The sequence below is a fragment of the Poeciliopsis prolifica genome, unplaced genomic scaffold, assembly GCF_027474105.1.
Source record: "Poeciliopsis prolifica strain line A6 unplaced genomic scaffold, Auburn_PproV2 SCAFFOLD010, whole genome shotgun sequence".
NCBI lineage: Eukaryota > Metazoa > Chordata > Actinopteri > Cyprinodontiformes > Poeciliidae > Poeciliopsis > Poeciliopsis prolifica.
Window position 1 is genome coordinate 2,682,909 of NW_026562385.1, and position 72,089 is coordinate 2,754,997.

General features: G+C 37.6%; 1 long non-coding RNA gene across 1 annotated transcript; it reads right to left on the bottom strand.

Annotated features, from left to right (window-relative positions):
• Window positions 1-5,234: 5,234 nt before the first annotated feature.
• On the bottom strand, window positions 5,235-56,771 carry LOC129363607 (uncharacterized). The gene is made up of 4 exons (XR_008606330.1): window positions 56,206-56,771; window positions 19,684-19,988; window positions 9,243-9,307; window positions 5,235-6,830 (listed from the first exon to the last, which is right to left on the bottom strand). It is a non-coding gene; the product is annotated as an uncharacterized LOC129363607 (long non-coding RNA).
• Window positions 56,772-72,089: the final 15,318 nt, after the last annotated feature.

The window sequence follows — 72,089 nt, forward strand, 5'->3', positions numbered from 1 at the left end:
AACCCACCACATAAAAAAACAGTTCGAGCAAGGGGAACTTTAGTCACAGAAGCACTCAGGAGGCATATGATAACCCCTAATGATCTGTAGACACAGTTCTGGCAGGAGAAATAACTGTCAGAAAAACTAGTTGAGCAATCTACAAACTTGCTCTATATTAAAAGGTTGGACAGACAAAAGGGAGATCTGAAAGAAGAAGTAAATGTGGAAAATGTAATCTGATCATAACATAAACTGTGTAATTTTTGGCTTACTTCCAAAACTCAATGTTTAGAGGGAAAATGACATTGCACTGCCATTACAATACTCCTGTGGTAACACATGGCAGTGGCAGCATTATGTTGTGGGATGCTTTTCTTTTCCTTGTCAGAGCTGATAGAATAATGGATAGAGGTAAATACAGAGCAAACCCTGAAGAAAACCTGTTAGGACTCAAAGACTTAAACTTGGTGGAGATTCACCTTCCTGAAGGACAAAAAACCCTAAATAAGCAAAGCTCCAAATGTTTAGATCAAAACATATCCATAATGAGCAATAATGGCTCAAAGTTCAATCCTTAAGAAACACTGCAAATTTGTTCTCTCTGAGCCCTTCTGTCTCTTCTTACAGAAGGTTAGATTCTTTGTTAATAACAGGTAAATTTGCTATTCTTAAGATGGTAAAGACAAACTAGACATGAAAATTTAATTGCACCAATGTGTCATTCCAAAAAAAATAAATAAAAATTACTCAGGAGATGTGAGATAAACAAAATGGACAGAATATTTTTCAGAATATATGCAAATACAATTCCTTACATTTCAGCCAGAATGGCCGTTTGTTATGGTCCATTGCATTAAATACCACAGAATTACATTGAAATTTGTGGTTGGCGTTTGAAGAGTACAAAGGTACTGTGAGTACCTTTTATATCAATTTGTTTGCAGTCCGAGCATTAATATATTAATTAATTCATAAGAAATGAATGTATTAATGGTTTTCTTAATACATTAATACATCCAGTGCCAATTAAGTGGATGTTGATCCACTTTATCAACATCCACTTTATCAAGCACATTTGTGGACAAAAATACAAATGAATGACTTAGTCGTGGATTCCTACCACTTTTCATGCGCAAGAAGAGCTGAGTGGTTTGACGTCATGAACTTTGGGAGCCCACGCATCCTTTACATGCCAAAAGTAACCAATACCCTGTCATTGCTCATCAAAGTTTAAGAAAAAACACTGTAGCAATTCTGCCTTCCGAGAAAATCAGAGGTGGGCGCTAGAATTAATCGCATTACACCAGAAGAAAATGTAAGAACAGAGCAAAACAAACTGCTTCAAGAACAACCTTTCATTGGAAAAGCAATTGTCTGGAGGAAGAAACAGAAGAAAGTATTTAAACAGGTTGAATGCACACCAAAACAAGCAATACCGTGCATCTTGCAAAAAGTAACAATCAACATGAAGCATGGACCTGTTCCAAAACCAAGCGGTAATTTCGTCATTTTTCTTTCCCTTTGAATACCGCACCGATTTGAGGAAATGGCTTGGAGTGTGTTTAAAGGCGTCTATGTTGCAGGAGTGTTGGGAACCAAGATGGTTTGGCTCTGAGCAGCATGTCAACCTCACTTCAAATTATCCTCATTAATGACAATTCCAAGAGGAAGTGGCCATTTGTATGTGTGTGATGTTAATATGTTCTGTAAGGGTATTGAATGAACACCAAGATGAAAATTGGCATTCTTAGTTAGATTCCCAAGTGTTGCCCCAGTAAACTAAGAGGGAACTTTCACCGTTTTGAGACTTTAGAAAGATTATCACTTCCTGGCTCATGTTATAAATTGATTAAATAGGGTAAATTGCAAAAACTCCCACATTGTGTAATGACAGAATGAGGTAATTTCATATAAACAGATACCGTGTGACTAAAAACTACAAATCACCAGGTATCATGAGCAAGACAGAGAAGAGAAAGCAGTTCAGGGAGAAAAAAAAATTGCAATTAATGTGTTGATTGCTCAAACAAATTAAAAATATAGTTAACCTGCCTAGTTGAGTATTTACTATCAATTTTAATCTCACCAAGAGGCCATTCTACGAGAACAAACACTCTATTTTTTATTACCAGTGCACTATTTTTAGGGGAAATTATGAAAAATTAAATCAAACCAGAAGAAAATTTACATTTCACAGGCATATTTTTTTCCTTAACTTCTATGCAGAGTTTGCATGAAAAAAATGCAACCTCTGCTTAGAACCTTGAAACTCAACTAAAACATTTCTTCATTTAAGTTTTTGACTAAACTCAAAAAACAGATGAGACCTTTCTGTTAAGAAGCAATGTGTTTTTCTTTAACGTTTTGAATTCTAGAGTGTGTAATTGTCTGGGAAATGTTTGTTACCTTGTGGGTGTGTCCTCTGTAGCGGCCATCTTGGGACTCTGCTAAGGAGGAGGACCACCTCAAACCAAGCTTTTTTATCAAAGCAGCAGTGATAACAGCTGGAGTTTGATTGGCGCGCACACACACACACACACACGCACACAAAAGCAGCATTTTTCTGTAGCTACAAAGGAACCTTTATGGACCATAAGTCTATTTATAAATATATCTGGATATCTGCAATAAATGCCTTTTCAGTTTTTTGGATATCAATGTCAATTTTTTGATAACTTCGAAGATTGGAAGTTTAAAACTTTGGCTGCGAAAAAATCTCCGGATATTGAACAGGCCTTTATCTCCAAAATTACTTTGCTACAATATTTTTGATTTTCCTTTAGTCGAAAGAATGCGTAAGCAATTTGCATGTCTTGGTCAACACATCTGTCTGATTGATTGATCAGTTCTCCTCACATCTCCTACACAGAGAGCTGCTGGGTTCTGAGATTGCAGAGTTCTTAGTCTTGAAAAGAAGCCAGAACCAGCAAATAGACTACTGATCAGTACAAAATGCTCTTGTAAAAATAGAAATGTTATGAAAAATGTACACCCGTAGTTATTCTCTTGGCATTCTACAACTCACTCAAGCTAAAGCTAATTGGCAACAGAGTTTTTGTTGATGTTTTTCTTATGTTTTCTGTCTGTGTAATGTTATCTCAGTGTAAAGGATTCAAGACCTTATATCCAAGAATGTGTTGCACATCCCCCTTCTTCCCATCTCTCTGTATCATTTCCCAAGACTGTTTACCACAAACACAAGAGCGGCGCTGCCTTGGCTCATTATGGACAGCCACGCTGCAATGCGATATACTCCCAAGTCCTGCCCCACTGCTCAGGCCTTGCACTCTTGTCTTTACTACCCAGCATCCAAGAACAGAGGGGTAAGGGTGCTGGTGGTCATGTTAATGTGTTTCTGCGGGGCCTACATGATGTCATCTTGTGGCATGGAGGGGGCCAATCAAACCCTGAGAAAATTATGTCACCTTTTGTTGAGCCGCTCCATTCAAAGCTATAGAAGTGCAGTGAATTGAGAGCTGCATAGAGGTCATTTCCCCCCACCCCAAGAGTTGTGTTTATGTGTATGTGTGTGAAAAAAAAAACAGAAGAAAAAAGAAGCGGGGGAGGCAGACAAGAAGAGAAATGCATTGTGGACATGCTAATGTTGTTGACTATAACCAGAGCCATAAAGATGTCATGAAGCTCAAGTTACAAAACATCAGCGAGAGGGCCCTCGGTCTTCTTTTCTTATTTCATTTTGTATTGTTGTCTCCTTCAGATGTAGTTCTTAATTAATCCATATGATGTTTGACAAAACTTGTCAAAACTACAACAAGCTGGAGAATAAAAGCATGAAGCATACAGTTAGCTTTTTACTGAACTGAAAGTGATGACAACATGCAACCCCTCACAAAATAACCGCACCCTCTTAGCACCTCCACACACGCTCCTTCACTCTTAGAGACGAAGTTCCCCCTGTTCTCAGCAGACATCGATAGTGAATGACATTAGAATAGGAAGTGACTTTGCTGGACTTATTCAGTCTAATTGAAAGCAATAATTATATTTACGCTTTAGGCTGGCATGGGTTTCTACATGTGAAAAAGACCCTGTGGGGATTTTGACTTGTGATTGGTGAAAAACTCCCAACAGTCTGACTCATGCTGAACCAGACTAAGATATACGGTACTTCTCTGTTGACATTATAAATACAAAAGTGACATAAAAATACCTCAGTGCAGAAAAAAAACCTTACTGATCCTCTCTCCTAAAGCCCCTAAGAATTTAACTTGTGATACATTTTCTTTTTAACTCCAAAATTTCTTCTTTTGGCTGCTCTTGCCATAGAAGATCATCCTTTCATCTGATCAACTTTCTTATCATTTCAACCTTTGCCTTGTTGACCATTAACCCAACCTTTTCCATGCCCTTCTTCACCATATATATGAATTAATGAATTGTCTGGGTTGTCTTCCTCTTTTCTCTCTGCCAAGAAGCTCCATCTCCAAGCCCCTTCCCAATGTTTCCACTGCATCTAAACTAACATTTTTTTTTACTTCTACAAATAGGTTTGAGATTAGGCTGGTCTGATTTAAATGGGTTTGTACACTCCCAATAATTAAATATGTATGTATTTAATTTTACAGCTGAAGGGTTTCTGTATTTTGTTTTCTCCTACATATTATGATGTTTCTAAGTTATTTAAGTGCCCAAAGGTCTGTATTATCATTATCATTATTATTGTTTTCGTTAACAATAATGTACAATTAAATATGCATGTATATTTGAAATTGTGTAAATTATATAAAACAATCACAACAAATTTGATCTTAGTTTTTAAATATAGTTCAAATGTTTACATTTTAAAAGTGTTACTGATATATTCAGTATACTCATTCCAAATATAGACACAGAACAGTACAAATAATCACAATTGGAGACAATTCGCATTACATTCCTATCCAAGATTGCATTAAAACCACTGCCCAGAACTGAATAGTTTCTACTACTTAGCTTTGTGAGTGCAAACTTATACTTGCCTAAATCCTTTTAAACCCAAACCTCCCCATACCTTTAAAATAACTGAACCTAACAATGGCAAGGAAGTAGAAAATGAAGATGATCCTGAATCTCTCGCAGCAAATTAATTATGACTTTTATAATTGAGACACCTCCGACAAAACCTGTAACGAAGCAAACATTATAACTAAAAGCAATAAAAGACGCATAGCAGTCATTAAATAAAACAACATCTCGCTGCTTATTAGTCATATAAATTCCCAGGTGCAGCAACAGAACAAACAGACAGCAGCTTAAATACACTTTCTTTTTATTTCTGCTAACAAGTTTTTGCAGACACAACAAAAGGGATGGAGCTATAAATCATCATCATAACGAACAATGTGCCAGGATGATCGGCCTACATTAAAAGACTGCCAATGTGTCACAAAGAAATGCAGTTGGGAGTGTTTTCGGTTGGCATTCATCAAAAACCTGCAACAATGGTGTCTTTGTGAAGGGAACTGGAAGACAGAAGCTGCAGTTCCACTGAATAAACAGGCTCAGCACAGCACCTTGATCTCATATATGTTGATTTTGTTCATCACAAAAAGCATTGACAACACTTAAAATTTTCACATTACAACCACAAACTTCAATGCATTTTTGTGTGAGCACAAAGTAGTGCATAATTGTGAAGTTTAGAATAATGGCCATGCATTATGTGGCATGCATATGTCTTTAGGCTCCCTTATACTCTGATATCTCTAACTGAAGCAAGTTCCTTCCAGAAGGCAGTAAAGTAACACTAAATCATTCCCATGGTAAAATATGGCAGTGGTGGCATCATGCTGCACAGATTTGTTTCTTCAGCAAGGACTAATTGGTCCGAGTCTTTGCCTGGAACTACAAGCCAGGCAAAGAAAACACGCAGGACGCTAAACAGTACAAGAGATTTCCAATTTTTCGAAGAGCTATAATGAAATAGTTTAGCTCAAAGCATTCTCATGTTTTTGAATGGCCCTGTCAAAGTCCAGACTTAAATCTAATTGAGATTCTTTGGCCAGTCTTGATAAAACACAAGCTCTTCATCAAATGTGGCAAACTTTTAGCTACTTTGTATAGTAGCAAAATAGGAAAAATGTCAGGTAGGTAATTTATCAGTCTGTACAATGGCAAAATAAGTAGAGACATTCCCAAAAATCTGTAATTGCAGCAAACTGTAAGTACATGCGCAGAAAAGAGGTTTCAGAATATTATCTGTAATACTTAGAAACCATACCGTCAAGCTCTTTCACATTTCAACTATAAACTATTGTTTTTTATCTAATCTAAAATCCCATTACAATGTATTGAGGTTTGGGGTTGTAAAACTTCAATATAAATACTTTTGTATGGCATTGTACAAAACTGATTTTATGTTCTTTAATTTTGTGCATCTGCAAAAGATGCACAAAATTAAAAGTCAATCAGATTACTATCCTTTAAATGTTCCAGCGGTTGGTGATCCCTTTTCATGAATAAATGTCACAGCCTGAAGAAGCACTGAAAATCAAGAACAGATGCACATGGAGAAACAATATTTATCCAAGTTCAATTCAGGAAAAAATGAGAAAGTCAAACAATGTGTAGATGGTTGATGTAACTGTGGCATTAGCACATTTATTACATCGATTTTTCTACTGAGCATGTATCCAGATGTTGACAGATGTGTTCCACAATGTCTGAGCTGCTGAATCCTCTCCACTTTGCCTCAGAGTTTATGTCACAGCTTTTTTCCGAGTTCTAGTCCTGGCTCGAACCTGACAGCTAGATCGTCAGGGAAGTAGCTCACTTGCCAGGCCAGGAGCGCACAGCTGCTGCTGCAGGAGGATGCAGGTCCACCGACCAGCTCACGATTAGGTGTGATCCTAGAAACATGACGATAGAAAGTTATGATTGACTACGGCCACAAAGAACCAGTTTGAACATTCATATTTTTTTAAGCCGATTTACAGAAAATTCGAAGTGTATACGTTTTTCAGTATTTTTCTTTTAGTTGTACTGCATCATTTCTTTAGTAGTAATGTTTCTATGAAATAAGTGTCTTAAAAATGGAACCTGATGTTTTACTGTATAATGTAGGCACTGTAAAAAATGAATGTATTTAAAAATGGTATATGTTGAATTTAACTGCCTTGTAGAAAAAGAGTTATTTAAAACAAACGTATGAAACCAAACCCAAATCTGGGCTTAGGATATTTGAGGTGGGGTTCTACGGAGGGAGATCTGGCATAGTTAATGTCTTACCTCTGGCAGATATCAAAACAACTTTGACAAATAGTAATCAGAGTATATGTGGTTGGGATGTATTTAAGGCATTGTAGAAAAAAATAATAATTTGAAAAATGTTACAATAGTACACACACATGCTAATCTATTAAATATTTTAGTAATTTCTGATACAAAATGTAGTTATTACATATTACAGATGATTTAAAGGCTGCTATTAAATTATCCTGGACTTAAATAAAACCTTTAGCATAGTAACAGGATGGACGCCTGTTGGTAAAACTGCTTTGATGCAGTAATCCATACAAAAGGAGTCCAAAACAAATCAAGGGCATGTGTTGAACATCATCTGAACATCCAATTTAGTAAGACATTTCTGTATCTATAAAATAGTGCCTGTCTGTTGTGTACGTCATTCCAGATGTCTTTGTTCAACACCTTATTTGCCTCTATGAAGGTTTATTCTGTTGGGCTCATTGTGTACCGCTTAATGTGTAAATTATGTAATCTGAACTTTTTATTTTCTCAGACAAGAGAAAAGTGGCAGAAATCTGGTCAAAGCCTGTTTAACATCTGCAGACAATTCCACTTCAGAAACATCAGAACTATCCCTTTAGAAGGTCTTTTTCTAATGCAGGAGCTTTGAAATTGGCTCCTGCATTAAAAAAAGTTGGAGATTAGCCTCAACAAGTCCAGGCTTGAAGATCTGATTTAAAAGATTCTCATATGTCATTCCAGAGGTTCAAAATAATAAAAAAAAGTGCATGCAACGTTTTTAACAGAGGACAACAAAACAGTTAAAGATAAAGATGAGGTTAGTGAGCAATCTCAAATTAGGTAATGCATGTAGGTGGCATCTTGACAACCCAGACTTTGAGGTACCTGCACTTGTTCACGTAATCTCCCCAGAAAAAAATGACATAATGTTGCCCGCCTCCGCACAGCAGCCACTCAACCCTGTAGTTTTTATGGCAGCAAAGTGGTGTGACCGGCCCGGCTCGCCCGGTCTTTGCCGAAAGAAGGGAAGGAACAATGTGTCAGAGGATAAGTAGTCATCAATCACTATTTCTCATCTTCTTTCTGCTTGTCTGCACCGACAAGCTGGTTTACCTGCAAGGAATCACATTCCACCACCGTACAGGATGTGACTTTTGTTAAAAATCTATGACTATTACTTGCTGCCTTGGTCAGATTTTGTGCTCTTGTACTTGTTTTCTGGATCTTTCTCTCTCTCTGGCCTGGATTCTGGTTTTTCCCTTCCCACGTTTCTTTCCTGCGCCTCACCTTGGAGTGCAGCCAGCGAGAGCAGCATCAGCGCATAGGATCCAGGTCCCAACCTGCCTTTGAGTCTTTGCCTGCCCATCTATATCTTTTTGTGCTGGAGGCTGCAACTAGGGCTGGCAGCCCCTATTGCCCTCTCTCAAAAGCCCATCTACTGTACCCGTCTGCTGGCGCCCAGCCACCCATACACAGTTCCCCTTCACTTACTGACAGAACCAACAAGACAGCAGAAGAAGATATTATGAGCCTTAAAAAAACTATAGAAAATGATTGCTCATCTGAACTCCACTAAAATCACCCATGACCACCGTGATGGGTACACTTATACAGTACCTGTCATTCAGCCTGCTGGCTGCCCTGCAAAATCCCATTACCAAGTTCCTTTGAAGGCCACCGACTCTGTGGTGGGCCATCAAAGCATATCTTCTCAGTTCCACTGAAGGGATCTGAGGCTCCTGTGTTTGAAGTGATATCTCAGTGCCACTGCATTCTTTACTTTGCTGTCATGACTTAGATTACACAATAAAAAAAAAGAGAGAGAGAGAGAGAGAGAGAGAGAGAGAGAGAGAGAGAGAGAGAGAGAAAATGAAGGGTACAAATCCTTTGTCGTTCCCCGGATGACATGCAGTGATCACGTGTCTCAAAATGTCTGTTTTATCAGTAACCAACAAACTGGAGTTGTGTGTGGCAACTGTCAGAATTAGTAATAAGTCTGCAATGTGTGTGAACAAACTCAGTGATGAAGAAGGAGAAATCAGAGACATCTCTACCTTTTAAAACTGTTGAGATAGAGTTTCCATTACTCAGCCTCTTCTCGCTGCTCACCTGGAATGACCTGAAAAAGACAAAAGATGGGGGAAATAAAGATGATTCAGAAAGGCTTTCCTGGATGAGTAAGGAATCGAATTCAGTCTAGGTCTACCCAAACTTGCATTCATAAAGTTCCAACTATGGAGAAACTAGGGTTCATTTTAAAGAACAAAAAATGAAGATAAAACTAAAAATAATAATAATAATAAAATAAAAAGTAAAACGGGCTAGTCTGGGCACTCTAGACACTTCAAGAGATGTCCAAACTTTACTTTGTGTACACTAAACTTATTGCATATTCCTGTTTAATGGCTTGGTAACACAGACAGTAAATCTGCCTTTGAGATGCGACAGCATGTAAATTGTGTATTCACAATATATTATTTGTCCTTAAAGTAAATCCGTTTCAGATGCAAAATGTGCTGGTAATGTCAAAAGTGTGATTTTTAACCTCAGTGGCTTCAAACTGGCCAGGAAGAACAAATGTGTGATACAATTATTGATGAAATGTTTATAACCTCAAATCGGCTCATACAGTGGTTCAGGTGATTTAATTAAAACTATAGATTCGTAAACAATAAAAGAACATCCTGCAATTTCAGACTTTGAAGTATCATATATTGTCTCAAACTAGCCCTGTGTTTAATGTGTATCTCAATTATTTATTGTTCCTATTCCTACTATTCCTTCCCCTAACCCTTAACCCTAGAAAAATAGGATGTCAACTTGGAGTCTCATCACATTGAAATTACTACAAATCACTGCCATTGTGAACTATCAATAGACATGCTATTTGTCTCTGGACTTATCACAGACATACCAGAAAACACATTCAGGCCTTCTGCTCCTCTAACTTCTCAAAATTTTCTGAAAATCAAGCAACCAGTAATTATTTAAATAAGTAATAAGTAATAAATAAGAGCCTCAAACAAGCATGTTGTCAAATACTAACTTGAACCTACTTCACTAGAAGTGACACACAAACAGTACATGAATAGTGTTGATGAGAATTGTTGTTGAAAAAAGAAGCCCACTATTTCTACTTCACTTAGCTTCTAGAGGCTTTTTTTCTTGTCTTGGTATCAGACATTGCAAATGGTGATAATTGCTAAACAGATTAATTTGTCTGAAGGACAGAAAGCATCATTATTTCCATAATTCATGGAGTCATTTAAGATCACATTTGCTTCAAATTAGACATGGTGGGGGATACCATTAGGTTAGTTCTTAATCTTTAGGTTCTTTCTCAACCAGAGGTAGCTTTATAGTTACAAATAGTTCAGGCAGTTTTGCAGTTTTCCAATAAACGGCACTAAAAGTAAAACCTTTATTGGAAAGTTAGCTCAGCCAACTCTGTTAAATTTAAACATTTCTGGGGGGGCCTACAACACTCTGCTTTTTTAATTACACATTATCAATTTAAGTTGTGTTACTATATAAGGTTACCAGGTTCAGGTCAGTATTGGCTCAGTCAACCTATTGTTATTTAGATGCAAACACATTTCAGCCTGAAGCTGCACGAGCTAAAGTAATCACATCTCAGGTCCAAATCCATCCAAACCCAAGTCAAAGGTGCTTGCTGTGTCTAAGTTTCTCTGTCCTGGACAGGTTACCTTGGCAACAAATGCACTGTTTCCGAGTGACACAAAGCCCAAACTCAAAAACCTCCTTTCAGGTTGAAGGCTCCAAGAGTTGAGGGGGAAAACAGCAATAATAAGACAGTGGGGAGAGAAACTGAATACTGGGAAATTGCTTCACAGAGTTCTGGAGGACATGGTAAAATGGTTCTTTCCTTTTAAAAATACCTTTCTCTGGCACCAGGCGCCACAGGTAGTTGTGTCCTGCTTTTGCTTCTTTTATGCCCTTTCTCGTGTTTCAGCTTTTTTTTCTAAGCTATCACACTGTGCTAAGTGAGTTATCATGTACACCAGCTGACTGGAGGTGCATGAGGTTTAGCTGAGCTTCCAATGAGGTAATGTTTAGAGAGGTTGGTGAGCAAGTAGAAGAGTTTGTCAGCTCTTGATTAGCTCAGAAGTGGGGGCCTTCTCCAATATTGGACACCCCTTTGTGTTGTGAGATTACTACCTTATGAAAAACTTCCCCCGCTGACACGCTTGATGGGATCAGAGCTTCGTGCTTATAAGCTCGCCACAGACAGGAAAGAAAACGAACAAATACCAAGCACGCACTTTAAAAAGTGTCCAGACCAGACAAGCATGAAAACTCTGAGGTCACTCCTCACATACAAGATGTGTTTTGCATTAATAAAAAGTCCAATGTGTGGAAACATCAAAGATCACTTAGTACTTCTTAGGTCTCCTATTGTTTGTTATGACCACAAGTAATGATCTCAAGACTGAAAAGAATACATTTATTAACAGGCTAAAGAACAAATAAACATAATGCATTCTATGGTTACATCCTACAACTCATCACTGATGAAAGTTACACAGTGAACTACTACTGTCATCTGAAAAATGTGGAAATCAAATTGAAAACCAAAATAGTGTGTGTTGGATATCTGCCTGAACTGACAAACTGTGCAAAAAAAAATCATTAATCAGAGAAGAAATCAACTTGGCCATAATGACTCTGGAGGAGCTACAGAGATCCACAGTTCTGGTGAAAGTATCTGTGAACATCTGCATTGTGGGTCACTGTTTAAACCTCAACTGCTTGTCATGTAGTGGTTATAGCAAGAAGTTGCTCTGGTTAGATGAGATCATGCCATGTGTGGCAGAAAACTAAGACTTCAACTTAGCCTGAACAAACCACTTCTGAGATAAAACACAGTGGTGACAGCATTGTGTTATGGGGATGGATTTCTCCAGAAGGGACAGGCTGGTCTGTATGAGAGTTCAATACAGAGCAATACTTGAGGTAAACCTCTTCTCTGCTGCAAAAGACTTAACCTTTCAGCAGGAAAACAACATGCAGCTAACACCATGACGAAAACTGTTTGGATTTTATGGTGGGACATGAACAGATTTTTTAAAGATGCTCTCCAACCCAAACTGATTGAGCTGTATTTATTTTGAAAATGGACAAAGATTTCATCCTCAGTCTCTGTGGAAGAGCGAGACATTCCCCGAATGACTGCTGCCTTTAATTTTGTACGGTTTTATTGGCTCTTGTGGCCTTTATTTGAAATTGAATTGAAAGGAAAGTGGGTATTGAGAGAGGGGGCAACACAAGCGGCAAAGGTCATCAGCCCAGTACTCGAACTTGTGACATCTGTGTTCAGAACTAAGGCCTCCATATGTGGGTTGTGCTTAACCCCTGCTCCAAAAAACACTGCTGCTTTAATTGTTACAAAAGGTGGCTATATAAAATATTGACAAAAAACATTACCAAGCTACGCTTTTCAAATCTTTACTTGTAAAATATTTTAAAAATCATGATCAAAAATGTGTGCTAACTTGTGTTGTTGTATACACGCATGTAAAACCACTAAAATACATTGAGGTTTCTGGCTGTGGCCTGGCAAATTATGTCAAAAGTTGAAGGGAACTAATACTGCTGCAACCCACTACAGAAGATTATTTCTATTATTTGACATAACTTCTGATGGTCCATTAGCTCAAATTAATCTATGATTATGAGATAAATGTAAACAGGAATCACAAACAAAAACCTGCCTCGGACAGCAAAGTAGAGTTTTATACTTATTTCCAGATGTGTAATTGGCTGTTAATTAGTGGTGGTCTTAGTTCACATAACCTTCCCCAAACAAATCACAATTAAACCTAAGGCCAATGGAATAAATGTGGCAGCCTGGTTTCGTTGAGCTGTACCGCAAACTTCAACACCTTTCCATTTCTACTGTGTGGCAGCCTGTACCAACAAACACTCATATTTCCACGGAGTGCGTTGTGAAAACAAATAAATGGTGTGTGTGTTTCTGCGCGTGTATGTGTGCTTGTTTTAGCATTTCTCAGGTAGTAATGCCCATTTTTTCCAGTAAATACTACATTGTGAGGATCCACTACTCCTTATGGGGCCCAATGTTCAGGCCCCATAAGAAGACGTCCTGTTTTTCGGATCGGGTTAGGTTTAGTTGTGAATTTGATTTAGGTAAAGTTAAGGGTTAGGCACGTAATGGTAATGGTTAGGTGTAGGTTAAGGGTTCAGGCTATAGAAATGAATGAAGTAATGGAAGTCATTGTCAAAATATAAATGTATAATATGTGTGTGTCTATGCAAAGCATGCAAATAAAAAGCACATGCACACATACCAATCAGGGACACTGGCACAACCTTGCGCCAGCGGTCTTTTAAACCAGTCATGTGAAACGACCCATTCCCTTCTGCAAATCAGATTACATCTCCGTGCTGAGCCGAGGTCTGCATGTACACACCCACATTCAATGCTGAGGGGCTCATGTCCATTACACAGGCACATGCAAAGGCGCACACAACACTCACCCTAATCAGATTTTGTCCTACCAACCCTCCTGAAATTGTGAGAGTACAAAATCCGCCAGGGTCCCACTAAGAAAGAAAATATTAACTCAAAAATGTACAACTCGAATGATTCAACAAATATGATATATTCTGGGACTGCGACCTAAGAATAATGGAGTTCTTTCTATGGGGTTCCCTGAAAATCATAGTGGGCTCTGATAAGCTTCCTTTCACCAGTGTGCCGACTGCTGTTTGGCAGGGCGACTGTGGAATGAGCACATGTGGAAACATGTTTACAGAGCGTTTGGTCTGAATGCAAATGATAGATGATTCGTAAATGATTCAAGTTCTCTTCAGGTTACCACGTATTGAAAACACAAAAAGCACAGTCATTTATTCTGCTTCAATTAGTGTCAAATTGGCCTCAGTCAGTGATTTCAAGTTAAACAACATTAAACAGTCCAGCGAGAGACTCAGTTAGCAGATAAATAAATGCATGGATAGCTGAATCCTTGCAGGGTAGCAGAGTGAGTGTGCAAATATTTCAGGGCTGCTCGTGTCTACTTTGACTATCAGGTGATGAAAGATTTTGACGCTCTGTGAGTGTACTGTAAAGATTTTGGCTCAGAGAAAGGGTGAAATAAGTTGGTTGACTGCATGTTGGGGGACCAGTTCTCTTAATCAAATCCAGACAGCAAGAGGAAGTTCACTCTGCCATAAATAATATACATTACGTCCCTATTCGTGCAAGTAGAAACACGCCAAATACAATACAAAGGGATTTTCTCAAACCCAACTGACAATCAAATCTCTTTTTTTGTTTCTGATTTTATTAAAAATAAATAATTTCTTCAAAGAACTGGCATAAAGCTCATTGTCTGTGCCTTCTTTGCCATAAACAAGTTGTGGGTGGCTGGAAGTCGAGATGGCTGTGCCCTCAATGGTGCGTCAGGACTCTGTCAGTTAGTAAAACTCAATTTTCAGCTCTAGTGGGCTTATTCTGTCTTCACATCGACATCTGAGAAGATCACCAGTGGAGATGGGCAGAGTGGAGAACAGAGGAGCTTAGATTGCACTGAATGTTCAGATAAGGTGACAGGAAAGGGCAAAACAGGGCAGGACAACATGGGAAGTGGACTGTGGTTACTGTTACACTCGGAAGAGATCATTCAACCGTTGGATCATCTTACCCACCTGTGGAGGCCAGGATGTGACTTGGTCACAAAGTACCACAGCAAGGAGTTGAGAATTTGTCACCTCACCCTGAACCTCAGTACGTACAATTATCAACAATTACAACCAACATGGCAGACTGACATGGTGGACCACAGTAGAGCAGGTCAAAGGAATAAACAGGAACAAGTAAAACCTTTAGCTAGTAATAGAAATGTTGGACTCTGAAGCTGCAGCAACCCCAATAGAAATACTGGAATACCGGAATAGAAATACTCAGACTTCTGAAAGCTTCAGAGTTAACATAACAAGAACCTATACTTCACTACAATATTGCTAGACAGGTTAACCATTATAGTGCTAATATGACAGATTTAAAATCAATTTAAAATGTATTCTTAATTAGAATCAAAACTTTACAACAAATTTGAATCTACAAGTAGAAGAAATTCGCCATGTACATGGCAAAAAAGCTAGAAAAAATATCTGGAACATTATTATTGATTCTTTTTATAATTTAGTTTTAAAAGCAAATTCGGTACCAAAAGTGATAATGGAAGGTCAAATGATCTTATTTGAAATAAAAATATCACAAAATATTTGTCTATTAGTTTTCCAAATAATAACAGAACCTGTGACCAGGAGCGGTCACCGTAGCTGTGAGATGTTAGTTTTAGAGCATAGGTAAACGGTTTCATCTATGGTGGGCCTGTACCCTACACAGAGAAAGCACATGTTTTCCATTGTGGTTAAAAGAGATGGGGATTAAAGTGTAGCACAGCCAGAGCCACAGCTATACACCCCATGGTGGGATCACAGTCCTCCCTGGTCTTTGAGCAGTGCTGATGCAGCTCAGTTGGAGGCTTGGTATTGTGTAAGGAGAAGGCATGGTCAAATCTACTTTATAGGTAAGGCCAAAAGAAAAACATATTTATTGGTTTTGAGGAGGCAGACAAGTAGGTAAGTTGGAAAAAGACCCTCAAACAAAAATTATTAGGGTTATGGAAAGGTGTTGAAATGAACTGGATATTGCTTACACAACCCCAAAACTGTCCCAATAAAAGATAGATCACCTTCAAAGCTCATATTAAAAATCATAAAAAGGTGAAAGAATGACGCTGGTTAGAAAAGAAAAAAAAATGGCAAATTGCCAAAAGTTGTTTAATGTTTGACTTTCACCTTGGTGCCTCGAGGTCAACTGGGCCACATTCAGGTACCACAGGGGATAGTTAATGCAGGAGACTGTGACCGTGTAGCCAATTAACAACAGACACTTTATAAAGGCAAGCAGTGCAAGGGACATTGAGCAAGATATGCATAGTGAAGCATATCTGCGCTTACCAAAAAAAAAAAATGCCAATTAACAAACACCACATGAAGTTCTGCTATGACTGCATTGGCTGCAGAGCTTTTACATGAGCAGCAAGTATAACGACTTTGTGTGCAGAGCGAGGAAAGATGTAGGGAGGGCTGAACATTCATTTTGTCAGTTCCACCCAGCAATAGTATCCAGTGCTGAGTGCTTTGAGGGTTGTGAAGTATTTAAGGGTTTGACTACTTTCATATAAGCATATAAAAAGGAAAAATTTAACTGAAACCATTTTTTACACTCTTTACATTTTTAAATATTCTAATGTTTGGTGAAGAAAATGCTTATGCAGACTATTTAGGTCAAATTTGAATTCAAGCTTAATTTTGTAACAAAAGCACACTTGATCACGTAAATTAAGTGACTCTGAATTTCCACCCAAACAAGCAAAACCTGAGCATCCCAGAAAATTAGAAACCTCCATTCTTAACCTTTTGGCCTCCCATAAACTAAAATAATTACATGTATTTTGTCTGTCAGTTCTGCAACACTGGTGTATCCCCTTCTCTTTGTGTTTGTGGGAGGAACTGGGTAGTGGGGATTGCGTGCAGGGCGTCTGAGCAGATTTGCTGGACTTTCTCACCCACAAACACACTGCGGCTGAAAGAGGACGGCATGTTAATGAGTGTGTGCTAGGTTGTGTTTTGAAACTGGAAAGAGATTTACGGAGTGATTGGAATCAGCTCTGAAAAGGTCACGCTGAACAAGTTCATGAGACTAAGTGAATGCAGTTTCGTCTTCAATCCAGGTGACTCAAAGCCAGTAGCTTCTCTACACACTGGTACCACTCAAACCACTTATCCCTCCTTTATGACATCATTAGTTTCCGAATCCAGTGACGCCACACTGACATTTGGTCTCTTTGATTAATTGGTTCCTACAGGGCTCTAGGAGTATTTCCGACCGAAACCAGAAAAGAACACACTTCTTCAGCACTGATTTGTTAGATCTAAACACTCATTTAGCCTAGAGAAAACCACAATCCAGGATGATCTAACATGAAATAAAAAGCATAACTCAATGTAGCTGAGTTTTCTTGAACTCGGTCACAGCTTTATATAGGATGTCAGTATTAGGCGTATCTGTCAAAGTACCTTGACAACAAACATCCAACAAAAACATATCGACATAACACATGGATCATAGCACAAACCTAAATGCATGCCTCTGTGCACATGTTCCTCATGCGTTAATTAGTAAGGATTGCAAATATTCCCATGTAAGATGAAAACTCTCCAACAGTGGAAAAAGGTAGAATGAGGAAAACATGTAATCCAGCTAATCCTGCAAGGATTAGGACCAGGCGAATATCAGCAATAATAAACAAATGACTAACATTCCCGGCCTGTGTGGTTTCAAGCCCCAGGGCTCCAGCTAGAACCCAGCAGGGTCTGGATCCAATCCCTGCTGTTTATCAGTGCACGAAGAAGTGGCCACTTGTGAAACCTCTGTGATAAACGCTTGGGGGACAAACAGAAAATGGCTAACAGAGGAGCCTAACCAAATCACTCCTCCGAGTTGGGGTTGTAGATCAGACCTCAAACACCACAGCCTGATATTCTGGCTATGTTCTTACCACTCTATTTTTCACAGTGACATAGTTTTCTATTACACTTTTTTATATGGGCTGATGGTTTGATATGACCTTCAACATGTTTTTGTGACAAAAATACTCTACTCTGTCAGGCAACATTTGGACTTTTTGTAATTTACAATTACAAAAAGCAAAACTATGCAAGTAAACAAACAAAGGAAGTTGACATAGTACAAATCTGTTTGTTCCAAAAAGGAGTGCACCCACATTGAAAGGCTTTCAACACTTTCAATAGATTTTAATTTATTGTGAATACGTGTCTAATTCATTTACTGACACAACTCAATCGTTGAGCATTATTTTTTATCTGGACTGATTGGGAGATCTAACACTGAACAAATTAAAATTTGATTTATGTGATTACTAAAACCACAGATACTAAAGTTTGCACTTTTACAATCTTTTTTGATACAACCATTTTAGCTTAAAGATATGCTTTGATTAATTAACAGAGGCAAACATATTTTTTTTGTTTTTTTTGCTGTATTCAAAACTACTCCCAATCAATGAACCAATTGTAATTGATGCTGTGGATTAAGGTCAAGTTTTTTTCATTGGGCATATTGACAGGAACATTTTTAACAAATTTATTTCCCTGTCTTATCAGAGGCAAGTTATGCAGTGGATAAGTCAACTGGTCAATCACAGGACAAATGACCATGGATGCACACAATTACATCTAAGGGCAATTGAATGTCTAAAGAGTTTATTATTCCATCTTTAGGACAGAGGAACACTGCTAGAGTACTTTGATAAAGCTCTGGCAAGGTGAAAAAAAAGTTTTTTAAGAAAAAAATCCTTGAAATAAAGTCAGGGACCCTCTTGCTAACTTTAAGGATGGCAGAATTTCTAAGAATTTCACCATCATGTTACTTAATAAAAAAAAAGAGCTACTGTCTGAATGAAAATATGAAACAGCAAAGCCGTTCTGTTTATTGACAAAATATTGGTATCTGGTCACCATGGAGTTATTGCAGAAGAATGTTAGACGGGTAACATAAGGGATCATAAATGCCCTGAAGGAGTAACAGGGTTGCTTAATTGCGCTGTGTTGTAAAACTACAGATCAAAGTCAAAGAAGTGAAAACAGGTTGTATTTTCTGAAACTGCTTCCACTGGTAACGCAGACACAATAGCTTTGTTATATTTGACATCTGAGAAAGTGTTTTGACTCAAACTAGGTGAATATTCAGATGTTCTAATATCGAAACACCAGAATGTAGGGGCAATTAAAATCAGTTTTTTGCACTTTCAGATTTCTTTTCAGATTCAATGTGGAAAGAGTGAAGAATTTGCAACATCTTGCTTTCTCTGCCTGCCTCCACCACAACACCTTACCTGCTGTGCCCAGTGACTTAGAAAGTCTGAAGGACTTTTCTGTCCCAAAGCAATTCCCTGCCTGACACAAAAGCCATCTGGGGTGCGTCTGAGAGCTTAAGCAACAGAATAACTCTTTCAAGCAAAACTCTGCATGGTTCTGACTGCAGGGCGCTGAGGTTGCCACTACCTAGACTCCAACTGTATCTCCTCCTCCCCTTCCACCCCTTAATCCTGACCTACATGACTGACTCCAACTGAAAGCTCCACACGCCAGAGGTAGGAACCAAAAGCAATGTCAGATATATATAAAAAGGCCACCTGCTCATCAAATTAAATTGCATCCACAATAGTGAATAAAGAGAAAAAGAATGAAGGGGGAAAATGAGAAAAATAAAAGGAAAGACAAGTGACTCGCCTGTCTTTGTGATCTTGGCAGACAAAAGAACAAATTGTATGTCTGTGTCATGATTCTACGGCTCAAATCGGCATAGAAACCCACTTAGAACTGCTCACTTGTGTAGATGTTGATATAGGTTCCCACCTGAGAGCGGAAGAGGTGCACAGACTCCCCTTTCAGCCTTTCATCTTGGTTTCTTTTGTATTCTGTGACACTTGTACGTCCTGTCTCTTTCCACTATTGAGCAGAATTGACTGTTATTATTCCAAACAGCATTATCTTTATTAATGCCACAGGTCTCAGGACTGTGCACTTGCTGGGAGCTGGGTCTGGATGGAGCACAGCCCAGTGTGGCTAGATAAAAGCTCAGCATAGAGTGATGTATGCAAGCCAGACAGCTCCGACGGGCCTTCATCCTTGCTCTTCAAGCTCAGAGAGAGGCAGAGGACCTACAAAGACAAAGATATGACTTTAATCTTTAGATCAGGTGGAAACATTTGTTCTGAGAGTAGCATTATAGAAGACTATCAAAGCCACTTTAGGTTAGCTGGCAGTCGGAACAAACACATTTTATCATGAACAAACTTATTTTGTTGAAATTGAGAGGAAACAAAACAAAAACAAACTTCTGAACCAAAACTATGTTATGTTTTGTTATTCATATATTTCTGTTATGGCTGGTATTAACTTGAATGAGGCTCTTTCCCAAAGGCTGTCATGCATGACAAGTTATTTTAAAGGTGGTGTGGAGAGCTGACGTGTGGCCAGGCCTGGGCAGGGCAGTGGCCGGGTGAGCTTAATGCCTCAAGCCCCTCGCTCCACACAAAATACATCACACACTGGAATGATATGACAAACCAAGGACACCAGAAACAGCCGTGAGGACCACCCAGATGGTGGCACAAGACGACAAACACACCAAAAAAAAAAAAAAAAAAAAAAAAAAAAAAAGAAGAAAAACACACCCATAAACCCATACATTTTTCTTAACTTTAATGGTCATAGAAATTACCATTATCTAAAAACAGCAATGGCAAGATAGACCAAATACTGAAGATAAAGTCAAAATTTGCAAGTGCTTTATGTAATTAATCTGAAACAATTAGAATAAGAAGAAAAAAATGCTGAGACTTCCTCATACCTAACAAGTGACGCTTACTTATCGGAGCCTATCTGTTTCTGCAGAATTAACTTTTTCAGATAGCTATTTCTGGTAAAGCATGTCTTATTTTTTTTGTTTTTTTGTCTGTTGTCTATAATTCTGTTCTCAAAGTGTTGTGACGCTTCATCTTTGCTCCTTCTACAGCCCACAATTTTCATCCCCAAGGCAGAATAAGATAAAATTTAAATTTTATTTACCCAAAAAGTTTGTTTCTGATTGGAAATCATTTCAATATCTCTCAAAAGATAATAAAAATACTAAAATTTTTGCTATGTTTTTATATCTACATGGTCTTTAAAGGTAATTGGTTAGAAGTCAAAAATATTCTGGTCATTCCAGAATTATTATTTTTTGCATTCTTTCTTAATTTCAAAGATCAGAAAAGCAGCTTTCTAAGCAGAGAAAAAACGACAGAAAACATTTATCCTAAATTAACGACACTCAACTGACTCACTCAACATTTTCTGTCATGAAACAGATCTTCTAGTTCATAGACAGTTTGAAAGCCATTTCTCTCTATAAGTCACATTTCCTGTCAAGAGCATGTGCAAATATGCTAAGCCAAAGAGGAAAAACCAAGAAAAGCAAATATTTCCCGCTTGCTGGGGCACAACGCAACCGAACCTTGAGGCACCAGTTGGATGAGCTGAACAATAACAAATGACAAATCGGACGTGGTGCATTCCTTGAGCAAACACTGATCTCATAAATGGAGACAGGTAGACAAACACTCACCTGCCTTGAGCAAATAAGACACACACACTAACACATCCATACTTTGAGAGTAGTCAGTAAGTTTCTGTAACTATGATAACTTTATTTCAGTGAAAATGTTTTTTATAGTTAAAAAGGTGCTTTTTTAGCAAATTACAGTAACACTGCAAACTGTCCAAACCTGAAGTTGCAAATAAAATCTTACTTTCTCACAAGTTTAAAGACTTAATTCAACCCTATGTGTAGTCAGAAGGGGCTGCACTGTCAATGCTTTGCATTTATGTGAACATCCTTTGCTGCCTTTTGATTGGGCACTCCAACAGAGAAGATGAAGAGAAGAGGAAGTTGTGGTGGCAATGAGTAGCAATGGGGATGACTGGTAGCAATCACATCAAGGGAAAAAAAATACTTGGTTTCTATAGAGATGAGTAAACAGCGGCAGAGAGAGAGCAAAAAATGGGGAGTGGGATGTAGAGGGAGGGAGGCAATGACTGACCTGCAGTAGTTAACAATTCATCCCTGTATCCGGATCTCAAATGATTGGGCAAACATGGAGTGCTAGAGAGGCTAATGGGCCCCAAAGGGCTGAGAGAGGGGCATCACCCCATGGGTGACACAGTGACAGGCTCCCACTGTTTGGTGTGAGTAAGGAAAAGGGACTGCCAGGAAGGGGGGAAGGGAGTGCAGAGGGGAGGTGAGGGCATGATGGGTGATGGGAGAGTAGCTAAGCAAACAGGATCATGGCTGACTACAGTACATTCATCAAATGGCAAGGATGGCTGAAGCCTTTGAAAATAGAGTACATGGATGAGTTGTGTAAAGATCCCATTCTGAGGATAATCTTTAAAGAGTACCACAGCAAACATCAACCAATAAATTCTGTCCCAGGTCCTCGTGTTAAGCTAAAAAGGTAAGAACATTTGGATACTAGTTGTGCCAACAGAGGAAATAAAAATTTTACAGGCCTGAATCACAGTAACAGTATATGTTTCTGGCACATATCCACTTTATTACAGAACATTTTACCCATCTGGGTGAGCCACTAAGGGAACACACATCACCTTTACAGGGATAGTTTGGATTTTTTAATGTGAAATTCTGTAAAGTTGTTGGCGAACGTTCCCTTACCTCTAGTAAAAAGATAAAGATGTCATTCTGAGCAATGAAAAAAAAAAACAGTTAGTAAAATACGGGTTCCTAGTTTCAGCTGATTTAGTTAACTAAAACAACACAAACTGAAAATGCTTACGTCTGCGGCATACAATGCTTTTTACCATATTTGAACACTATACTTGACATTCAAGAGACACAGTTGTTAAGTGTATTACAGTTTTATCAGCTGAAAAATGTCAGGTAACTATGATATTCATTGGGATGAGATGTAATTCGTCAGTCTGCTCTGAGGTTCAAGAGTGGACTGAACTTCTGAAACACTGGAGACAGTGTTGGCTTAAGAACATGTTCATTGGCTGAGAAAACAACCCAACAAATGTTGCAAATACTTTCAATTTAGTTGTTTGAAATTGTTTAGTCTTTTCAAATTGTAGCTCCTGTAGAAGGAGCTAAAACAGTCTGTCTATCAGTGTTCCAAAACGCTGAAATTTCTTCATTTTTTCAGTAACATTTCTACTCAAACTAATGTAACTATTACACTAAAGCAGTATGATTCTCTTGAGATTATTTTAGATCTGCTTTGCTGTTATGAACAGGTAAGATAATACAAGTATTTTTGTCCAACTTTGCAGATATATTCCATTGCCATAATCTTTTATATCTTCACTTTACTGAGCTAGGTTACTTTAGGAGAAACAGAGTCAAAGCCTGTAATAGTCAAAGTCAGAACTATTTTATTAATCCCTGGGTGAAATTGAATAATATGAGGTACAAATGAAAAAAGGGATTCAAAGCCTGCAGGATCCGTTTCCAAAACGGATCCTGCTAAGACCACTGAACAGCAGTGTGTAGTGCCGTCCATGACAAATCAGTGAGAGAAAAACCAGATGAGAGACGGATGGATCACATCATCCTAAAAACACACGTAAGGCTTCAATGCTCTTCTCATACTGGGCCAGACTTTACGTAGTGTTGTAATTGTTCTTGGTCAGGAGTGGTTTTCTTTTTGTAGCTTCATGCGCTGTCACAGCTGGGTTAACTCACAAGAGTGGCAACTCTCATGTTATCTAATTGCCTGGCTAAGTCTGAAGGGTTGAAATGCCATCATTACAACAGTGCACAGCCATACAAAGGGTGTGTAAGCAATGAGGACCTTTTACTGGTTCTTCACTTTCACCCACGTCAGAGCTGAGGGCTGAGGCATGCTGTTCCTTTACTTTGAATAAGGCTACTCTTAATTATAATCTACGCAAAACATTTTAAGACAGAAAACAGGACAACTACTGTGTGTCTGTCAGAGAGAGGGAGAGAAGAATGAAAGAAAAATAAGGAGGGAGAGTGGGATTATGATAATAATAGCAGATGTGAACTTATGAAGAGTCATTTCTCGAAAGGTGTGTCATTCAGTAACTTTGGAACAAACTTCTGGCAGTGGCTGGACTCTATATTTAGCATATTTACTAAAATAAAAAGTGAATTCAATCTGGCATTGGAAGTTTCTCCTCCCTGTTTATGACCTCAACGGTGGTGCTACCGTCACTAATGACGAAATAAGAACCATATAAAGAAAGAAAAAAAGGTCTCCTCAAATAGTCAGTACATAAGGAAACACTTCCAAAATAAAGGCTCCTATAAAAGATCCTGTTGTGGAGAGCCAGGGCATGAGAAAAGTTGTTTACTGTGTTCTATATTTAGAACTGAATCTTGTTTTACAAAACGAAAACATTTGGAAGATGACCAGTTTGACCATCTGAGTTAAGTTTATTCTCAAATGTTACAATGCCTCAGTATTCATGCTTCAGTAAATGTTCACATTTTGTTGTTGAAAAGTTTAAATCAGAGTGAGTTTCTAAAACAATAACCCAGGCTCTGAATATCGCACATGGCACTGATCAATCGAGCAAGGAGAGCAGAGGACCTGACAGCGGTACTAAGATCCACAGTTTCAGAATCTGTCAATTTGGCAAGACGTACTTTGGATCTTCACAAATCTGATCTTTATAGTACAGTGCAAGAAAAAAGTGAGGGAAAAAAAAGCAAGAAAAACCTGAATTTTACACAAGTAGGTGGAAAGCTTTGACATTCAGAAGGTGTCCCAAGCAGATGAGATCTCTTCAAAACCCCTGAAGAAATTCTTTGTATATGGGGCTGCAATTGGAAAACAAAAGTATCTGAAGGTTCAAAGGATATGACTACTGAAAGCATGTACAGCAGATGAAGAGAATGCTCCTGGAATCAAAGTAATGACTAATTGTAACAAAGGTCCCAGATAAGCTCGAAAGCAAGCGGGAGTCAGGCCTGTAACTAAAACACAAGCATAAACACAAGCGATGTTAGGGATTACACCCTGCAATTCACCGCAGGAGATCACAGACGGAACAGGTGTAGCCATCTCCGCAGATGCATTCTTCTCTGTGAACATTGTGCCAGCATAGGTCTAAATGACAGCTCATCATCTGCTCTTGCTGGCTGTGTGAAACTTGTGTAAACATCTTTATGCTTGTGTGAGAAACACACACACAAGCAGGAAACAGTGGGATTACAGCGACTAACGATGTGTCAAAAATGCCTCGCACAACACAACACCACACATTCATGGGCAGAGTGGAGCATCCTTTCTTGGATAAATCTTGCTGGAAGTGACATTTATTTTGCCTTGTTTTTGTTGGATTTAAGATAGAACTGAGTAAACTTTAATAGTAACCTTTGGTTCATTCAAGTTCAGGTAAATGTTCAGATGTTTAATATATTGGTTTTAGAAAGCAAAAGAGAGCAGACATTTGAAGGAGAACTGCAGAGTCATACGCTGTTTTCTCAGTAAACAGCACCCTCTAGAGCGACATGTTACTTTCAGTTCTGTAACTCTCTCTGGCTTTTGTGCTCAGCTTCTCTATAACCTTGAAAAACTTACTCCTAATAAGAAAATTCAATGCATATAATTTTCCACATTCTGAAAAAAAAAGCACAGTTTTTTTTTTTTTTTTTTTTTTTCTCAATGGGAGGTACTACGTAAGCAGGTTATCTTGTTTTCTGGCTTCCCTATGAGCCCACATTGCAAAGCTCAGGCTTAACCACTCGTTTTTCCCAATGCAAGCTGATAATGAGGCAGGCTGTTATTAAGATGTTTGCTTTAATCGCGCGGAGGGTTATTAGGTGCGGTTTACAGTACACGGGAGAGATTAAGGCAGGCCACGCGTGACAGAAAAAAAAGCTGAGCAGGCTGATGATAAGCCAGCTACCCATTGCTGTTGAAACCGGCCTCAAAAGTATGAGTGCACCACCGTGCACCAAGCCCAGCATGACAGTGTATTTGCCCCCTCGATCTCTTTGCTTTCGCTCCCATCTCGGTTTCTCTAACTGTTTGCCCCAAATCATGTTACACAACCACAAAGGAATGCCTTGTATATCGGGGCGGAAAAGAGAAAACAAGGGACAGTAAAGACAGGATTATAGCAGGGTCTATAAAAGCAGTAGATTTTATTTTGTTCCTTTATGTTTGAATAAAAAAATAAAATAAATAAAAAAATTTAAAAAAACAAGCACGAAGTTTGACAGTATTGTTCAAGCCCAGACGCATGCACACCTAACTTCTTTCCATAAACCAAATAAGCCTGAAAAGTGCAACATTGTGCATGCAGCCCAGGAGAGCTGCATGTCTCCTTTATATTTTCTGTGCCATTTAATAAAAAGAGCCTCTACAAAATTTCATTGCATTTTGGAAGAATAAGGGGAGCACTTGAGAATCCATCATTTTAAATGCATTCAGGTTTTCCCACAAATTTCCCACCAGCTTTTCCAAGCTTTTGACCCACGCACACAAGGGCACCACTTTTAATAAAGTTTGGAGCCAAAACACTGCTCTCATGTGTTACTTAAAAATGACATGCAGCACCCACCCTTAATGTTTATAAGAGCTGCGGTTCGCTAAGAAAACATTGTTTTTGCCACACATGAAGTCAATAAAAACACATTCATTAAGGTGAATTAAAAAATTCCATGCTGAATGGTTTTGGGCTGTTAAAGCTGGTTCAGAACTTGTGTCAATAAAGTTCTGAACCAAAAAAAAAACTATGTGCATTAATTGTGTCAGCACAGTTAATTCTAGATAAAAGATGACAATTTTCCCACCCTCTTGGACAGAGATGTGTGAAGGTGTGTGCATGTTTGTCTATTTGTGTGTATCAAGTTAGTAGAAGGTCAGATCAGTGAAGTATTAGAGCGGTGTTTGCTCTCCCAAATGTACACTCGGGGACTGGCCTGTTTGAGAGTTTGAACAGTGATGTGAGAAACCCATAAAAAACAGGATGTAGCACTGCTCTGTTTGCTTAAGAACACCCAAAGAATGGGCCAGCATTACAAAACCAATCTCTCAGCTAGCATTCCTCCTGTCTGTCAAACCTTGTACCCGTTCAACAAGATGTGACAGAACGGGGAAAAAAAGTAGTTGAGAGGAGAACTCCTTCAAGTTTAGGTGACTTTTCATTTGTCACTAGAAGGTCAGCCCTGTGGCTGATAATCAACAGAGAGAGGCAAGTGTCTACCGTTTTGTTTTGTTTTTTCCACAGACACATTATGATGTTTGACTATACACCTTCACTTTGGTATATCTGGAGCTGGAATGATTATGAGATAAGGTAGCATGACAGAACAGGTCGTCGTAACTTATTAATTACCAAAAATCTAAAGAGATGCTTTCTGGATGTTGAAACTAGGGCCTAGATCTGTCTTCCAAAAATGAAATGCTTGTAAATCCCCCCAGACAAGAAGTACAAGAAGAATAAATCACACCCTGTTAGAAGACACCCTGTTAGAAGACAACATCGCACAGAGCAACAGGGACACACTGAGATTTCACTAAGATAGAAATTTCTGTTGACTCCTGGCTTAGTTACTGTTATCAATAAACATGCATATATAATGACAATTATATCTGTAAAGATCATCCTAGTCTTAATTTTGTTTATGACAATTATGAGTATTACTTGTTTTAGATGATCAGACATAGTTGTTTACGAGATGGTTCCACATTTTAATTTCAGTTTAGAGTATGATGATCTTTTGAGAAATCATAAAGGTTCAATGCAGTCTGTGGTGGCATCTATTATGTTATACATGGGTAAGCTGTTGCTACAATAGCTATTTTAGAAAATTATTTTTATAATTTAACAAGACAGGGTAAAGTGTGACATGCATTTCTACCTGCAGTCCAGATGTACAAAACATTTAGTGCGTTTATAGAACATTTAGTGCGTTTATAGAAAGAATAAAACAAAAAAACATTTGAAACTATATTTCTATATGAAAATTCAAAAACCTTGAACTATTGACAATCATTTAGAATTTTGGTATCACAAAGGTAAATGATCCTCTGAGTTAGAATGCTAGAAACCTTTGACTTACTCCAAAATACAAGCAATGATAGTTTTACTTTTGAAAACAATATGATGTTCTAATTTTAAGATGCACTAGACTTTTATGGCAATAATTTTAAATAAAAAATATTGTAATCCTGTTTTTACTGTCCCACTTTGACAAGCAAGTCATTTGCTGTGATCTACAAGCAGCACACTGTAAGAAAATACAGGTAAATAAACAATATCCACAGAACAGGAGATTGCTAAGAGCTATTTTGGTTAAGACAGATGTCCCAATACCTTACATTTCATAACTGGTAATAAGAATCAATCTCAAGTGAAAAAGTCTTGAGAAAATAAACAAATTTAATTGTAAGATTTAATAAATGTTATAATCACATATTAATCAAAAATATTTATCTGCATAGGAAATTAACTAATATATCACAGTTCAAACTTGTAAGACTTTATTTGATTACAAACACAAAACAGACAGGAAGGAACTGTGTGACTATGAAATTGAAGGAACAAATGGCAAAAGACCAAATTTTAATAATTATCACAAACTGTTTCAATGGTTTGGAGTCCACTGAATACTATGATATCAAAGAGGATTTCTTTAAGAAATAGAAATCGAAATTGATTAGTGATCGGAATCAAGAACTAAAATTCAAATAATTCACTGTTAGTGATCATTACTTGCAGACTTAGGGACCCATCTTCATGTGTTAGCTAATTAATTCATCTACCTGCAAAATGCTTCTTTCATTATTAAAATTAAATTGTATCTGATTTACAAATTTGACTTGTAAATCAGTCAAATTTACTCTCCCACAAAGGGTCAAGCTTATTTTATACAAGACTATTTAAATATGATCACACAGAGACATATCAAAACAGTTTGGCTAATGCAGATATATACTAACTGGAGTAGGGAAGCAAAGAGAGGCACCATAAAATTTTGGACCATTCCCCTTCCCTTGGTGCAATCATCTTTGTTTTGGAGGGAGCTACTGAGAGAACTGGATGTGATTTGTATGTGTGTTTTTGAAGAGGGGAGCTCATAAACAGCCATGAAAGGGGCCCCTCTATTCAGCTCGCAAGGCAAGATGCGCTTCACTGCGCCAGCCTTTTGTTTTCCCCTGCTCAAAGAAAAAAAACTAAGCGCAGAAAAAAAGGGGTTGATTCTCTGGATCTGAGCAGGTTCAAATGATGCCATTAGATTGGTGCCCGCTTTGATAAAAAAAAAAAGCCTTCTGTAGTGCTTGAAGTGATTTAAAAGATGCAGGAGAGAGCTTCCCACAAATCCTGTTTGAGAATAATTCAAGAGGAGAATGGGGAGGCAAGACGCCAAGCTAGTGATCACTCTATAGTATGCAAAACTGCTCTCAACTCCGAGAGTGCAGTGGATGTTAAAACAAAAGATGAGGAGCATTCCTTTATCACGTGACGTTAAAACAAAAGTTGAGGAGCATTCCTTTATCATGTGATAAAGGGCAATGTGCTGTGGTGGTACGTGGGGTCAGGAAGCTCACCAAACTTCCCACGCTGCACACTGCCCTTCATAGAGCCACAGTTAATGCCTGCTACACTTCATCATGGACAGGGGAATTTTGTTTATTTCCATAGCAAACACCTCAATGCCTACACCGGGACGAGCTGTCCCAAAAATACTTCCTCATCGGCATGACAGGGCTAAAACATCAATTAGACTGAAGGAAAAAAAAAAGAAGGGGCTCAGAAATTCAAACTTGTAGAATATAGATGATTTTCTCATTTATCCATGCGAGTCACATAACAAAAACACATTTAACCAAAACGGCCAAACATTCTGCAAGTGTTACAAACAAGCAAGCAGGATCTAATTTGACACTTATATAAAAACAACACCAGGAATCACATGTGCCTGTGGTTGCTGTTTGATTGTTATCAAACAGGTGCTAGTGGTTGACTGTGTGTAAATCAAGAGTCTATGCAAAAAAAAAAAAAACACCTGTGAACTCTTGATGAGGTAAAGCAGCCAGTGTCACTAAATTCTATTCATCCCCCATTTCCAATTATAAACAGATCTGTCTGATATGCCTGCTGTCAGGAAGAACAATTGATTTACGTTCTGGGTTTTGGAAATTAAGTGCTAAATTTAGAAGAAACCCAACCTACATGCTGTGACGACTGCTTTTTAATCTGTTGTAAACAGACCAGGTCCTGTTAAATTAACTCAGACATGTTTCCCTCCTCTTAAACTAACCCTGCTTAAGAATCTTCATTTATTAATATTAAACCCAAATCGAAAAGTTTAGGGAAAAATAAATAAAAAAAACAAGATGAATTATGACTATCACTTAAAGTTTCTTGATACAAACTGAAATCATTTCCACACAGTGACAAATGCTTTATTTTACACAACTTGGCCTTTACATATGAACCCCTACCTATGCACAGCTCAGTATTTGCAAATTTACCTATTTGTTAATTTTTCCGTAAAACATAATTCCGGTTATTTGCAGAAATGTGCCTAGTCCTGGATGTTTTACATTGAACATATGTAAACTATTCAAAAGAAAATGCAGTGTAAGAAGCTGAAAAACCTAGACACAATTCTACTTGACACTCTGCTGGTTAGCATTTCCAAAGCAGCAGTACGAATGCATCAGAATCTGAATTTTTCCAAAAACAAACGCCACATGACCTCCCCAAATATACATTTTCCTCAATTATGTGCAGAATCATATACTTGATTGTATGATTCTCTACATGTTGCTTCTTCAGGTTGCCCTCCTTCTGCTTGTGCTGTTGTCAACATTGGATGTGAGGCGTGGTACACACTAAACAGGTTTCCAGTCCACCACAGAGTAAGATGCCTATTGAAACAAATTAATTTTGTGTCCAGAGTTCCACTGGATTAGACTTTCAATAATAATTTTTATTAAGAACTGAGACAGTCAATGAAGCAATGATTTCATTGCTGGAATGCCTTTTATCGTGAAAAATGAAATAGGTTGCAACACCTGTGAACGTTTTCAGTACAGGCATCAGTGGAAATCATTATTTCACAATAAATACCTGGTGAATGAACAGTGAGCAAGATGGAAACGTTGAGTGACTCATACAGGCACAAAGCTGATGGGTTTTTCCCATTCGGCATATTCTGTCCTCTGTCTGGCTTGCCACAAAACATACCTTTTAAACGAAAAAAAAGGGTAGTCCAATGTGCAAAATACATTCCTCACCATCTGACACATAGAAGAAAATCTAAAACAAATGGGAATAAAACTTGTTATAAAAGGCACCTTTGTACTCCTACGCTATATTTCTCTGTTGATTATGTTAGCTCTAAATACAAGAAAATATTACCATTTATTATTCTCTAGCACATCAGCTATTTTAAATTGTAACTCACCTAAAATGTGGAATTAGTAAACATTAGAAGTGTGGAAGCACATCAATACATATCAAAACTCTATGGCATAGGATACTTGCTTTGCAACCATACGTACCAAACAAATACTGCTGTAATATAAACACAAGTTAAATGCTTTTTTGTGCAGAATTAACGTAAAAAGCCACATTACAGCAGTCAACACAGCATTTAGAATTTAAACAGACTTGCTGTAAAGTCAGACCAGACCTGAGTCATCGCGAATACCATAGAAGTTGTTACGGTGGTGGACAGGCAACTGTACTTAAAGACCAGTTATAAATCTTATGAGGTTCCGTCTAGTCAGCAGTTTGGTCAGCAAATTAAACCACCTAAATGTAAGCGAGTGAAAGGTACTGTTGTTCACAACTTATCACACAGCTAATGGTAATTCTGAATTATTATCTTATTGAAAACAGCACATTAAGTAAGCATGGTAAGTAAGCCCTTCTAAAGTTGTATGATTTTATTTTTTATTTACTTTAGAGGATATTTACTGTGTGTTCTATGATAAGTAATGTACAATTACAATTATAAAACTCACATTTTGTTTATTTCTGTTAATAAATTATTCTATTCTTTCCTCTCTTTGGTGAAGAACTCTGAGTCTTTGAGGTTGGAAAGCCTCATTGTTATGCATGACTTTAATCTTTGGCTCCCCCAATCCCAACTCAAACCTGAACTTTGGCTGGAGCACTCCATAATGTTAGAAACATGTTAGTAAAATTGAAATATCGAAACCTAAGATCATCAAGGTTGATGAATGAATGTTTGCAAGAAGAACCAGCAGATTCTCGAGAACCGGCACAGACTTTGCAGGCAGTGATGTCAGAGGAAGTGATCTTCTGAATTCTTGATATGGGCCTTATGGGTTCCTGTTGATAAGATTGAAGAGCATTTCACTGAGACTCTTAGCAGTCAACATGTTAGTGAACAATCATGCCTCGGTTTTGGCTATCACACAATCTCACTCAGACCACATGTGGGCTCCGCAAACACGAGTTATCGGTTTTGATACAACAGGAATGGCTCTTGCTCAAAAAAAGTTAAACCAAAATCTACACCCAATAAAACTATTCTTCTTTGTGGTAGGGGGAAAGACACATTTTAAGAGTTCAAATGAATGAAACCACCTCTCAAACAAAAGTTTTCATCTTCTTAAAGCCACAATGTGTAGTCTTTATTTAAAGAAATGTTTCTTACACAATTGTTAGAAGTATCACAGTCTAGCATAAGACAGATATTCTGTGAAAAATAATTATCCTGTGCTTTCTTCCAGAGCTTGGTCAGAGACAACCAATCGGACAGGATGAGGTCTTGTCGCTATCAATCGTGCTTGTGTATTGACTATTCATAATCTTCCCCTGGCTCTTTGCTATGCTACAGCTTGTTCCAGACAGTAAAGCCTGTCATGAATGCTCAGGTTAGTTAGCATGGCCACCGATGACGGTGGAAAAACAATTTTCCCACAAGGGTAGACCGTTTCTCCTGTATTAGTACATTAAGCATTGCATACAAGTACAGACCTTTTTCACAGCTCTGATTGGTTGTTTTTGATCGGAAGTGGTGAATTTTTGCAGATCGCAATATGGCTCAGGGAGGTGGTGGAAGAGCTTTTTTTTTTTTATGGATCTGTCTCATGCATGCTGTCACAATAGTAGCAATAGTTGTAGCAAATAAAACACTTTTTTTTATAAAAGCTAGATATTGTAGCTTTAAATGACCCTTCTTGCAGAAGCTGGGCAAGGGACTCTCTGTCAAACCGGTTGGAGGCAAGTTGCGGTTCATTGTAATGTCGTTGTCATGGATACATCCAGGTGTTGCTCATGAGCCAAGGCAGAGGAATCAAAAAGCCAAAGCTCTCACTAATCCCTCTCCATACCACAGTGTGTCAACAATCAGGAATGCACTGTCTAAACTAAAGCATTGTTCTTCTGCCAAGAAGAAAGAGAGAGAGAGAAAAGTAAATCACAAATATATCCACCGATACTGCCACTAAGAACTGTTGTCTGGTGGGTGGGAAAAGAAATGCATAAGAAACAAGTACCAAAGAAAGAAGCTCTGGTAGCGCTCGGTGAGCCGTTTTTTTTTTTTTTTAAACATTGTTCATAGTAGGTGTGCTGTACATCCAAGTCCTGTTGTGGGACTAACTAAGCGGCTGTAAGACAAAGTCAGAGCTTGTGAGAAGAACAGCTGCCGTCAACAGTTGGATTTCTTTGAACGGGCCATAAGCACCAAGACAGCAGGAAATATCCTCTTGATGTCTTTGATCTCAGCCCAGTGGATTCATATTCAAATAGAAAGTCTATTATGAGAATGATCTCACAAGAACCTGATAATAATTCCTGATCTTTGTGGAGAAAAGCCTCCAAACCAAATAACTGGTTTCCTACTGTTTCTCTGTCAACGGTTAGGATTTTTATTAATTTCCCTTTTGGCACAAATTGTGGAATGTTGCCATTTTTAACAGGATTGTCTGAAAATCATTTGTTGTACGTGTCATTATCTTAATGCATCTCACTTTTAGAAGGTATGCAACATATTAAAGAGTCATCTTGACATTAAGCACTTCCAGTTCAACTGTCTTAAAGCCCGCAAATCAAATTTTAGGACCAGACATGCAAACATAAGCAGTTGGAGGGACGTTCTGTGTAAGGCAAGACAATAGTTTGCCTATTGTCTCTCTTCCTCTTGCTCTTTTTTCCGTGTGTGCGCCTTTTAGCATTTTGTGGTATCACAGAACAGACAAACTCAAAACGGGGCAAAACGGATGCGGCAAGAGCGGTAAGACAATGGCTGAATTTGCCGGTAAAAAGAAAAAGAAAAATAAAAAGGTTCTCCTCAGAGCTTTCTTGTGTGGAGGACGAAGAGCCACAGTCGGATCTGCTTCCCCGAGACCCAAGGCCTTGTCGCAAGCCACAACAATAAGCATCTTTGTCAGGCAGGAATATTACTATCATACATGACTACCAGAAGAAAAGTAAGCTCCAGTTACAGCTTCTGACAAAACCCCCTCCACAAACATAATTTAGAAATGAATGGATCCAATTTTAAGTTTCTGTCTAAGATGCTGACTGAAGAGATGATAGAGCAGAAATTGTTCAGGTAGATTGTTGCATTCATTGAGGTTTAGGTCCTAAAGTACAATACATAAGTTATCTAAATAGACTATGATTCACAGACAAGTATTTCAACCTTTTTCCCCTCAGAAGTATGCTTTACAACTCTTTGACAATTTGAAGCACTTGCTCATAGCCTTCCATAGAAAGTGCAGTTATGTAACTCCAATAAATTAGATCCACAAAAAGAAGAAAATATTTGCATTGTAGACTATATTTCAGCAATTTTATTTCAAAAACTTATTTAGTGCAGTAATTCATTAAAATTGTCCCAATATGGGTATGAAACAGTTTGTTCAGCATTGGTAAATAGATTAATAGACACATTGTCTTTAAATTTAGAAAGTAAATGTCAATTATTGGAGTATTGAAGTTTGGATTCTGAATAGCAAGAAATTATTTTCTTTTTGCATATATTCAGTCCTTGTAGTTTATTTATTTATTTTTTTTAAGAAAATTAAACAAAGACCTGGATATTAAGCTCCATATATTTTATTCCAAATCCATATTGTAAATCAAATTTATACCAGAGGAGATAAATATCTAATTACAATAAACAATCATTTTAAAAATGATTGTTTTTAAAACAATCATTTATTTATTTAAAAAAAATAAATAAATAAATCAGATACCACAGTTACTTTTGGGTAAAGCATTTAATGGATGTTCAAAAACTTTAATTCGTGTTTATTTCAAAAGAGCTACTAAAAAATATGTCTTCATGTTCAGGTTTGTGAGATCAGAGGGCCTCTTTCCAACTTGTTGCACATCGTTATGATTGAGTCATCCTCATGATTTAAAAGTAAACCAATAACCTTCTGAATGATTGAGTTGTTTCACTTTGGTTCAAATGCTCCCAGAAGAGCTTGAAGATGCAGATTATCTTGTTGAATGATGAGGAAGGCGACTGACAGGAGGTACCTAATGCTCTTTCCGCCAAATTACAGTTTAACCTCCATGTGACCCTTTTGTCAACTTTGCTGAGCATTTTTATTTTCTACGGAACTGGTTGGTTGAGGATTATCTGACCCCAACCTGTAGAACTTAGCAAGTACTCACTCGTCTTGATATTGGGCATCTTATTGCTTGTGCTGTGTGGGATGTGAGAACGATATGCAGCCCATTGTTGACCATCTTCGCTCTGTTGTGTGTAAATGTGTGTGAATGTCTTTGTCAGCTAAAGCCAAGTATACACTTGCCCTCAGCGACACATACACACACACACTCATGCCTTCACCAGCCAAAACCTATCATTACGGCTGTCACGTAGCCGCCTCCGCAGCAGGCCTCACAAGCCCCGACAACCACCGGCACACACACCTGGAGGGCCAAACACTTAGTTCCCAGCACTGCGCTTTATAACTACAGCCTCTTAACACACACGCACGCACGCACGCACACACACATATAAACAGGCACACATACTTATTCAGGATCTGCAGCCAAGCTTCTTTCTTGCACCTCCCATTCTCTGTAAATTGTGTCTCACCTTTCTAACTCTCCAACCGCAAATGCTTTAGTGATATTTAATTTATTTCCTTTATTATAAAACAATGCACAACCTCTAAAGCAAGGTTGATGGTTACTTTCAGGTTGCTGCAGACAAACAACAGGCATCATTATTGCTCACTGTATAAAGAAATGCAATCTATTCTCCATAGCTGGAGTAACTCAGCTAAGAAAATAAGCTTTTCAATAGTCTCAAGTAGCAGATTATAATTAAAGGACCTGAACAAAAAAGTGTAATTCCTTCTTTTTGTAAATTTCTAATTCCAATGTTTGCTTGATCCAGAGATACTTGAGAGTGCACACAGTTAAAACTATAAGTAAACATAACTGACAATGCACACTGTACTTCCTACTCACCTGCCACACAGTAACACAGAGTAACAAAAAGGTTCAACTGTGACAAATCGGACACCATGCGAAATCTCCTGACAGCCTACCGGTTTAAAGAGACCCAGTTCAAATACACCCTTCAGTCACGGTTAATCAAATGAACAAAAGAAGACCTCAGGAACGTGCTACCACTACAGAAGCTTTTGAAAATGACACAAATCCTGGTAATGTTTGCCCTAATTTGGCCTTTTGTCATGTTATAAGAGTTGTCTCGGGCCTCTGCTTGCTCTTTCTACATGCTCTATTCAGAGATGGGTAAGTGTGTAGCAGGTAAGTCTAATAGGAGTGTGAAATCTGAAACTGACCAGCTTTTGAGGCTCAGTGTGCAAATAAAAAAACTCTTAGGTGATTATACATGGGATAACATGGGAAACTGACTGAATGAATTTAGACCGACTTGCGGAGTGGTGATTATGAGCTGCATAACTTCATACCTTTAAATAAAAAATTTAGTCTCATCAGTCTCATAACCAAATAACTTTGCAGGATATTTGTGGTTTATCAAAAGACGTTGACTTTGACCTGCATCTGTTTAGTCACCAGCCTAAAATTGAATTTTTTTAGGCCCATATTCATGTCTCTTTTTGAGGCTCAAAGTTGTACAAAAATATGAAACATCTCAAATAGACAAATTTGCTCTAACTTCTGCCATACACTGGTTAGTTGAACATTGTTCAAGGGAAAATTGACATACTACTGAAAGTAAATATCTTATTTGCATTTTCCTCCTCATATTGGCAACTAAAAACTTTCCCAGAGTAGACCAATAAAAAGTGATCAATTACTACTTTGCCTTGCAAATTTTGCACCAATCACCCAGCACCTGGTATTGAGCAATGTGAAGTTTACTTCTCTCTTTCAGCGTTACATCTGGGCCTGCAACTTGCTTCTGCCTGTGCTCTACTGCTCATGGCCAAGTGTGTGTACTGCATATTATGAATGACCTCATCAGACACTAAAATACACACCAGAGGGGCCTGGGCAACATCAGGTCTGAATTTTGCCGCAAAGCCCTAACAGTGTCTCCTTGCTTCATTTACATGCAACAATATACAGGTCCACAGCCCACTCGCAAAAACACTTAAACAAACAATTCATGGGATGCTAAACTCAATCTTTGTCAGAGGGTGCCAGCACACAGATGCACAAGAGCACAAGTGATAGCACGAAGGCTTTCGCTGCTCAAAAACAAAACCCTGCTCTATATTTCTTATGACTGTAGTTGGGTAATAAACATCAGTGATTGCACCGTCATATGTGACTGCTGTGAGAAATATGCAGAGCTGTCTTCTAGCTAAAGAAGTGGACTCAGTCTCAAGACATATGGGTGATGTGGGCTCAGGCAGGATCAAACAAAGCAAACCCTGGCACAGTATGCCATCTGCACTCCTTCATCCCCCTAAAAAATCCACAACCCCACTCCCCCTATCGTATCCACGAGTTTTTACACTGTGCGGAGTATCAGAATGAAAGAGGCCTTGTCTAAGAGGCTAATCCTTGGGTGATTAGTCAACGCGTCTTGATTAAAAGCCCATACTGCTGCCACGCCCCAATCCCTCAACCCCCAGCCCCCGTCAATGGAAATGGCAGCCCACAGGTGTCCCGACAATGCATGTCTCATTGGGAAAAAATTGGTTTCTGGAGTGGGGATGGTTGGTTTTCAGAACTGACTTTCTCATTAGATAGAGGAGAGGAAGAAAGAAAGAAGCTTGCCCTAAAGCTGAAGAACCAGTACAACATCCCTACATTTTGTCTAACTTTTGAAACTTTTTAAAGTCACTTTTACCCACAGGTTTAAAGGGTATTCTTCAGAAAATCAACAGAATTCTTTGAGGCACAATGCCTGAGCCAAAGAAATACATATTTTCACAGATTATCCCTTCATCAGTGAGTGTTTTCTGTAAACAGCCATTTTGCATTAGATGGATTGAAAGAAAAGACGGGTATTTCACAGAATCATAAACCTCATACACCCTCACTTTCCATCAACATAAATACCTTATCCCAGGGGTATTCCCAAGTCTGAGCATGTTACGACTGACTAAAATATTGTAATGGATGGCATTATGCACAGTTTTATTGGTTAGAGGAAGGTTTGGTGCAACAAAACCAGAATTTAAATAAACAAGAGGTATTAGATGTGGACTACAAAGATATAATGTATTTTGTCCAGCACTGCAAAGGTCTAGCATAAAGGATAGCATTTTCCAATTCTCATTGATAAATTTAGCTATACACAAACAAGGTTGAACTCTTCTCTTGTCATTGTGAGTTTAAGACATTTCTCTTAATCTGGCCCTAGTTAACCCATGGCAGCGGGAAATGACCTGTGACCCTGGGGACACACTACTGTACTTCCCCAATCACATCCATCGTGCGCCTAACCCTGACTGAAAGCTCAGGAAGGGAGGGAGCATGCATCTCAAGAGTCCTGACACAGAGAGGAATCACTTACCACTTTCCCAAAGAGACCCCAGTAGAGTTACAAAGAGGTGGGGGGATTCAAATAACAATGGCAAGAGGGAGGGAAAGAATGTTTCCTGAAATCACATGTTGTTAGGAAGTCCATATCCCTTGCCAACCAGTCAACCAGGCAGCGAGGCCGACTGTGCTCACAGATCCACAGGGTAAGAGCACACATGGTTTCAGTTTGACTCCATGTAGGACTTGAAGGAAAGAAGGGGGCCTGGTAGCAGGAACCCTCCAATTCTCACTTCCTGCTTCTGCTGGAAACGTGATCCGTTCGCCTGCCGTCCCCATCAACACAGAGCGCAGTGTTCACCGTGGCAGCCGGGGGAACAGCGTGTTGGTGCGAGAGGCAAAACACATCACACAGAATCAGCCTGTCAGCACCCTAAAATCCAGGCGGGTGTTTTTCTAATGAGATGGTCGGGACACAGTAAAGACAATCCTGTGCAATCAGCCTGTCAATCGTTCTATATTGTGGCAGAAGGTTTGGGGGGATATTTCTTCATTACTGCAGGAAGCATATTTCAACCTGAGCACCTAATAATCAAACACCAGACTACTTAAAACAGAGAAGGAACTAGGAGAATCTTTGTTTTTGTTTTTTCTAAAGATATCAACCAGATTTTGACAAAAAACTAACTTGCCTGCAATATCTATTTATTTTTGCTTAAACTCAGGTCACTGCAATGAGATGTGTGTTTCTTCCGAATAAAAACACTTTGTGATTGGTTCATTCAGGATTTGACCTATTTTTTATTATTTTCAAAGACTTGAGACTTGAGCGAGATGTAAAAGTTGTCCTTCAGCATGTAAGGACCAGAAAGATCATCATTTGTAATAAAAATTGTCCAGAAGTGTGCACATTTCTATCCATTGTTAAAAAAATCATAGTGAACGTAGTAAGGAGTGAGAAGACAAACAGCTTTACTTTCTTTAAGGTAATGAAAGCTCAAAAACTTTGCTTTAGACCAATTGTCATTGTAACTCATTTCTGACAAAATACTCATTTGCATATTAATGATAAAACTAGGCTAAGAAAAGAAACAACTGCAGGAAAAAATATTTACAGTCTGTAAGAAAAAAATTCTATTTTACATTTTAAAATAAATGTGCAGAGCTTTGTGTGTTATAAAGGCCTTAACTTCAATGTCTGCTTGCTGTGTCTGAGCCAGCAGGATTCTGAGCTGAATTCCTGCCTCAGCATGCAAAAAGTTACCAGTGCTGTCGAAGAAGGAATGATTACATATAAAAGTAGAGCATACCATATATTCTCCTGACAGGCTGCCTGAAAAAGCATAGTGACAGGGGTCCAACAAGGCCTCTGCCTCTTACAAGCTAGAAAATGTCTAAATTTGGGCAATCATTATAAAGTATAAGTGGGTAGAAAAATGTCCAGAAAGCCACCAAAAGGGAGAATTTGTATTTCATAAAGCAGCCAGTCATCATATCTTATCTCAAAATCTGTAAATGTTACATACAAATTCGCAATTTGTCAGAAATCAAGGAAGTGCAATCAGGGAAAGGTACTGGAAGAGAAGAAGCCATCTGGATGAGTGTGAACATATATACACAGAACAACCACTACTATAAAACCTACTAAGATTGTGCACATTAAATTGCCCTTGTCAGCATGAACCTTCCCAGAAAAGTTCATCCTAGTGGAGCCAGTTGACTGCCAGAACCTCAAACATCTCATTCTCTCCCTTTTCATACTCTGTTTGTGTCCCATAACAAGACAGAGCATGCACACTGTAAAACTCTTAGGGGGAGGGCTAAAGGGATTGGGAGATTAAATTTATTTTGAATTCCTTCTCCTTAATGTGGCAATTACCTCCCACCCTTCCTTCTCCTTCACCTCATCTCTCCTCTCCGAGTGGCAGTGTGGAGTTCGTTTCAAAGCACATCTCCCTGCTCTGAGAAATAATGTTGTGCAGAGCAGAACATTATTCTGCAAAGTATGAATTACTAAGAGTAAAAAAAGAAAAGATAAGATTAGATGAGCTATGGATCTTGGAAGCTCATCCAGTTATCAAGTGGTTTTTGGCACTTCTGTGATGAATGCTTTCCTTGCATGGCTTGTCAGTTTGCAAACCTACAATGTGTTTTAGATTTGCACTGACTTATTCTTTCTGTTTTCAGATGATGGATAGAAAAGCGCTCCCTGAAATGACCAGCACTTGGGATATTATTTTGTAAACTTGCCTGCTTAAACCTGCGACTCAATTGTTTTTTATGCTCCATTCTTCTGAGATTGAGTATTTCTCAAAGTTTCCTAATAATAAAATAAAAGTCCTGGACTACTCTAAAGTCCAATGAAACACATTTTCTTGAATTGAAAACAAATTGGTTGAAATTTTAAAACTTTAATTCTAATGTTTATTCAACCAGATTGTTTTTCAGAACCATAATCATAGTTATTTACATCTAATCTTTGTAACCAGATGAGAAAGTTTGGGTGGACTTGTGTGTGCTGTGCAACATGTTGCCTTTTTTCAGCTTCCATAAGAAAGCTCTGGAATGCTAAGGTCAGTGCACAGCAATGTTACAGAATTATCTAATGGTGACGTCTACAATCCCTCATCTCGTCACTTATGTAACAAAAAAGGAGCTGCGGATGTAAGATTTTCAGGCAGTTTTAATCCACTGTTCGAAGGTCGGAGTCCGACCCATGGTTGAGACAAAGAACATCCTTCTGGAAACCAATCCCACAAAAAAGCTCAATTTCACCTCCCATTCTACAATTGGAGGGCTGGTCACAACCCACTTCTTTATTGACTATCCTTTCACACGTTCCTCGCATCCAAAATGGTCTCATTTTCCATCAGCTAAGCTTCCTTAATTGACTGCTCTTTGCGAAAGGGGATTATCTGATGAGAGGGGGAGGTAAAGAAAGCGGAGGAAAGCAAAACACAAAGAGGAAGTAAACGGTCAGCTGGGGGTTGCAGGACACCAAGGGATTACCCCTGTCATTTATCCTGTTGTTAAAAAATACATTTTCAGATGTTCCCCAAAAGAGACGGGAAGACTTTGTGAGGGATCCAAGAAAAAGGTGTCCTATCAGGCACTTCAGAGGCACCCTCACTGCTGAAGAGAACAGAGGAAGGCCCCTGTTGTGAGGATTCAGGATTTCCTCCACCAGTAGCTACATTAACACATGCTGAAGACCAAAAATGCTTTCTTTAGTCCTGTCTGTCTTTAATTCTTACACTGCATGGTCACATTTTCTCGTTTTGCTTCTTAAGTTACACTGGTATCCAGGGTCTCTTTAAATAGTGAGATATGTTTTCCCCAAATTAGAGTGCAACGTTCTAATCTTTTCCTTTCATTTACTTAACAGCTGTCAAGCTGTGTGATTTTCTGTGAAAAAAACCATGAGGTTATGAAATGTTTCACACTGTTTTGAGATCCCCCGAACACTTTAGAGCAAAAAATCTGAACAAATGACTAATCACAACAGGGACAGATATAGTCTAAAGCCTGGTTCCATTCATGGACAAAGTCAGCAGGTGCCAGCTGCAGAATTGACGTAGGTGAAGTCCAGATATCAAGCCAGCACAGGCCTTTATAATGGTGCTAGATTTATAGGTGTGGCCGTTCATGCTTTATATTTAATTACAGATTTTTGCAAAGATACCATGTTAAGCGAAATGTAAGCCCTACTTTTTTAATTTTACTGTATAAGGTTTCATTAAAAAAAAAAAATGTCTAGGTTGCTTCCTCTACAGAGCTGCAGAGGTGAAACTTGGCATCATCTCCATTTTCACTGGTTTTTGATGGGTGCATCATTTGTATTCATCCAGGAGGACAGTATTAGAGGCACGTCTTCTCACATGATTTAATTAAGGTAAAACAAATAACAACACACAACTGTCATAGCTGGGAAATTCCACACAGGGATGATTGACGTTGCATTACTGAAGCTGTTCAGACTGACAAGCAGCATTAAAGTCACAGCACAGATAAAGAAAAATGTCCACCGAAGCATTACCAGCTTAAAATTATATATATATATATATATATATATAATATATATATATATATATATAATATATATATATATATATATAATATATATATATATATATATATATATATAATATCTTAATATGCAATATACATTGCATGCATTTGGGGAGATGTCTAGCTCAAAGGTACCAGCAAAGCCTCACAAGACAAACGTTATTGCATAAAAGAATAAATAAATAAATAAACACTATTTGACTTTCAAACAATGCCAAAACAAAACCTTGTACACTTCAGGATGGCCATGAAAGAAAAAGAGAAGTTCACTCCAGTTTGGGCACATATAATAGATCAGACTATTTATGGGCCAACCTGTAGAGACCAGAGGCTAAAGGCTTGGCCACATGTTTTACCGCTCTGTTTGAATAATCAGGTAGAAGTAAAACAAACAGTTACAGAAGGGATGTTTAGCAAAGAGCTCAGGATCCAGCCCAGGCTAATAAGTGTTCATTAGTTTTAATAGCTCAGCTCCTGGAGCAAATTAAATGAAGACCAGGAGACCATATCCAGCTAATGTAAATAAACCAGAAATCTCCTCTACTGTCTGTCTTGACAAATCTCACTCACTTTCTCAAACAGCTTGCAGGAACAAGACAATTACGCTGCCACTGACTGAGGGGAACAACTTGTGCTCTGGTGTAATTATAAAAACAAAACATGTTTGGGCACATTGTGCATTTCAGTAAGATGGAAGACAAAGTGACATGGCAATACATTTAAAAATATATTTATTTAACTATAACATACAGAAATTTGCTGTGGCTTGCATTCATAAACTTTATATAACTATAATACTAATTGCAAAGAGAAAGAAAAATAATGCATGGCTTGCAATTGTTTTATTAATTCAGATAAGAAAATCTGATATTGTGGTGGCAGCATTAATGTGACAAACTGTGAAAAAGTTCAACAGTTGTGAATATTTTTGTCCCTGTATCTTTTCTTGCCTTACAGCACAACACCATCAGGGCTTTTTCTCCTCCGTTTAAACACCTGTCGATGTTCTAAAACATTAAAATGTGTGGAATGTAGGTCAAGGGTTGTTTAATTCTCAATAAAACGTCTGAAAAATATATCTCCCAGATCATAGAGTGTGTGCCTTAAGCCTGTGTAAGTTTATTAAGCAAACCTTAGCTGCACATCTTGATTCCACCTGAACTCAAGCAGAAGGTGGTGAGGCAGGCTCAGTGGTCCAGATGGCCCCCTTTCCTAGCACAGGCCTGAACATAAACATGGCTTGGGTCTGGTTGAGGAGGGAAAGACCCTGTTTATTTATGAACATGTCTGGGTCTGGGACACAATTATAGAAAGATAGATAGAAGAGATGAAGGACAAAAGGAAACCAGCAGAGGAGCAGTTCATCCAAACCACTGGTGTGGTCATACATTGCAATATACTCCACCTACAGGAGCTGGATACTAGTCGGAGTCTAGATGAGGTTAAAAGTACACATTCCTGCCTACTTTTTCTTTTTTAGCTACAGATTTAGGCCAACATACAAAATATAAAGGGTTTTCAGACTGCAATGGCAAAACTAACGAGGCGTGTATTTGAAGAACTACTTGAACTCTCAATGACGTCAAATGTCCAACAAACAAGCATCCTTGCAGCCAGAAGCACTGGGTGCAAAAGTAGAGCGAGGGTGTGAGACGGGGAATTCAAAGAATCTTCCTGTGTACTTACCGGTAAAAACCAAGCCCAGCAGAGGATTATGAAAGTATGGCAAAGCAAAGTTTCTTTTCATCTTTGCTGCACTCTCCTCAACTCTATCAGTCCAATCAAGGCTTTTACAATATGGCTTTACAGTTTAATAGCTTGGCTACAGAAACCCAGACATCGTAAGGTGTTTTTATGGTTCTTGTTGATTCTTTATGACCATGATTGCCTCACTGTACAGATTAGGTGTAAGCAGTTCTTCGGAAAATGAGAAAAACATAAAAAATAAAAAAAGAATAATGTTTTTGTTACTACTTGCAGTTCAACACTAAAGCCATGTTGGACCAGAACAAACTTTATTAGAGGAGTAAATCTGAGCACAATGATAAAATAATCTATCGAACATAAAGAGAAAATAGAATGTAGCCTCTAAATGGCAGTGTGACCATTATCCTGCTACTTCAGTATGAAGCGTATGTGCTCACCTCCCCTCAGCATCATTGCAACATTGCACAGGGCAATGAAACTAGGGTTAGGCGATTAGCACGGTGGCCTGACACAGCATGCACTCACTCGCACACTGAAATAGAAACATTACACAATCGCGGCATATATCCAACTAGCTTTGGCTAATTAGGACCACGCTGCTTTCCTAATGAACGTTGATACTAGAGTGCTGACCCTGCTAAACAGCAGTAGTATAGGAGGAAGATGTGGAGATGAATTCCGGCTTGGAAACAGAGGTGGGTCAGTATGACATTCACACAGTTCTGAGTAAAATTATCATGTTTTCTCCCAATTTGCCAACTGCGGTTTTAAAGTAGCAGTACCTCATTAACAATCCTCTAGTTTCCACGCTATGATGTTTAATGTTGTGTTTCAACTGGAAATACTTCTAAACTGCCAGACTTGTTTTTCTTGTCAGAGAGGGAAAAGTGTAGTCACTTTTTTTCCACCTGACCTGGGAGCAACATGTATCTGAGCGGGTGAAACTGACACAAAGCAGTGAATAATTATTGGAAGATGAGAAAGTTTTTCACAAAAAAAAAAAAAAAAGAAAGAAAAAAGAATGCAATGTGCATTCGCATTCAGTCGCCCTGAGTCAATAGTTTGTGGAACCCAATTGTACAGCAATTACACCTGCAGGTCTTTAGGGGTATGTCACTATGACCTTAGCACATGTTTTTTTTAAAGAGCAAACTGGGTGAAATTGGGTGGAGACAATCTGTAAAAAAACAATGTTTTTGTCTTTAGGTCCTCAAGTGGATTTGGTCTTTAACTTTGACTGGGCCATCAAACTTAAATGTTTGATTGAAAAGGTGCAACATAAATTCAGAACATTAACCAAGTGCCATAAATTACTTTTGCTCTTAAGTAGATCACGTAGCATGTCAAATCACAATCACCATGATTAGATGCAATGTTTAGTAAATGAGAACATTTCAGGTATGCATCAAATTCTGCATGGCAGTAATATATCTTATTTGCACATAGGCAAATGGTTCATTTTAGTCTTGTGGATTTAAGACCCAGATGATAAAGATCTCAGTACAGTGACTGGAACTGTTTGAAACCCTGGTAACTGACTGATGAGAGAGGCAAGCAATTTTGCTGTAAACTAAAGATTTAATCTGTTGTGAATGATCAAATATTTTGAAATGTTGATCAGAAAAAGGAGTTTGTCCTTAGACATAATTTTAAAAAATAATCTTATTTGCTTTAAAAAGACCAGAGAAAAAGTTAATACCTCTCAATCAATACCATGTGGGGCTTTATTGGTGCGCTGCTACCATTCCTATTGCCTTGGCGGGCGTAAAGGACACAGAAACTCAGGGGGCGATGGACTGGCCATCGCTCTCACATCATTAAAGTTGATAAGCTGGCAGCTGGCTTGAGGAAAACTTACCATCTGTAGCCACCAGGTCCCCGACCACCTAACTCACATTTTCCAAAAACATTTTCAGTACAATCCACCTTCTGGCTCTCCTCCCTGGTTTCAGCCAGACCCGGCCTTCCAGAGCTGAGGGCCTGAAATCTGCTTTGTGGCGCCACAGTTCTGGGAGGACTGGAAAAGTCAAGTCTCACCTGAGTGACTTTAGCCTGGTCAAGGCCACCTGGATTAGACTCCAACCTTTTAGTAGTAGTTTGCAATCAAAAATACTCCATTTATTTCTTCCTTTGACATGCATGAAATCATGCACAGTGTCTCCCTTCCTGGTTTACTGTCTACACATTGTGCTGCAAAAGCTTTGAAATTGCACCCTGTACAGAGGAGTATAGCAATATGCATGTGTGCTTGAGTGAGAGAAGAATAAGACAGATGTCTGAAAGAGGCTAGGCCTGCATAGTTTACATTGAAGGAAAGCTGCCTTTTTAAACCATTGGAGGAACACACACAAACACATGCCCACCTGACTCAAACCCCGTCTCCTTTCACCACACTGAAACGCCCCACGCATGTACTGTTGTTAAACTTGCTCCTTTATGACTAAACATGTGTCCACTGAAACAACACGAAAGATCAGGCTCCATTTCTACAGCTGCTAATACACCTACACACGTGAACCGCATTTAGCCCTGCTGCTGATTGAGACCCATTAAGGCTGAAGGGAAGCAGCAGATGGAAAAGACATAGATTTTCATTTTGCAGAGGTGGCTCCGAGTTTCTAATTGCCTCTTTTAAAGTGGAGGCGACCCCGGTGGAAAGATGAAAAAGTGCACTGCTTACTGTAGGAAAAGCCTGTAAAGGAGCGGCTGCCGCTAACAACACCCCGTTAACATTGACTGCAGGGAGCAAAGACGCGGAGCGATAATAAATGCTTGGGGAGAAAGGCTCGCCATGTGACGCTTTATTGCACAGCTGCAAAATGCGGGTAATGCAAGAGCCACCATTCTGAGGTTCAAAATATAAAACATGCAACTAATGAACAAATGTTTTCCTAAAGCGTTGCCCACCTACAAAGTTCAGAGTAACAGAAAAGTCCAGCATCAATGATTAACTCAAACAGTAGACAGAGGTTTAACCGAGCCAATGACTCAACAGAAACGGACGTAAAAATACATTGCAGACTTCCTCCTCAGTATCTCTAATACAACTCCACCTTAAAACCTGCCTCCATGGATTGTCTGCAGCAAACAGCTTGGGGGGGAAAAACAAAGATTTCTTGGAGTTGTGACAGTACCCGCCTGTCTGCTCAGAACAGGCCCAGTCAGGTTGTCAGCTCCACTAATCTGCAGTAGCTGTTATCAAAAGCTGATGAAGGATTTCAGCGATCGTTCATTAAGAAAAGAAAAATTCAAACTTCTAGAAATAAACTCTCAAGTTTCACTATGGGTCAAAAGGAAACAAAAGAATAATTAGACTAGAAGCAGTTAACAGTGACATTGATAAGCAATATGTTGGACTTCCACCTTTGCTTTAGCAAAACAAGTCCTGGATAGAATACATATACAAAGAACTTAGTGCCAATTCAAGCAAGACTGAGGCTCTGTGAAAATCCCTCTGCTCTCAGTGTATAATATAAAACATGGATTTTACAAAATGAGAGGTCACTTCACAAATGAAAAGTAAGGTTTAGAAAATTCTATGGCCACTATAAAATAACTTAGCTTAAGTTGGACTTATAGTGCATGATGTTCTTTCTTCTTTTGTTTTTGCAAAGGAAAAGAAAAGTTTCATGAATGTCAAATTATGTTGTAAAACAAAAAATGAAGAAAAGGACTCCAGTTCAGATTTGACCAACATGTTTATTTTAGATTTAAAACTAGAGCCGAGTTCAAATTCCTTAAAAAAAACCTGTGAATTAGCCCTTTACTTCAATAACTTTGCTACCATTCAATGTCTACATACAGTGTACACACTGTGTACAATAAAGGTGGTGCAAACTCTAATAAGCAATAAAAAATATATTCAGGGCACAACTGATAACTTTGTTTTTACTATCTCATCACACAATAGCTCCCAGGGAGAGAACCATATCACCAATACTGAAAAATTACCAATGAAAGAAGAAACCTCCTATTAAAAAAAGGGAATGGATGTCTTCCTTTCAGAACTTTTCCAGTGTGCCTGTATGTGAGTCAACTTAATATAAAATTAAACACATTAACCCAAGGTGAGCTAAGATTTTCTAGGGTTTTCAGGTAAGATGTCTACAGGATTTTTTCATCTTTTTTTTTTCTCTACAAAAAAAATACACTGTAGTACTCATGTACTACATTGGACCAAATTTACAAATGTATTGAATATGACTATAACCGAGGTTCAAAAGAATCGAATACAATGCAAAATGTTTGGCTTCAAAAAGAGTCGACACTAATTAAAAACAAGAAAGAACATTCTTGACCTGTACTTGTATCCAAAACCTGCACAAACACATTTTGATATGGCTATTGCGGGAAAAGAGAGATATCACCTGATCTGGCTTTGTGTTGTCACCCAATCACAATCTGCCACACCTGCTCTTTAACCAAGTCACCAGTATCTGTTACCTTCATTCATAACAAGATTCACAGAGGTGGAGCAAAGCTAACTTAATTACATTGCAATACTTCTACACCCAAGACTGGTTAATGAATGTCGTAGCCACATTTTGTGGTGCTGTTGATTGAAACTAACTTTCATATTTACAAAGAAGTCTGAATCCTATCCTATCCTGTCTTACTTTGTGCAACTGTCATAAAAAAGTTGAAATCTGGACTGTTCATTCAATAACTTTTTTGCCAGGCTGGAAAGCGGGTCAGAACAGCAAGCTGTACAGGGTGAAGAGTTGGATTTATTGAAGGCAACTCTGGTTTTATCAGCGTCGGCACACATAGAGGCACTTTAACACTTTGATCTTCAAAGGGAGATGAGCTGGAATGAGGGGCAATAAGAAGATAATAATGCCAATCAACATCCATTACTCCATAGATCACAGGGTGACTGTAGTGTGAAAACTTGGTTCATCTTAAAGCAGGAAAGCCCTTTTCCTTGTAGCCACATTGCCATCCAGTGGTACAAAATGTTAACTTTTGATCATGTACTCTTGAATTAGTTCAGGCACCTTGTAAGTGTAATCATTTTTTTTTTTTAGTTGCAGTCAAGCATGGGGCTAATGTCAGCAAAAGTCATTGATGCACAGCATTTATCTGTGTCTATCAATATGAATGAATAAATGAGTGAATGAAAGTAAAACTAAGAAAAATCAGAATTTTATGTCTAGATATAACAAACAGCAGCTATATAACATTACATAGCATCTCAAATTGGTTACTGTAACTCAGTTTAGATCCTAAAATAGGCAAGACTATTTGTACATTCTTGTAAAGGCCTTCAAATTGAGAATCTAAACCTCAATATTATAATCCCTGAGGTAAGCAGTACACAAGTAATGTGTACTGCTCTTAGGTAATTTGATAAACACTTTTAAAGAACAGGTTCAAAAGGTTTAGGAAAAACAATTTTTATCTGATGGATTTTGCAAGGAAGTATTACTATTAGCTCTTAGCGCTACAGATGTAGCCATGGATATCAATAACAAAATCAAGAGGTGTAAAAATGAGCTGCAACCAGCGGGGATTGAAAATTGTCTTACAGCTTGATTAGAATCAGCTTTCTGTTAAAGAGGCCGTTCATATTTCAAATTGTCTAACCCATTACGCCTTGCACTTTGTTGCCCAAAAATGTAAAACAGTGTTTGTTCTTTCTGATACATATACCTTCAACTTGGCAGGGTTTGTAGCTACAAAGTAAAATGAATCACACTTGTTAAAATATGTGCATTTTCCCTTTTATGTTAGTGATTAAAACATTGTCAGCAACTAAAAATTTATTTTGCTGCACATGTAAACAGAAGTCATGAAAACAGTTCAAATATAATTTTATCTTTCAAGGTTTTCTTCTGATCTCTTAAGGAAAAATGCTTTTCATGGTTGTTATTGCTACCAGTGTTATGTAGAAAAATAACCAAATTGTGACATCTAGTGGTACAAAGAAAATGATATTCTACTTTCAAAAATTCCTGCAAAAACACACAGTAGTGCATAAAGAGTTGATTTTGGTCCTGTTCTAAGAGATAAGGCCACTAAATAAATGCATTGACATTAATTTCAGTTAAGTTTTATTAATTATTTTGGAGTGCACTAATTGTGCTCATCATAACATTTAGTTTCCTACTTGTGTCAGGTTTGCTGGAAAACCAAAGTCTGAACTTTCAACATTGAATTAGGGACTTACTTTACTAAAGTATCTATAAGTTACCTTTATTATTAATTAATTTGCTACTTTCCGCATAGTTTAGAACAGCTGTCATTAAGATTTAATCGGTCTGATGACATGTTCTGCTTTCAGGAACATAAAGATATCTTTCTATAAACACCTAAAAAATGAACTGAAATGAAAAATAATATGATAAGACAGGTTTATGTTTATACACAAGTTTAGGATATGCTGATATTTATTCAGTGTAAATGTTGAAGTATGAATTTAAAGTCCAGTTATATTCAATAAATGAGAATATGTATTATGATTTAAAGTAAAGTAAAATTTTAAGTAAAGGTACTTTAAATTTTACTCATTTGTCAAATTTACAGTACCTTTACAAATTTGTGAACTATTTCAATTAGTGAACCAAATTAATTAGATAAAATAACTTTTCAATATTCTAATTTATTAAATATGACTGTGTAGTAATAAAAATAATTCATGGCCTGACTTTATTTCTACTTGTCTTGTATACACAAACAGATTTTTAACATCAAAAGAACAAGGATTCTTAACAATTACATTGTTACTGTTGAAAATACTTTTACATGACATTCTTCAAAAGTTTTAGATTACAGTACTGCCATGGATACTGAGGTGGCCAAAATGGGGATTGCAGAGAAGTGAACTCTCACTTTAGTGTAAAATGTTCCAAACAATGTCCACAAGGGGACAGCATAGTTCAAGAAAAGAGTGTGGATCTGAATTAGTGCCACTATTTATTTTTATCATCACAGAAGAAGTCCGTTCTGTAAAAACACTTTCCAGATATCTGGAAAGTTCCAATTACTCCCAATAGTTCTTATAAACTACAAGTTTACTAAATAATCTCAGAGCAAATCTACATTTCCCAGTATTCTGAAAGAAGTGCTTCCAATCACAGTGTGATGGGCATTTTGAAAGTGAGGTAATACTTTACAGAAGGTGCAAAGAGGAGCTCAAAAAGGTCTGAAAATATGTCAGAAATGTTCTGGGTTTTTCTTGTTTTGTTCTGTTTTTTTTTTGAAGGCAAAGATTTTTGTTTCATCTTCCTGAGAACAAACATGACGGCGTGAACCACATGAGGATAGGTCATTTGATTCATTAAAATGAAGTGAGGTTGTCATTGTTAACCTTTCTCAGCAGAGAAAAGGCCATGTACGACCGCAGAGGCATTGGAATGTGACAGCTGTGAGTAAGGAACATACAATGAGTATTTCCCCTTCAAGACAGAGATACAAGTCAAAGTGGAGTGCGGATAATCTGAGCCTGTCTCTGAATGGAGTGCTATTTTCCCATCAGTTCAGACACAGATGCGCATGTGCTGTGCTACAGTTTGTGTACTTGTGTTTGGTTGGATCAAGGTCAAATAAGTAATGTTGCCTTTACAACATATTTTTTAAAAATGTTACTTACATGCAGTGCCCATAGAACTCCCTCTATACCATGCACAATTCCTCTCAGTCCCAATATAAACACACTCTCCTGACTTGATTGTATTTTCTCTGCAGGAATACTTAAATATAAAGGTGTTTTTCTCCAGCATCCACTTTCCTCCTGTTTTTCTGTCTTCATTGATAGTCTTTGCTTCACTAAAATGAAGAGTCCCCTCTCTAATAAGTGTCACTACTAAGGGAGCAACTGCTGTGGGCCTGTAGAAAGGGAAACAAAGCAGCATGCTGACACAACTATGGCAAAGATCCAGATTAAAACAGAAAAATAGCTAATTAGTCTAAAAGCTGATCTGGTCATGGCATCAGAGGAGGCTAAGTCTGTGTGTAGTATATGTGACAAAGAGGTTAATGAGACAAATCTTGACACTCCAATTGAAGGATATATTGCAAAAAAAAACAGGTGGAAGCTTTGTTTCACAACACAGTGCATCTCTACTCTAAACTTTAATATTTCATGCATGTGGAATATAAATGAGATTTGCAAACAACTAAAGTTAAGGGAAGGAAAAATCCTCAGTGGAGCACATGAGGAATAAAACACCCTCACTCCAAGGTTTTTCAAAACCTCTTCACTTCTCTCTTTCACACGCACATAAACAAATAGGCACAAACACATACACCTCGAAACAAAGGTGCCATTTTGCTCAGGAAGGGTCAGCAGTTCTCTTCATCAGACAGGGGCTTGTTCTTGGTCCGAGACTGCTGCCCAATCTCAGGCCACCCTCCCCTGGCTCCACCGACCCCCCAACTAAGCCCCACCACCACCACCACCATCCCGGAGACAAGCTCCCCATTGTTCCTGCACGACTAATAAATGACAGTTCTCCTGTTTAGACAAACTTTAGAGCTGACTCTAAACACACTTTGAGCGGAGCTTAAATAGTGCTCAACAGGCAAAGGTATACAAGAGATATTTCAAATGGAGGTTTATAAGCTCCCATTCAACTATAATGCAAGAAAGATTTATACTGTGATACATGTTTCTGCCCATTCATAACATGAAGTAATAATTTATTTTTGCGATAAAGAAAATAAGCATGTAAGTAAAGGTTACAAAGAACTCATTCAAAGCTCAGGTATTGTATTTGCACCAATGGGCTCAATCAAAGTCAGGAAACCAGACATAAATAGAAATCACTATTCAACCTAAGCTCATAAACACACCATTAACACAAGCAACCACAGCAACTATATCTGTTTGCTTAAAGCACTATGCAAGGGGGGCTATTTTGCTCTCTTTTAGCATGTATCAGCATGCCCAGAAGGTGTGCTAATGCACATGTGTCTCACTTGGGCCACTTGAATTGACCACGTTTACTACAGTGTTTCATTTTAAAATACATTGATCATAGAATTATAAACACTTAAAGTTCAGTTAAATTCATGGATCTATCAAACATTGTTTTCAGCAAAGTAAAATAGTTGAAATCAGGAATGGAACCTCACAAGACAGCTGCAAAATCCATCCATTCTATTGAAATACGAGACAACAGATTCAAGAGCAGAAATACAAGTAATGAGACATTTCCGCTAAACTGGTTAGCAAAATAAAACCAGGGCTGCTACGTCCAACTCTGGTGTGCATGTTTTTCTGCTGCGGTTCACCACATGCATATCCTATGACAGTGCAGCCGGCACACACAGAGCAAAGAGAAAGTGAATTTCTGAATAATAACTCAAGGCTACAGAATCAAAAATAAAAATAAATCTACAAATGTACATATTTTTCCAATAACTGATGTCCATTTTTGGGTGAGTTGAGCCTTGTACAGATGCTGTGCGAGTAGGGGTGACACCAATAGACATGCTCCCGCTTTGCTGGTTAAATGACAAAAGGAGGAGGAGGAAGAGGAGACCGAAGTTGTGAGAAGAAGCGTAAAAAAAAAAAAAAAAAAAACTCCTATGTTTAGTCAAGGCTTGCTCACTGACACAAAGTCTGTCTTTGTCTGCCTCCCAGGGTGCCAGATAAAGGAATTCTTGTGTGTCGGGGGGCTCTGACCGAGTTTATTTGACACTTCAGTCCCCTTTGAGCAACAAGTGTCCCTCCGTCAATGCCAGCCATGAGAGTCACTTGGCATTAGACAGAGGGTCCCTCTTCAGTAGAGAAAGGGGGTCTTGTGTGGAGAAGATTTTTAATAAAAAGGGAGGGTGATCACTTCCATTAGTCTCTGTACATACATACAGTAGAATTGTTTTTTTCAACAAAGGCAGCTTTTTTTATTTGTTTGTAATGTACTGCAGATGAGGTGTATGAGAAGATAAAACACACCTGCATTGTCAGGTAGAGGGAGCCATTGTTAATGAAAGGCACTTTCAGCACAGGATGATCCTGACACGACCAGGTTACTGTCACCTGAGTGAAGTCACTGTAATCTATGTGAAGGCTTATAATGACCCACATTGTACATACATATTTTTGTTCTAGGTAATCTTCAACAATCTATAACAGGTCAATGCTGGGATGCTAAACAAGTAAATGGCGACTTTATCTAAATGTCTGAATTTTAAACAATGGTTTTGCAGTGGTATATAACAGCCTGAACGTGCCAGTCTGTTATATAATATAATTAGAGGAAGTGTGATTAGATATCCACACCCAATATTTCAAACAGAGCAGCCTCTATGCTCTATTCCCGGAACAAGAATAGATGATTTTAACATACACTATAAAATGAAATTTTGGAAGGTGTCAAATTATAGCAATTTAAATGAATTTTATATTCAACCAGACATATAAGTTTGTAAATGGGATATTTTATATTGCGTACATTCCAACAAAATCACCTGGTCTGCTTTGGTAACAAAACCAAAATATTTTAATTTGAATTTTAGAAAAATGTTGTGTAAGTTGCATTTTACCCATTTTCATATGTCATATGCAGTGTCCAGCAGACTGCAGTATAGCTGATTTGATTAAATTATTTAATGAATGGATGAAAACATTAACTTACAATACTTCCTGTCTTGAAGCAAGAATTTAGGTTTGCATCCTGCTTTAGCTGCATTAGCTACTTTATCTATGTTAGCTACTTTAGGGAAACAGCTAAAACTATAGTAAAATTTGCTAGCAGGACAGTCATTGGCAACAAAGCAACACATCTTTAGCTGTCATCACATAAAATTCTTAAATATCATATTGTTACATTTAAAATATTTTTTTGTCTATTTTTTTATTTATTTATTTTTTATCCAGAAGTTGTTTCAACAAGACCATTTTGGGTTCAATACCCAATCTTAAGACTTTTGCTTCATGTCTTCCTTTCTTCTCTCTGGCAATGTTTTGTCAGATAGCCGTCAATAAAGTCTTGTAGTGTCAAAATTAAAGTTCATATCCAGCTGCACCTAGTTTAGTGGAAATGTTGATGCTAAAGTCAAGACAACAGCAAATGGTTGAAAATGTTTTCACATGACATTTGAATTATTTCAACATTTTGTGCCGAATAGCAAAATGTTAAGACAAGTAAGTTTGACTAATTTATCATGGTAAGTAAAACCAATAAACAAAATGATCCTAAAAATTAAGAATCGGTTGGACTTTTTCTGGTTTATATGTCTTTTTGCTATTGGACTTGCATTGTTTACATTGAAACTGATTAAAATTCACCCAAGTAAAATGTATGCAATTTAATGTCGATTTTATAGATTAAAAATCTTGTTTTAACAGCTTCATCACCATCATCATACATTATTATTTTAATTATTATGTTTATGATTATTAGTATTATTGTCATTATTATTATTATTATTATTATTATTATTATTATGTTAAGATTTTAAACTACCAATCACAGAATCAACTATTCAGAGTCACATAATAGAATTTGACTTTGCGGTGCAATTTGGTACAAGAAATTGACCAAAAGGGTGTGTTAGGAAGATAACGATGGGACCTTTGACCAAAACAGACACTCTGGAAATAACAGATTATTCCAAATATATATCTAATGGAGAAGCTGAACAATTATTCACCAAATAAGCTTCAGGAAAGAAAAAGTTAATCAGCACTTTCTTATAAATATTTTACGACCAAAAAGCAAGAAGTTGACTTTTCCCCCCACGTACCTGCTTGTTCAGGAGAATCATATTGGTCATATTGATCCCTGGACATCCCCGAAGCACAGCTTTCATATTCCAGGATATTTCTCCATCTATTTTTGTTTCTCCTTTTTATACGTCCAAATCCACAAGTCTGCAGAAGTTATAGATATCCACAACAGTGAGGTGGCCATAAATATCTTCTCAGTGACCACTCTGGACCATGCGTGTCTCCCAAGAGAAAAGGGTGTCCGTGAGCCGACTTGTCCAACACAAAGTAAGCAAGACAGGAATAGATCCAACTCATCCCGGGAAGAATAAACCCTCTGTTCCATTCAAAACGATCCATAGTTGTACTTTGTTTTAATCCATCAGCTGATGCGAACAGATGAAGACAGAAATTGTAACTTTCCCACACGTGACAGCGCTGAAACACAACTAAAGCTTCAAATCCGGCATATAAATCTTCATCCAAATTGGATCTAATGGATCCAGATGACTTCCGTTCAGGATTTAAAGATGCTGGATCCTCCTGATTGTTCAGGACAGTGATGTTCTCCATTGCTGCTCCGCTGTTATGATACTCCCCCGTGAAGAGCCGCAGCCTCAATGAGCCATAGTTTGAACAGAGCAGAGCGACACATGCTTCTGACAGGTGACGTCAGCGCGAAAGGCATTATGGTAAATGAAGTTGAGTAAAAGATCTGCAGCACGAAAGACTCTTTCCTTCCAAGTTAAACACTTCTGAAGGAATGAGGACAAAAAATGCAATATACAGTATATTATTCATAGTGATTAAAATTCTGTTTATATAAAAAGTAATAAATTTATATATATAAAAAATACAACAGTTTTGAAGATGAAAGTGATTAAAAAAATTAAAATTGTTCATAAAATAAACCCATTCTTTAATAAATATTTACTAGCACTAAAATAAAAGTCTATGTTTCTGTCTGGTAACAAAAACAGATTTTTTTAGTTCAGAAATTAAAACTATTATATTCTCAATATAATCACTTATCATCTGTTGGAATGACTCCAGGTTGCGTGTGAGCAGTGTGTGTGTGAGTAATAATGATCATCTGTCGCTGTGCAGAGATACAGAGATGCCTTGAGTCACCTTCCCATGAATGAATCTCTTGTCTCTCTTACCTCACTTTCATGTCTTAACCACCTCCAGGCTTGCTTGTATATCTGGGATCATAGCTTCCTTGAAACATGAAAAAGAGAGAAAACAAAAAGAACGACTGGATTTTAAGGAGTGGAGGGCAGAGTGAAAGAATAGCTATAACCTGCTAAGTGATTGCCTGTGATACTTGCTTCAGGTAGTGCAATAGAGTTTATTTTCTACCTTCTGAGCGCTGCCATAAAATTGATCTTATTTGCAATTGCCTTAACTTCTCAGACATTAAGCTGTCTAAAGGTGATGTCTGGGACACAAGAGAGTGTTTGCTATTAGTAAGGTATGGTAAAACAATGTAGGTTAATTGTGAATTGTTAATATCAGAAAACATATATATATATATATATATATATATATATATATATATATATATATATATATATATATATATATATATATATATATATATATATATATATATGCAGTATAATGACACTTTTTAAATTGTTATATAAATAAAAATCTGAGAATACAGTCAATATTTAAAGAGGCATTCCCAAAGCACGATGGTGCTACTATTTTCCTGTGAAATTAAGCTTCCATCTCATTAGTAGTACATAATGTGTGCTACCCATTAGTGTGTAGCAATAGATTTACTTTTTAGTTTACATATAAACTAAAAAGTAAAACTGGGCCATAACTTCTGCCTTCCCTTAACTAGAGTTACAATGCACCTCATTTCACATGCTCACACTTTGTATCTGTGCAGCAGCAGGTGAAGCTCCACTCCAGCTTTTCCTATGCTCCTTTGGCTTTGCACCAGCAGAGTCCAGGAGTACCAGAATTGCACGCGATTCTGTCAATTGCAGGTACTTGATGGCTTTCTTGTGTGCAAGGTTGAAAAGTTGCTGAGGTTTGCGCCCACGGCATTGCGTGACTAGAGCTGGAGATGAAAACACAAAGACATTGTTTTCAGTGATCAAACCCCCTTTATAGTAACTCAACAGCATTCCTGCCTCACATTCCTGAGCCACCGCTGCTGTGTGAAGGGTTTTCTTTTCCTTTAGAGAAAAAAGAAAAAGCAAAAGAGGGTTATGCATTTTTGTCTGGTTCACTGTGTTGACCTCACTTCTCTCACACAGCTTCTCACTTTGTTCATTATTGATGAACTAAGACTGAATTAAGGATTAGCAGAGCCAGATATCTTATGAGGGTAATTAACTGGTAGCAGTCTTAAAACCAAAACTATGCAGTGAATGCAAATAACATAGCTGGAAGCTCCCCTTATTTGCTCAGTTTTAGAAAACTGTAAGATTAAATGTTGTTCACATAATGCATGTGTCTGTAATCATACCATGTGTGGATGCAAGATTCAGCAAATGAGTGTGTGCCCAGTTCTAGGCATGAAGTAATCAGCACTCAAATGTTTTCCAGATTGGTGTGACAGGGCTAATCATCTCCAGAGCACAAAAAAATCATTCTGAAGTTTCCACCCATCTGCTCCGACAGATGGGAGGAATGCATGTGAAAATCTAGCCCAAAATCTTCTCTATTTTAAGAACCCATAACATAGTTAGTCTTTTTCACAGAGATGCAAGTGTAAATTTGACAAACCATGGGAAACTGCTGTAGTCTGATGAAATATTTAGAAGCCACTGCCTCTATGACCGCCATACAAAACACAGAGGACAATCAAGTCACTCATATCTCCAGTGTGAGCTCTGAGCGTGATTAAGACTGAAGCACATTCATTACTAGCCCAGCTCAGACAGAGAGGGGCTTCAGAGCTGAGCTCTTGTGTTGGACTGTTTGGATGTCCTATCCCCTTGTATCTCTTTGACTACCTCCAACACAAGGCTCCATTCAACCAGAGTGGGAACAAATGTTTCCTTATGTGCCTCTGAGTGGCCAAGCTTCAGCAACAGGATAGACAACAAGGGTCTATGTGACCAGAAGGCACCTAAGGATGCATAAATGCGTTCTCTACAAGGACTTCCAGCATCTTTTAATATGAGACGAGTGGTATTTTGAACTGGAACAAGACAGATTTAAAGATAAGACCACCAAAAATTTATTTTTCCAAGATGATCTCCACATATATATATATTTCCTTTTCACAATCTTATGTCTCATTTGAATAGACTAAAAGAGCATTGATTTAGGAAATCGAATAGAAAACCTGAGGATACACTATATGTTGGCACCTGATGCAGTTTTAAGTTCACCTGACTTGCAGAGCTCTGCTTGTTTTCTGAACCACAATTTCGAAACATTAAATGAAGCTGAGCATCGGTCACAATAAAGTTTCAGGGTGACCAGGGTAAGTCTTTTTAACGTAAGAATGTAAATCCTAAGCATTGTAAGAAATGTTCTGTGTACACGTTTTCTTCATAAGCACACAGGATAAAGAGCTAATCCCTCTCTACTATGACACTGATCAAGCTGGATTCCTTCCAGCAACTCACAGAGTCAGATCTAAAGAAGAGTCAACCTTTGAAAGCAAGCTGTGATTAATGATTGAATCAGCCTCCAGCCACTTTTAGATCTATATCAACTGAAAAGATTTTGTACACTGAATAATTGCTCAGCACAGCACTGAAATACATATTCTAAAGAATTTTAAACTTATCTATTTAGCATTGATGCTGAAATTTGTTGTCGGTAGATCTTTCTATCGCCTTTGATACACTATGTTGTTGCTAAAAGTGTGTTGACATTGTAAGCCAGTTTAAGTCCTACCTGACAAATAGTTATTTTTGTTGTAGTTTTTTTTTTTTTTTTTTTTCCCTTTCACTTATATGAGGCTGTTATTCACACTTCTCACTTGTGAGGTCTCTATCTTGGAACCTCTATTTTAACCCTGTCCATTTCATTGTTTTGAATATAACATCCTGTTCTACATACAAGTAAAGCCTTGCTTTCCTGGAACCACTACTGAACTGTGAAGGTTACATAAAACTTTGGAAGAAGTTGAACTGTTTTATTGTTCTGTGTTTTAATGGCAATGAGATGGAAATCATTTGGTTTGGAAGCACCAAATTCTGAAGTATTTTCCTGTAGCTGTTGTATTGAGATAAATCTAAGTATGGTACTTGACAGCTTTCTTGAACTTTAATCTATGGAGGCAAGGCAACTTTATTTATTTAGCACATTTCACCCAAAGACAATTGAAAGTGCATGTACAAGAAAGTTAAAAACAGCATACAACAAGAATGTATGTTCTTGTAATCTACTCATATTTACACATTCAACAGCCAGTTTCTCTTTACCATAAAAAATGTGATTGTGCCTAAAAAATGTGATTGTTACAAAATTATGGACTGGTTTATAAACACAATGCTCAGACATCATAAACATTTAAATCACTGCTCAAGACACATCTTTATACCTTCACATTTAATTCAACTAGAGCATAAAATCTACAAAATAGTGTATTTTTCTGTGTTTTGGGTATTTTTCATTATTTTTCTACATATGTATTTATTGTAAGTTTCTATTATTTAATTACTGCAAATCTTTGTCTTTATTTTATGATATTACTGTTTTCAAAGAAAGCCACATGTTCCTTACCAGACTTTTAAAATATTGAATGCATGTGAATGTTCTTTTAATTTTCTCAGTAAGAAACACAACTAAATGTCTGTGATTTAAACAAAGCTAACCTCCTTCAATACACTAACAAATACCAGAGGTACAACATCAGTATATAATCTCAGCGTTTTATGGAAATAAATAAAATTTTGTGTCATAATTTATTTCTCTCCACTGAAAGCATTGCTATGCAATTTTTCAGAAATGGTAAAAAAAACAATAAAGTCAAATAAAATACCTGTTTGTATGTATGCATACAAACCCAGCTAATATTAAATCAAATTCAGTTTGAAAACTGCAAAGGAAATCTGACCATAAAACTTTTCACAAGAAGACATTTAACTTTTCCATGTGAGATACTACAAATTAGGCATGACAATGTTAAGTTCGCTTTAGGCTGAATAGTGTAATTTTAGCATTTTCCAGTGTTGGTGACTCCTGAGTTTTTCTTGAGAACACCTCACTTTCTTTTGTCTAAGGAGCTCCAACTGATATGTATCTGGACTCAAGAACAAGTGCACAAAAATATTTGCAAGGAACCCAACCAGTTTTACTGAACTGGTCAAAGTGATCACAGAACGTGTTAGTTTTAAAACAATTATTTTAATTATTTTACCAACTTTCCACCAAATGCTTGTTGAACAAATGTGTGATAGAAATTCACCTAATCTTAGTCGGGCAGATAATGCATATTTGAGCCTGTGTGTATAACTTCTATTCTAAAAGAAACAAATATGATTAACCATGGAAACAAAAAAAAGAGATACTGTAAATGTATGGATAAAATGACAGAATGTAAACTTTGGACCTGCACAGCACTTAAGTCTAATCCAGAGAGGATTTTTGAGTTCTGATGTTCAGTCAGAATTATTTTATATGTAAAATATAAAAAGGTATAGACCTTGATTAAGATAATATGATAATTGTCTAACTACTAAATATGATCATTTTCACCACCATCCACTCTGTGTGTGGGGGTGGTGGGGGTTGCCGATGATGGTGTCAAGCACTCTGCCGGGAGCTGGGAGTGTGGCAGGGCATTTGCGTGACTAGGAGGAATACACCTGTCTCTGTGCTCAGGTATGAAGGGGGAGTCGGCACGCAGGGGCCTGCCAGCTGAACAATGCTCTCTATTGTACCTGTGCTCTGACTGAAGACACTCACTAGGGAGAAAGCCCAGATCTAAGTGTGTGTGTGCAGCTTTCTCGTGCTATCTCAGCTCGCACAATCACACTACTTATACAGCCAGATTATTTATAGTACACATATCGTTCTGACCGCAGGCGCGCTGGGTTAAATCCAAAAAACGCCGCCTTTTACACGCTAGCTGCGTGCCATTGCCATTGAGACAAATGTAAACTATACTCTCGATATATTGAACCAAGTTGAAAATAAGCATCCTCTTTATTAGGACTTTATAGAATGATGTGTAAGATTCATATAACTTTTAAACAAACACACAACTGTTAATAGTAATGTGTTATCTCATCTACAACAACTAATCGTATTCTAGGCTCTTTATTTAGAGTTCAGATAAGGAATGCTTAAGATGAAGAGATGAAGATAGAAAGCCAAGGAAAGAACCACAGTGAGATTAAAAGTGCCTGTTGGTGATTTACCCGGATGGTCTGAATGCTGATTTTTATTCAGTTTGAAGGTTAGCATATGATCGAAAGTCAAAAGTCAATCATTTGAATTTCTTTCTTAGACTGCAACCCACTTCCTCCATTATTATTATTATTATTATTATTATTATTATTATTATTATTATTATTATTATTATTATTATTATTATTATTAATAATAATAATAATCAGAAAACTTTAATGTTTTCTGATTACAAACTTTCCAAATGTGAAGTTACATTTCACATTTATAGCTTTTGACTAATATAAGTTCAAAATGTTTTTTTGATTTTAATTTTATTTTTTATATATGTCCTGATTATTAAGTCACAATTCCCTTTTTACTCCTCTTCTCTGCATCGGAAAGCTCTAGGAATTCAGTAATCTATTTCTGTTTAATGTCATCTGTGCGTGTCTCTGATACTTTACGTGAGTGTGTGTTGGCGTACACAAGTGAGCAGTCTCTGACTAATGCAATACAGTGTTCATAAAGGTAGTATTGTTAAGTTGCGTGCGAAGCTCACAGGTCTCCGCCCACTCCTGTAAACCACGGCCTTTTTTTCCTCTCCTTTTCTGCCTTCTACACCTTCCCATTTCTTTTTGTTACAGGTAAACATTTGATGTCCGCACGCAACCCCCGGAGAGTCTCCTCCCCTTGTTCTCTCCTCAGCTCCTCGGCTTCTCCTCCATTATTACTCACACTCTCTCACACACCCATTCCCCGCACTCATGTATGCTCATCTCACACTTTCTTTCTTACCCATACCCACACGCAATCATTCCCTCCCCATTCTTCTGACATTCCTTTTCTCACTGACTCAGCACCTGTTTCCTATGGAGGTTATGAAGTTTTTTTCTTTTTTTTTTAAGAGGCGGCTTAATGTGCTCACTTTTAAAACTTTTCTACAAGTTCACTTTAATGTTTTGAGCTTTCACTAAGTTCTGCTATTCTACATTTAACTTACAATGTTGGTGAGGTGATGGTCTGAAATGTGCAATATATTGTTTGTCCGTAAGTTAAAAATAATAAAAAAGCTAGTTTAAAAACTAATAATTATAAGGCTTTAAACATTTCTTTTTTTTTTATTAATTTGATTTTCATGCATGTTTACAATTCTCACAAACAACATTTTGACTGTTTCATGATGACATGACATGCCAGCCCAGTAGTCATTCAGTTGAAACACAAATTCATTGCTATAAAAATTAAAAGGAAATACTAATAATAATATTCTACAAAGGCACATAATTTGCATAGTAAAACAAGCTAACCTTCATGGTTAACGTGTTCCTTTACTCTTTATGCTATAAATAATATTTTTTTGTGCAATTTGGGTGAAACGTGTTGGTTCCAGTGAACCTTTTACAAATCTGCTTGTTTGGCTCATCAGGGGCATGATGTGGTAATATTGCAGTACTGGACAAATCTGAACAACAAATAGAAATTTATCAAATGAAATGTCCATTTGAATTTCTATGGATTCTATGGATTTACCTTGGAAAGTTATAAAAGTTATAAATGTTAAACAAGAGTCAAGAACTTCTAATTTATTCGAAGTTCTCAAAGGGCAGGAACTGTCCTCAAAAGTAATATATAAATATTTTCTTATTTTTATTAACACGATAACCACTTTATTATCTGAAATGTTCCAATTTGTTACACTTGCTTTTGCATTTGTGAGGGAAGTGTGCAAAAAAGCAACAATAAAAATAAAAATAAAAAAAATATATATAAAGAGAGGATTTGAACACGAAGTAGTAATTTGCACATTTGCTTCACAGCTAGAAGGTTTCCAGTTAAATTTTGGCTGGGGATTTTTGTTATTTAATGTTTTCCTACTTCCCTTAGTCCAGATACATGCATTTTCGTGTGAATGGCATCTTTGAATTTCCAGTGTGTGTTCATGCATAGTTAGCTCTTTTTACAGATGAACGCTGATGGTCTACAATGCCCTAGATGTGACAAATATAATGAATGTTAAAAAATGTTTTTACTGTATAATATATTTTAAAAACAACCATGGACCTTGTCAGTGAGTTTTAACTTTTAGGAACTTTGCTTTGCCGTATTGTGCCAGCTCAGTTTACAGATGTAAGAAAAAATAAAATACTGCATGTGGGTATCATTGATGTGTGTGAGAGTGATTGCTATCTAACAGATGTTGAACTCTTGCAGAAGGTAATAAAACAAGCCCAAATGTGGAGAATGAGAGCCAGCTTTGTTACCTGTGCCAACCTTTGTCACGCACTTCCTTAAAGCTGCTCTGCAACACAAACTGTTTTGCTTGAGGAGAGGTCTGACACGTTCTAACACACCGCAGCAGCCCATCTTGCCTATGCCAGTTTTGCAAATCTGACTTTGCTAACTTTTTGTTAAATATATGCAAAATAAATTGTATAATTGTTATTTGAGAAAGCACACAAACAGAATCCACACTGTGAAGACAAAATAAATTATTTTAATCCCTGCATTGTTGTCTCCTTTGCTGCCCGGCTTTGGTCTTTGGTTATCAGAGGCCTTTTTGCTCCTTCCAACTGGCCCAATTAGCGGTCGTGCTGAGGTGAAGTGTATTATGCAAATACAAACAGTTACTGTACCAGTGCGAGCAGCCCCCACGGATAGCCTACAACAAGGCTATGTTAAATGAATATTAGATTTGTTGTGCCTACAACAAGTTACCTATTGTTATACTGGCCTCTCTGTTGCTTTGGAAAAGCCATTCAAACAAGATAATCTGTCTGCGTCTCGTCAATGCCGTGTACTGTTCAGCTTTGCTTGGACAAAACATTGAGACAAAGGGGCTATTTTATTGGGAGTATGAAGCAAACAATCTGAAAGAAAGAAGGGATACTTCTTTACTGTTTGTTGGCTCACTGAATCTGAACTAGGAGAAGTCAGTGAAACGCGCCGACCAAACAGACTTCTACAACTCCCTTGGTTCTGCTGTAACTTCAACTTTTGCGATTTGTCTATCGTGTGACGCTGAGTTCATTGCTGCTCCTCTGGGAACAATCGTCTTTGTCCCTGGAGTCAGTGGATGCCCCTGATAGAAGGTGTGACAGCACGGTCAAAGCTGTGAAAGAGCCGATTGTGCTTCCTCACACCCCAAGGTGTGCCTGGAAACTGACTAGCAATGTGGCAACATTATGGTGAAGCAAGTTTTCTCTGAAAATTTGCACACAAAGCTGCTGAAGTAGCCATTGCTTCTTTTTCATTAGGCATATCGGCTCGACAAGAAAATATTTAAATAAGCATCCAAAATAAGCAATACAAATTTTCAGTTATGCAGCTGGGGGATTCAACAGTTTGTTTGACTTTTAGTGCCATATGGGAAATTTGCTTCATTCTCAGAAGTCAGATTTTCCAAATTTCCACTCAGAAATAGAACAAACAATCCATTTGAAGTGGGAATTCCAACAAGGAATGTCAGTTTGGTGAGCAGCACTAAGTTCAGAATTCAAAAATTAGTCTCTTAAACATTATCAAACTTGTATATAATATACAAGCACCTCTGTAGCACCAACAGTGCTGTAAAATCTCCAATTGAGAACAGTTTCCTTTAATGTTTGAATGGATGCAATGAAAAACAAAACCTAAGTTAACATGTACTGATACCTCTACACCATGTAGATCTCACTATATACTGACACCCCTTTGCAACTTTCTGTATTGTGTCATGAGAGTTATATCAGACTGTGAATCTGTGGTTTAAGCTCCACATTCTTTGACAATTGTTGATTTATAGTCAGCTATCTGTGACTTAAATAAATATTATCTGTAAGCAAGCAGTTGTTTAGAGTTATTTTGTGCTTATTCTGACTCAAATTGTCCAAATGAAGATTGAAAACCACAATGAAACAAACAAGTGTGTAATAAATCTTTAGAAAATGTTAGGGAAAATATAATCAATTTTCACATGAGATTTGAAAGATTGCATTTCTATTATTTCATCAAAAATCCTAACCAAGAAGAGAAACATGTTGATATGCAAGGGTTTAACTATTTATTTATTTTTTAAATAAAATTATTTCAAAGTAGAACAGCACTAAATGGCAGTGCTTAGTTACAAATTTGGGGTATAAACAACTTTTTTATAAAAAAAAAAAAAAAAAACTGCATGATCCTTTAAATTTATTTATTTTTTGTTATTGTTTGTCAAAGTTTTAACATTTATATGAATGTTTATTTTCTTTCTTGTTATGTAATATTGTTGTTTTCACTTCTTTTTTTTCTGTATTTACCTGTAGAAAAATGTTATCCTGATGAATCTTGAAGGACATACTGGCTGTGTCCCATTTTTTTTCTCAGGTCATGTCTGGCAGCTATGTGCTTGCTGCACCTCTACCAGCCTTGTCATTCAGTGACAAGGTTAAACAGGAATGCACAGGCTTTTTCTTGGCATGCAATAGCAAGCGTGCTTGCTCTCTCTTAAAAAGAGAGAGAGAGAAACAAGAGAGCGAGACAAAGCACCAATGACAAAGCATAAGTTCACAAACAGAAAAAATATCTACAACTTATTTGTGCAAAATGCTACAAGAGCATCAGTGTAAACGTAGAGGCATTTAAAATGGCAAATAACTCACATTTATGTACAAAAAAGGATGTCTGGCAGCTGTTTACCATCAGACTGTGCGGAAAAATTATTCTCAAACTGAATTATATGGCAAAAAAATAACTAAGTATGAGCTAAATAATGGTGTTTATCTGTAATTTTTGTATATCTCATTCTAATTTATGCACATTTATAATTTCCCTTTTGATGTAATTGTCTGCCATTTTTGCACTTCCAAGTGTTTGTTGTTACTGAAAGAGGCACCACCATTTGTGTTGAACTCTGCCCAATCAGGGAATGTTCGTGTGTAATATACGCTCCTAAAAAAAAATCTTCAAAGTAATAATAAACAGTTTCCCTGACTGACAAATCCAGTATAATTAGCCATAACTCTACACCTGTCATTATTGCTTTTCAGGGAGCCTGGTAACACAAAGAAGCCTTGATTTAAAACATTTTGCTCCTTTTTGGTCCATTGACCACCTTCTTTTGATCCTGTTCATGCCATGACACAAATGCTAGCCGTATGGAGTCACTTTGGCCGGCTCTTTTGAAGTGTGAGATTGGCATGCCGAAGTCTAACATCCCCTCTGACGTTAACTCTCCCTCAACTATAAGTGTGGCGTGACAGCCGAGGCAAGTTAATGTGTTTCCCCTGTGGACAAATGTGGTGGAATATGACAGATTGACTGATGCCCTCCAGCAGGGTACAAAAAGTTCTCTTTAAACAAGCCAAGGATTTACATTTGCAAGTCTTTAAGAAAACAATTACATTACAAGCCGGAATTAGCATGATGTACAATGTAACACACCTACTGTGCACATAGCAGGTAAGGTTATTTGTGATTAATTTTCACCTTGTTAGTTACCAAAGAAGCCGCAATTAGTATGTACACATCAATCATCATTGTATTTTCAAAATAACATGATATAATAAATTGGATGGAGTAGGAAATTTGACTTTTTTCTTCAAAGCCCTTTATTGGTGAAATCAATCAAATTCGAATCTAATCTTTCTAGATGATGCAAATAATTTTTCCTAAACATTTGTTGTTTTTTTGCTCAGAATGTGAAACAAACATAGAGATAGATGCTTTCACCAAATAACAGCAAGTGTCATAAGGTGGTAGGACCAAAATACAGACAAGAGTTTGGCATGGAGAGAGTTCAAGAGAATTTATTAAACCAAAATAGAAGATTTACAAACTCAGAAGCAGGAGTAAGAGGGCAATAACAAGGTTACAATGGAGGACAAAGGAGATGATGCGTAGTAACAGCAGGAGACAGTGAAGAAACATGAAGGGAGCTTAATGCACTGGGGAAGAGGTGGTGAAATGACAGATTTGAAGAGCTAATCAGAAGAGAGATGATGATAGAAAACAGCTGGGAAGGGGAAAGAGCTGGCAGTCAGAGAGAATGAGAAAAAATAAGAACAAAAAGGGAAAAAGAATCCTGAACCATATGTAATTAGTAAGAAGAAATTTACTGTTAAAACTAATATAAATAAACAAATCTAGAGTACAAAATGAGAACATTGACATTGACACAATAGATAAGCTAAAATGGTGAGATACATCTCACAAAGAACTGAAAAACAAAGAACTGATCAAAACAGAAACATAAATAAAACCCTAAGGTTAAACATACAGATCATAGCACAACAGCTGATGCTCAGGCAGCAACATCAGAATAAAATATTTTGAATGCTTTTACTATATCTTTAAAGGGCACCCATGATGCAAATTTCACAATTCTTTTGCACTTCCATTTTAATTTCTTCTGCTTCAGTAAGTTGATGCTTTTTGGTGTCTGGAAAACAAGCCATTTCAAAAACCTCCTGATAATAACATCAAAATATGTGAGCATTGCCTCTCACATAGGAACCTCAGCCAAGCCCAACCCCTCACATAGTAAAAGTGAGGGGCCTAACCCAGCCCAGTCAGCCCAGTCCAGCCTAGCCCCTCAGCCAACAAGCCAAGAAGAGCCCAGAAATATGTTTTGTTGTTGACTTACCTTCCAGAAACCACTTACTGCATTCATTATGGTTGCCCAGAAGGCTTGAATTCTTATGTTTCTGGGTCTGACTCAGGGCCAAGATGTACTGTTGTAAAATTGGGCTGCCATTTTCTCTTGTAAAATGCAAGTGTACATACTGAGTTGGAGGGCGTGGCCAACACCATCTTATTTGCATAAAAGTGACAGAGCTTACTCTGAAAGGAGCGCAACAAAAACCAGAATCGATCAAGTGAAATGTCAATGTCTGAGAATAAGTCTTTGGAAAAATGCAATTAACATTTTTCGTAGAGGCCATAGATCTATCCTGAGTTGTTGCATAACAAGCATCCTTTAAATTAAGTTGTGAAAATAAGAAAACACAAAAAAAAGACAAAAAAATTGGTATTGGCCACATTTCCCAGTAGGTGCATGTAATTTTTTTGTATCATTTGAACCATTGGTTATCTCAACATCATAGCTCCTGTATTGTGTTTTTTTTTTCAATGAAGTTACAAAGATAATTCAGATTTTGTTCTAGTTTAGAGTCTCGAAGAAGTTCTTTTTTGTTGTTATTGAATTAGATATCTACTAGAAAAGAGACTTTTTCAACAGTCAAAGCTTTGGATCTGAGTACCTACACATACAATATTTCTAGTTTTCTATGAGTTGGTGTTACGAGTCAAGTCAATTATGAGTTTGAGAAAAGAAAATCGAAAAGAAATACAATTCCCAAATACACATGACAGCACATTTGTTGCAATTTTCACCCGCTATTCACATCTGCAGTACATACACAGCCCATAAACAGTGCAAAGAGAATACAGGAATTCACCAAAAACATACTTCAAAGACTGAAATGTTCCCGCTGAAACAATTACACATTATGATCACTTTATATTTATTTATTCATATGTCTGAACTGTGCTTAAAGTTCCTGTTTTTGGATCACTGAAGATAGTGGTAATGTTTCAGTGGAAGCATGGTGGTCTGTCTAGACTGAAGCAAAGGAGCTTTGAAGGATCTAAGAGCAGAGGGAAGCGGGTGAGTTAAGTAGTGGGTGATGGTGGTTTGTACAGGTTGGCTGATGTGCTCTAAGAGGGTATGTGAGTGTTTTGATGTGGTTGATGAAGGCTGAATGGTGCACTTGTTGTTCGTAAGTGATACTGCAGCACAGCTACTGCTGGTGGCCCCTTATTTGTTTTTATTGTGCAGATGACTGTATCTCCACTCACTGTAGAAGGAAATGAAGACCGAGCAGGTTTGCACAAAAACAAAAATAATGAAAGCTGCAATGAGGTAATTGAAAAATTATAGTTGAGACCAGATATTTAAATTAATGGCAAGAAAAAACACAATTCTGTTTTCTTTTCACTAACATAAAATCTGATTATTTCTTTAGATTTGTCCAGGATGTCACACAAGGGAGCAATATGTTAGAGTTGTTGCCTTGAAATACATCCACATGTGTGCCTCCACTTTATTAAGAAATTATAGTCAACCTGTCACAAGCTTAGAAAGCCATAACATTAAGATCTTGTTTAAAGGCAGAGCAGCCTTAGTAAATGTCTGACTTTGAAGGAAGTAATGAAAAATATTAATCTCATGAGTTTTGCTTTTAGAAAGCTGAACTGAAGAAGTTTAGAAAATTGAACTGGAAAAATTTGTTCTGATTTAATGTCAGAAAACAAAATTTACTCAGAGTTTTTATGCAGAAGTCATATGTTGACATTACACTTCAGAATTTCTGTTCCTCCATTTCACTCTTCTTTTTGACATTTGTACAGGCAATAATAAACTATAAATCTCACAATAGTTCTTTGTGATGGCAAAGGACCCAATTTTTATGACAAGCAAATGCTACGATTACAAGCCATTCTTCTCCTCATTGCTGCAGTGTGTTATATGTTGTCTGTGACACAAAGTCCAGAGTCTGCTGCCAACACACTGAAGATGACGCTGTGCCTCAGTTCACCTACTGAACTCAGCCAGCAAGGTAAAGTGTGCCTCATGTAGGACATTAACAAAGACTAAAGGAATTACAAAACAACAGTTTGCACCATAACACTTATAAAGGTAATTGAACACTTATATATTTTGTGATAAAAACGAAAGATTTCATAAGTACGGCAAACAGTAAATTCCATTGCAGAACACAGTGTATGCTGAGAAGGAAATGTGACTGCTCTTTGTTTCTTCTTGTAAACAAATGTGTGCAGTTTGATCGTATCACATGCTGATGTCAACAGTGGCTGACTGACACATGTTGTTGTAACTGATTTTACTCCTCTCATGCTATACTGTGTTAGTGTTTCCAAGGTTCAATGCACTAGGGAGTGAACCAGAAGAAATTTGGCAAGGTTTGCCAAAACATAAACACAACATATTGAAGGGATGATTTAAAAAAGAAAGTAAGGCATCACATTGTAGAAGGCATGTAAAGTGTATTGAAAAAGTATTCAGAACCTTGAGCCTTCTCGCATCTTATTATACCACCACAAACGTCAGTGTGTTTTATTAGGGTTCAGTTTGAAAGACCAACATAGGGTAGCACACATTTGTGAAGTTAAAGGAAAATTATGCATTGTTCCAATTCAGAATCTGTGGTGAGATCTGAAACCTGCCATCCCCAGATGTTCTCCCACAAATCCGACAAAGCCTGACTTATTTTGCAAAGCAATTTTGGAATACATTTGAGTCTATAGATGAGCAAAACTGGCAGACTCATACCAAATGATGTGCAGGTGTAATCAAAAGTTCTACAAATTACTGACTAGTTCAAAAACCAAAGATGATTTTTTTCCCCTGTTACCACTCAAATCCTAATGAAATGCTATGTGAGAAAATAAAGAATAAAGGGCTATGAACTCCAAACATAAAGAAAAGGTTTACTCCATGTGAAATTGTAAAAATAAAAATAAAAAAATAACAAGGACAGAGATGTGTTAGTATTCTTGAGTTCCATTTAAATGAATGTAAATGAACGCATGCACCAAGTTTTAGGTGTGTGATTGCATGCAAACTCAT